A 60,948-nucleotide genomic window follows, 5' to 3' on the forward strand; every position below is an offset into this window, starting at 1 on the left:
GAGATCAGTGGCTGCCAATCTCTTTTCTTGGGTTTGTGTGGTACATGCATTGTCGTTTTTGCTATTATTCTAGTTTGGGGGTCCCTACTCAGTGATGTGCAGAGGATATTACTGGTTCAGTGCTCAGACCCCTGAAAATGCTAGGAGACCATAATGTGGTACTAGGGATTTGAACAATGACAGGCAGGATACAGGCAAGGCAAGTACCAACAGTACTATCACTCTGGCCCCCCTTGCTCTCATTCTTGTTCTCCTTTCTTTTGTTTTGTTTTTTGTTTATTTTGTTTTGTTTTGGTGCCAGGGACTGAAACCGGGTCTCCCTAGTCCCACTAATTCCTTTTTTAGGGAAGTTGATTCAAAAGTCATGGGATACATGCTTTGCATGGGTACTATCCCTGGCACCACATGTTCTCCCAAAAGAAATATTGTCCTGATACCAGAGCAGTACAGTAGGTAGTGTTTGCCTTGCATGCGGCTGACCCAGGTTCAATTCTCAGCATCTCGTATAGTCCCCTGAGACCATCAGGAGTCATTCCTGAATACAAGCTAGGAGTAATATCTGAACACTTCCAGTGTGGCCCCCAAACCAAAAAATATATATGTATATATATATATATATATATATATATATATACATATAGTTCCACTAATCTCTTTCTTTAAACCGATGGCTTTCCTACTCTGTATAAGGGGATATCTGCGGGGCTGGAGAGATAGCATGGAGGTAAGGCATTTGCCTTTCATGCAGAAGGTCATCGGTTCGAATCCCGGCGTCCCATATGGTCCCCTGTGCCTGCCAGGAGCAATTTCTGAGCATGGAGCCAGGAGTAATCTCTGAGCACTGCCGTGTGTGACCCAAAAACCACAAATAAAGGGGGGGGGGAATATCTGCCTCCTTTCATTTCACATATTTTTCAAGATTGGTCCACATTAGGATAAACTAGCTCTGAGCTTCTTCTTCTTCTTCTTCTTCTTCTTCTTCTTCTTCTTCTTCTTCTTCTTCTTCTTCTTCTTCTTCTTCTTCTTCTTCTTCTTCCTTCTTCTTCTTCTTTCTCCTTCTTTCTTCTTCCTTCTTCCTTCCTTCTTCTTTCTTCTTCCTTCTTCCTTCTTCCTTCTTTTTTCTTCCTTCTTCCTTCTTTTTTCTTCCTTCTTCTTTCTTCTTTCTTCTTCCTTTTTCTCTTCTTCTTTCTTCTTTTTTTTTTTTTTTTGGTTTTTGGGCCACACCCGGCGGTGCTCAGGGGTTACTCCTGGCTGTCTGCTCAGAAATAGCTCCTGGCAGGCACGGGGGACCATATGGGACACCGGGGTTCGAACCAACCACCTTTGGTCCTGGATCGGCTGCTTGCAAGGCAAACGTCGCTGTGCTATCTCTCTGGGCCCTCTTCTTTCTTCTTCTCTTCTTTCTTTTCTTCTTCTTTCTCCTTCTTCTTCCTTCTTCTTTCTTCTTCTTTCTTCTTCTTCCTTCTTCTTCTTCTTCTTCCTTCTTCTTCTTCTTCTTCTTCTTCTTCTTCTTCTTCTTCTTCTTCTTCTTCTTCTTCTTCTTCTTCTTCTTCTTCTTCTTCTATTTATTTTTTGGACCACACTTGATAATGCTCAGTTGTTACTTCTGGCTATGCATTCAAAATCGCTCCTAGCTTGGGAGATTATATGGGACACCAGGGGATCGAACCACGGTTCGTCCTAGGTTAGCGCATGCAAGGCAGATGCCCTACTGCTTGCACCACCACTCTGGACCCTCTGAGCTTCTTCTTCTTCTTCTTCTTTTTGGCCACACCCATTTGATGCTCAGGGGTTACTCCTGGCTATGCACTCAGAAATTGCCCCTGGCTTGGGGGAACCATATGGGATGCCGGGGGATCGAACCGCAGTCCTTCCTTGGCTAGCACTTGCAAAGCAGACACCTACCTTACCTCTAGTGCCACCTCACTGGCCCCTGAGCTTCTTTTTAATTGCTTAATCTTCCCTTTTGGGGACTGAAGAGATAATATAGTAGGTAAGGCAATTCCCTTGCCTGCAGTCCACCCAGGTTTGATTCCTGGCATCCCATATAGTCTTCGAACCTTCCAAGAATGCAAAAACAGGAGTTGATTCAGAGCAAGTCAAGTATAACAAACAAACAAAAACCTTCTGTCTATTTACTAATCAGCTGATGGACTTTATATTGCTTTTCTTGGGGGTTATTAAGCATCAGTTTTCTGTGAACACATACTGCTTTCTTTACAGAAAAACAGAAATGAGAGATTAGAAGGCTACACATTAAATTCATAACAACTGCCTCTGGGAACTTGCGGAGGAAGAGATTAGACTGAGGAGGGGAAAGGGGGGGGACTTTCAGTTTTATCTGTGATGTTCTGTTTATTTTATATTAAAAATAACTATCTGGAGAATAAAAGTTAATAATTAATTATTCTGGGTGATAAGAATATGGGTATTTGTTACATTATTCTCTGGATTTTTCCGAGAACTATTTTATTTTTTGTTTGCTTTGGGGCCACATCTAGCCATGCTCATTACTTCTTTTTTTTTTTTTTTTTTTTTTTTTTTGGTTTTTGGGTCACACCCGGTAACGCTCAGGGGTTACTCCTGGCTATGTGCTCAGAAGTTGCTCCTGGCTTGGGGGACCATATGGGATGCCGGGGGATCGAACTGTGGTCCGTCCAAGGCTAGCACAGGCAAGGCAGGCACCTTACCTCTTGCGCCACCGCCCGGCCCGCTCATTACTTCTGACTCTGCACTCAGGCATCACTCTTGGCAGTGCTCGGGGGACCATATGGAATACTAAGGATCAAATCCAGGTTGTCAACATACAAGACAAGAGGGTTTTTTTTTTGTTTTTTGTTTTTTGGGGCACACCCGGCAGCGCTCAGGGGTTACTCCTGGCTCTATGCTCAGAAATCGCCCCTGGCAGGCACAGGGGATCATATGGGATGCCGGGATTCGAACCACTCCTTCTGCATGAAAGGCAAACGCCTTACCTTCATGCTATCTCTCCGGCCCCCAAGACAAGAGTTTTATCTGATATACTATCACATAAGCCCTAAAACCTTTTTGATTTTATGTTTTGGGAACTGGAGAGACAATGATCTTACATGTAATTGACCCTGGTTTGCTCCCTGACACCAAATGTGTCTCTTCAGCTCTGCTGGAAGCAAACTCAGATCTCTACCACAGAACCAGGAATAGCCTCTGAGAGCTGCTGTTTACAACCCAAAAAACAAAAGCAAAAAAACACCAGCAAGGGCCCAAAGAGATAGCACAGCGGCGTTTGCCGATCCAGGACCAAAGGTGGTTGGTTTGAATCCTGGTGTCCCATATGGTCCCCCGTGCCTGCCAGGAGCTATTTCTGAGCAGACAGCCAGGAGTAACCCCTGAGCAACCCAAAAACAAACAAACAAACAAACAAACAAAAAAACACCAGCAAAACAGCCATATATTCTGGGGGCTGGAGAGCTAGTATAGGGGTAACAGTGTTGTTGCCTTGCAAGCATCAGATCTTGGTTATATCCTTGTCACCAACATATGGTTTCCTGAACACCACCAGAAGGAGCCCCTGAGTGCTACTGGATGTGACCCAAAAATTAAATGAAAAAAAAGGAGGAAGAGGAAGAAAAGGAGGAAGAGAAGGAGGTGGAGGAGGAAGAGCAGGAGCAGGAGAAGATAAAGCACAAACAAAGAAACACCACATATTCTGCACTGAACCTTCTAATGTTCAAAGTCTTGGAGAGAGGCCAGGAGGCCTTAGCGTGGGCAGATGAAGGAGGAAGGTGCTCAACCTAGGAGCAGAAAGAGCAGCTGGATACCTTGTCACCCAATGTTCCTCCAAGGAAAAGGGTTTAGATCTGGGATCCAGGAGCCCTGTTGGCAGAGAAATGGGTTGTGGCCTCTTCCTTTTCCTCCAAACTCCTCCTCCATCCCATTTAATAGTCCTCTTCAAACTCCACTCCCAGCTGCTTTTATGGGTGGAAGGTGAGGTGGGGGGAGATTGGTGGGGGGGGGGACTTGGACAGAGGTTGGGGGTTGGACTCTGTCCCTTCACAAGGACTTTCCCTGCCTGATTGCATTCCCGTGGGCTCATTTCTTCCTTTCCTCCTTTTGATGGGGCATTTATTCATTGGCTTCGGACTGAGGCTGATGCTGAGGCTGAGGCTGAAAGCCTCAGCCTGAGCCTGAGTCAGTTTTGAGAAGCTTCTGTTCAAGGGGCACTATGAATTTAATGTCAAACCAAACAGGATAGCAAATGCTGGAAGCACACAGGATGGTAAATTAGACAGCCCAGATAAATCATGCCAGAGTGGTGGTGGGATGAGGCTGGGGAGACATTTCAGAATGTTCCTAGCTGATGAGTAGGAGACATCTTCAAGGTCCTGAAAGTCCTATAGCCAGAAATTGGGGAGAAGGGGTGTTTATCCAGGGGGACCAGTGAGACTGTGGAGGAACCTCATTCATATGGGCACCCCCTTCACAGGAATCCACTGTGCTATTATTCCCCAAAGCTGGCTCCCTTTGGGTCAGGGAAACACACACACACACACACACACACACATCCTCAGTGAACACATACAGCACAGTAGTTCTCCAAATTTTGCATGAAGGAGGCTCAAGTTTGATCCCCAGGACCACATCATTCCACCAGCACCCCTGAACACAGAGTCAGAAATAGCCCCTAACAACCCCCTTGTGGCCTCAAACCAAGCATGCATAAATAAATAAATAAGTAAATAAAATAGAATTGCCTCCCTTTGGATCTTGGCTCTAAAGCAGGAATAGTTATAAGATCCAGAGATTGACTCACAGCTGAGAGTGCTTGAGCTCCCCTGTTCCCCAGATCTCCCTTTTGGCTCCATCTGCAGAGCCTTGAGCTGTGGGAGGCCTATGACATGAGCTCATAGACATTTTGGAAATGGCATTTTAGACGTTGTGGACAAGACAGCTGGAGGGCAGGTGCCAGGGGAGAGGTGAGGAGAGAGGCAGAGGAAGATCCAGGGCAGAGTCTGCCCTCAGGAGCCTCTTGCCCAGCCACTGCCCCACCCTAATCCAAGCCCCCTTTCTTTTCTCTCCTAGGGAATTCAAGGCCTGTCCAGAGATGTAGATACTTCTCCCATCCTCCCACCCCTTCCAGGACCAGTTGCAGAGTCAGCTTACATGTGACTACCAGCTCTGTGGGTGATTCCTGCTGGCAGTTAGACCTTTGGGGCAGTGATCAGTCAGGCTCCACTTGGGCCATACTACTCTTGTTCAGAGGTTCCCATCACCTCTGGTGACATGTAGTAGACAATCTGCTTCCTAAGGCCTCTGATCCACCCCAGTGTCTGCTTCCCTCCCTCTATCTACAAAAAGATACCCCTTTACTCTCAATTCCTGGTGGTGCTCAGGGACTACTCCCAGTTCAGTGCTTGAGGGAAACTTGTGGTACCAGGGATTGAAACTGGCCCTCTGGGACACAGAGATAGCATGAAGGTAAGACATTTGCCTTGCATGCAGAAGGTCAGTGGTTCGAATCCTGACATCCCATATGGTCTCCTGAGCCTGCCTGCCAAGAGGGATTTCTGAGCATAGAGCCAGGAGTAACCCCTGAGCGCTGCCAAATGTGACCCAAAATCCCCCCGCAAAAAAGGAAAAGAAACTGGGCCTCCTGCATGCAAAACAGACTCGTCAACTGAGCTCCCTTCTGCCTGCCCTCTCTGCTCCCAGACTTTCTACAAAAAACCCTCAACTCCAGTTCAGTGTCTGTTTAATGATAGAGTTGGGGACACATCAAATGTGGACCTGTGCTAAATACCACAATGAAGAAGACAGACATAACCTGGGTCCTATGTCATCCCCTGCCTGGGACCAACTAGATGTGAGGAAAGGAAAGGAAGCTTTCTGAAGAGGCAATCTGCAATGTATTCGCTGAAGATTTTGGCGCTAGAGAGAGCCCCATGTGTTGAGCTCATTCTTGGCCTACTGGAAGCCTGGGTTCAATTCCTGTACCTCATGGTCTCCTGAACACAGAGCTGGGAGTGAGCCTCTCGCCCCTAGTACCATCAGGATTAGACCCCCAAACTCCACAAAAGCAACTGAAAATGGAGGAGGGGAGGAAGGGGGCTATAAACAAGAAAGGCAAGAGCACAGCACCTGATAGTTGATGTTTGCAGGTTTTGCCATTATCTGAGAGGGATAATGGAAGGCAGTGAAGTTGCTCTTGCTGAGGAATTAAGAGAAGGGGAAACATAGCTGCAAATTTGCACAGGGGAAGTTGGCTTTGAGAAAAGTGGGTCCAGGGCCCGAGAGATAGCAGAAGGATGGTGGTTTGAATCTCAATATCCCATATGGTCCCCCGAGCCTGCCAGGAGCAATTTCTCTTTTCTTTTCTTTATTTTTTTTCGATCCCACCGCCGGCCACGCCGGCCACGTCCCACCCTACCCCACCCCCGCGGCCCAACTCTGGCCATCCCCGCTGGGGGCACCAGGAGCAATTTCTAAGCATAGAGCCAGAGTAACCCCTGAGCACTGCCGGGTATGACCAAAAAAACAAAACAAAAAGAAGAAAAGAGGGTCCAGAGACCAGGGACGGGGAAGTCTGCCTGGAAACCCTCCTGGCTAGGTGCCAGACCTTAGTCATTGCTGGGTACAGTGGGGCTGTAGGCCGCTAACCCCCACATTCTTCTGGTTTGGGCCTCAGGGTAGGTGGGAAGGGGCCCAATAGCTCTTCCAGGAGAGAAGTGAAGATGCTGTCATGGGTGAGGTTAGATGCCAAGCTCCAGGGGAAGGAACGCATTGCAGGACTGGACTTGCGGTCCTTTGCGGGCAAAGAGAGGCCATGGGCCATGCAGGCTCCTTGGGGAAGATGCCAGCCAGGGAGAGCAAGTCAGAGCAGCTGAAGAGGAGAAAAGGGGGCAGTGGGGGTCATGATGGGGCTCCCACCCCTTTATCCTGGGGAGGAGCCCTAGAGGAGCTAAATATCCTCCCAGCAGCATTCTCCCTCAGGTATTCCAAGGCCAGCCCTCCCCAGTGCAGGGGAGTGTGAGATCATGGTTCTTCATTCTCTGGGATAGTCTTTTTGTTTTGTTTTGTTTTGTTTTTTGGTTTTGGGGTCACACCTGGCAGCACTCAGGGGTTACTCCTGGCATTATGCTCAGAAATCACCCCTGGCAGGCATGGGGGACCATCTGGGCTGCCGAGATTCGAACCACCTTCCTTCTGCATGAAAGGCAAACGCCTTACCTCCATGCTATCTCTCCGGCTCCATTTGGAATATTCTGGCTCTTCCCTTTGTGCCAAACCCTCACACATGCACACTGGCCAGAGTGCGGCCTGTCTTCCTCTCTCTTGACTGGTCTGCTTCAGCCACCTCACAAAACCTTCCAGGGTACATTGAAGGGTGTGAAGTCCCATGTAAGCAGCACCACTACCACTTTCCCCAACTTCCTGCACTCTCCAGTGTCTCCTGGCCCTCCCCTGTTTCCATGGCCTCCTCCCCGCTCTCCTGACATCACCCTTCATCCTTATGCTGATATTTATCTGCTCATTCAACTGAAATGTTCTGTACAGAGCACAACTACCTACTCTGCACCCACACCATGCATTGTCCCTGACGTGCGAACAGTATGGCTGTGCAGAGGTTACCAGAATAAAATGTGGCAAGGTTGCCTTCAGAGAGATATGGTCATAAAAGGCCACTCAGGACAGGTAATATTTAAGAGGGTGCCTAAAAATGAGAATGAAGGGCCAGAGAGTATAGATGAATTAATAAGGCAAATGTCTTGTGTGCAGTCAGCCTGGTTCTTTTCCTGACACCACACGGTCCCCTGAGTATTGTCAGGTGCAGCCCAGGAGGATCTGAGCCCTGGAGATCTCTTAGGACTCTTCAGCACCCCCCCAGGCCTGAGTAGCACCATATTCTCAGGCCCTCTTTGAATTGTCAGCCTGGGTGGCCAAGAATTGCTGGGAAGGGGCCAGAGCAGTAACACAAGCGGTAAGGCATCTGCCTTGCCTACTCTATCCTAGGACAGACCACGGTTCAATCCCCTCATATCCAATATGGTCTCCCAAGCGAAGAGCGATTTCTGAGCGCATAGCCAGGAGTAACCCCTGAGTGTCACTGGGTGTGGTCAACCCCCCAAAAAAAAGAATTGCTGGGAGGGAGTCCCCAGGTTTCTTGAGCACTGTTTGGGAACCCACCACCACCAAAGAATGAGAATAAATCATTCACTGAGAGAAATAGGGGGAAGAAGCTTCCAGGCAGAGGGCAGAGGACAGACAAGTGCCAACATCTGATGAGGGGAATGTTCCAGAGACAGGCAGCAGCGAAGTAGGATGAGATTGAAGGAAACGGTGTTGATTGGCTAATAGGATTAGCTAATTACAGCTAATTAGCCTGCAAGACATAGCAGAGTCTGGTGCTATTTTTGTTTTGTTTTGCTTTGTTTTTTGTATCATACTATATGGGGTGTTAGGGATCAAACCCAGGTCAGTCTCATGCAAGGCAAAAGCCCTCTCCACTGTACTATCTTTCTAGCCCCCAGTTAGATAGTTATTATTAGTTTTTCGCTTGTTTTGTTTTTAATCATACCTTGAGCAAGGCTCAGAGTTCTGTGTGATGCTAAAGATAAGCTGGGCCTCCCACACACACTCAGATCATTGCATTCTCTCTTAAATTCTGGGTCTTAATTATAATTTATGGTCTTGGGGTCATGTGTAACTGTTCTCAGGGGTAATTCCTGACTCTGTTCCTGGTAATGTTCAGACAACCACATGGTTGAGAATTTTGAGCCTGGGTCTCCCATAACCAAAGAATTTTCAGCTCATGCATCTTTCCAGCACATCTGTGTGTTAATTTAAGAGCAATGAAAAATGTTAACAAGTTTAGGCAGCAGAAAGAATTTGTTTCAGGCAAGGGATGGGGACAACTCTCAGTCAGTGTTCAGGGGACCCCTAACACCACTCCCACTGATACTCAGCCAACAGGGCAAGGTGACTCAATGCTCAGATCTAGCAGTGCTGGAGGCCAACAGGGCCACCATACTGGTTGTTAGAGGGTCAGGCACTTGTCATTCTGAGGACCAGTCTCATGCATGCCAGTCACACATTCTAGCTCTTGGAGCCTTTTTCCTGGCCCAGGTGAGAGAGTTTGAATAAGTCAACTCCTCTGTTATAGGAAAAGTGAATTGGAAAGCATCAAAAGCTGAAGTGGAAACCATTGAGATGCTCTGGCATAGGTAAGAAGAAAACACTACTTGGTACCTCTCTTCTGGAACCCTCCCTGGGCCTTTTCACTGCCTCTGTCTAGGACCTGCAGCTGTAAACTTGGGTCTTTTTCCTTTTGAGGAGAGGAATTTGGGCAACATGCTGCTGTCCTCAGGGCTTACTTCTGGCTCGGGGATCATTCATGGCAGGATTGAAGAACCAAAAACGGTGCTAGGGATTCAAACTCAGATTGATGGCTTGCAAAGCGAGAGCCTTACCCACTGTACCATCTCTCTGGCCAGATAGAGTACCTTTTTCTCCTTCTCCATTACATTCGAAAGGGAGGAAAAAGAACTTCCTGCTCTTCACTTTGAGTTCTTGGAGAGTCTCTCACAGGGAAAAATGAGGAGACATTAGTTAATAGGCTGCTTCCTGTATAGAGTGAGGAACTCAGTAAAAGAGAAACTCTCCAGAATTCAGTTTACCACTATCTGAAACGGAAAGCAGAGATGAGTCTAAGCTTATTTGGGGGTGTAGGGAGGGGCACACTCTGCAGTACTCAGGGACTACTCCCAAGTCTGCTCAAAGGTCATTCTCAGTGATGCTTGGGGACCATGCAGTGCTGGAATTCACACCCAGGTCTTTGCTTGTACTAGTTTGTTGAATTATTTCTCCAGCCCTAAGTCTAGATCTATTTGGTAGAACTGAGTGCTTTTTTGCGGGGAAAATGAATGGGCCCTGAGAAAAAACTTGACATATCATAGTTTGTGACAGTCTAGTAGGAGGTCTACAGTCCTCTCTCCTGACACAGTCAGTCTCCCAGGGGGTGGGGATTTAAGACCATTATCTTCCTTTGGGAGGCTCTGCCTTCTTAGATAAGGGAGTTCAGAGAAAGTGCCTTCCTGCATTTGCTGGTTTTTCCTTTTCTTTTGGGGGCTGATGAGTCTCCCAAGCAGTGGGAGGCCACTTCCGGTGATATTCAGCTGGGCACAGCTCATGCCCATGAGAACTGTGGGCTCCCAAGGCACTATGGTGATGCTCAGAGGAGCATGTGGTGGTGAGAATCAAACCCAGGGCCTTTGAGCCATTTCCTCAGCTATTTTTTTTCAAATGTTTCCAACCCAAAGTAATCGGGATGCCCAAGTAGCATGTTTGGATTGACCCTCTCTGCTACCCTTCACTTTTAACCACCACTGTCCTAAATTCCACTTCCTAAATTTTCTGACATGCTTCTTTCTTTGTCTGTGTCTGTTTCTACTGCCCTCATCTAGACTCCAATAAATAGGCTCTTCATGTGTAGCCTCTCCATTCCTGTGGGTGGAATTGTGTCCCCTTCAAACAGCTCTGTGGAAGGCCTAACTCCCAGCATTTCAGACTGTGACCAATGGAATATGGTAATTACATATGGAATAAGGAATAAGAGGTAGAACTAGGGAAAGACCTAGAGTTAAGGTATTTGTCTAACATGCAGCTGACCCTAGTTCAATGTCCCCAAAGCCAAGAGTCAGCCCTGAGCACTGCCAAGATTGACTGATCCCCTTACCCCCAAAGGAAATAGGATCCAAAGAGATAGCCCAATAGGCTGAGAGCATGTTTTTTTTTGTTTGTTTGTTTTGGTTTGGTTTTTGGGTCACACCTGCCAGCACTCAGGAGTTACTCCTGGCTCTATGCTCAGAAATCACTCCTGGCAGGCTCAGGGGACCATATGGGATGCCGGGATTCGAACCACCGACCTTATGCATGCAAGGCAAACGCCTTACCTCCATGCTATCTCTCCGGCCCCTGAGTGCATGTTTTGCATATGAGAGGCTGGATGGACCATTACCAAATTCCCATAGTACTGCATTGTACTCTAAGCACTGCCAGGAAGATGTGGTGTTCTGATTCGGTGGTGCTGAGGATTACCCAGAATGTGATACCCAGGATGCAGCCACCAGGGCTGCACCTGATGATGATCAGGGGGCCATGTAGTACCAGAAATTAAATGGGGTCAGCTACATGGAAACCCCTGTACTGTATCTCTGGCCCTGGAATTTTTTTTTTTGTTTTATGGTTTGCTTGTTTGTTTTGGGGCCATAGCCGGTAGGCAGTGCTCAAGGGTTTCTCCTGGCTTTGCACTATGAAATCTCTCCTGGCAAACTCAGAGGACCATATGTGATGCCAGGGATTGAATCTGGGTTGGTTGTGTGCAAAACAAACACCCTACCCACTGTGCTTTCACTTCAGCTTCTGGAAATTTTTTTTTTTAATACTAAGCTTGTAGTCCTTTTTTACAATACCATAAGTAGCTAATATACTCATAACTTCAAGCTCTAAATGAGCCACAGTAAGAAACTTCAATAATTCTACCATATTATGTTAGAACCAGGTTATGGGGATTATTGGGCTTGTTACCTCTGCCCCTATATGCACCAGTAATACCTTGTGGCATTGTTCCTTTTTGCATAGGCACATTAAAATGGGGAAATCTGGGGCCAGAGAGATAGTATGCAGGTAAGGCTTGCATGCAGAAGGTTGGTGGTTTGAATCCTGGCATCCCATATGGTCCCGCAAGCCTGCCAGGAGTGATTTCTGAGTGTAGAGCCAGGAGTAACCCCTGAGCACTGCCGATTGTGACCAAAAATAAAAAAAATTAAAAAAATAAAAATAAAATAGCTTCAATGGGCCCAGAGCAGTGGTGCAAGGTGCAAGCGATAGGGTGTTTGTCTTGCACACACTAACTTAGGACTGACGGCGGTTCGATCCCCTGGCATCCCATATGGTCCCCCAAGCCAAAAGCGATTTCTGAGCGCATAGCCAGGAGTAACCCCTGTTACTCACCAGGTGTGCCCCCCCCCAAAAAAAAAGCTTACTAAACCTGCTATTGTATTAATGACTTTATTGGAGATACAATACTTTTCACAAATATACTTGCTACTAAACTTTTTCTTCTTTCTTTCTTTTTCTCTTCCATTTTTTTAGTTTTTTTTCTATTTTCTTTCTATTTTTAAATAAATTTGCTTTCTGTCATCTTGAAAAAAGTGTATCATGATCTGTTATGTCAAGTATGTGGTACATTTTCTTTAAATAAAAATATTAAAAGAAGGGCCGGGCGGTGGCGCTGGAGGTAAGGTGCCTGCCTTACCTGCGCTAGCCTAGGAGACGGACCGCGGTTCGATCCCCCGGCGTCCCATATGGTCCCCCAAGCCAGGAGCGACTTCTGAGTGCATAGCCAGGAGTAACCCCTGAGCGTTACCGGGTGTGGCCCAAAAACCAAAAAAAAAAAAAAAAATATTAAAAGAAGGGGCCGGAGAGATAGCACAGCGGTGGGGCCTTTGCCTTGCAATGTGGCCGACCTGGGAGGGACCCGGTTTGATTCCCGGCATCCCATATGGTCCCCCAGCCTGCCAGGGGCAAGTTCTGAGTACAAAGCTAGGAGTAACCCCTGAGCACCATCAGGTATGGCCCAGAAACCAATCAATAAATAAAGTTTAAAATGGGCCGGAGAGATAGCATGGAGGTAAGGCATTTGCCTTTCATGCAGAAGGACAGTGGTTCAAATCCCAGCATCCCATATGGTCCCCTGTGCCTGCCAGGGGCAATTTCTGAGCCTAGATCCAGGAGTAACCCCTGAGCACTGCCAGGTGTGACCCAAAAACCAATAATAATATTAATAATAATAATAATAATAGGGGGATGGAGAGAAAGCATGGAGGTAAGGCTTTTGCCTTGCATGAGGAAAGTCAGTGGTTTGAATCCCGGCATCCCATATGGTCCCCCGAGCCTGCCAGGAGTGATTTCTGAGCATAGAGCCAGGAGTAACCCCTGAGCGCTGCCGGGTGTGACCCAAAAACCAAAAAATAAATAAAAATAAAAAAATAAAAGAAATAATGGGGCTGAGCTGTAGCACAAGCGGTAAGGCATTTTCCTTGCATGCGCTAACCTAGTACGAATCGCAATTCAATTCCCCGGCATCCCATATGGTTTCCTAAGCCAGAAGCGATTTCTGAGTGCATAGCCAGGAGTAACCCCTGAGCATCACCGGGTGTGGCACCCCCCCAAAAAAATTAAAGATAATAATTCTACCATGCTGGGCTAAAATCTCTATGGGTACCGAGTGGGGAGACACTTCAAGGTCTGGCCATGGGAGTCAGTGATATTGGTCAGAGAGCTGGAGTTAGGGCTTTGTATATGGGACACATTGCAGAGCACTGAGCCAGAAGTGGTCCCTGAGCAGTGTGACTGTCCAATGTAACCCAAGATACACAAGAAAATAAAACCTCTCCAGCCCTGCATCCAAACCTCCTTTTGCCTTTCCTGTGCTCCTGCAAATCACTCCTGCAAAGGAGTGATTCCTGAGCATAGTGCCAAGAGTAACCACCGAGTGCAGCCAAATGTGGCCCAAAAACAAAAACAAAGACAAATTGGCTAAAATGGAGGGAAGGAAGTTAACTTGTTCATATCTCTCTTAGGAGAATAGGTTACAGCAAACTTTGGAAAACTTCAGACAGTGCCTATTAAAGTTCTATTTTTCCTATTAAAGTTTAAATACATACACTCACTGGCCCTTGTTATTCCAACTTCTATGAAATTCAAATAAAAGCTTTTTATATTTGTGTTTGTGACAAATTTTACCATAACTTCAACCCCAGAGTGAGCTGTGGTTCACCCTTATTTGTGAGATTAAATTTTATAGTAACAAGTTAGATTCACCTGCCTTTGACTAAGCCCAGGCCTGGACTATGTAGACATCTACGTGTCTGATCAGAGAGAACCATACAATTCTACAAGAGTCCAGTAGGGTTTGGGGGAGTTTACCTTCACCTTTCTTCTTTTCCTTAGGAACTTGTTAAGTAAGCAAGTGTTCTTTTTTCCCTTGATAGGAAAAGAAAGTCATATGAAGAATAACAAAAACATGGCAAACAAAGAATCACATGCCTTATATTCATGAGGTACTTGGCTGATTCTTTTCACCACAAATAAAAATAAAGAAAAAAAAAAAAAAAAAAAAAAGAGGTCCCGGGCCCGGAGAGATAGCACAGCGGCGTTTGCCTTGCAAGCGGCCGATCCAGGACCAAAGGTGGTTGGTTCGAATCCCGGTGTCCCATATGGTCCCCTGTGCCTGCCAGGAGCTATTTCTGAGCAGACAGCCAGGAGTAACCCCTGAGCAATGCCAGGTGTGACCCAAAAACCAAAAAAAAAAAAAAGAGGTCCCAAGGTTTAGAGTGATAGCACAGCAGGTAGAATGTTTGCCTGGATTCGATCCCTGGCATTTCATATTATTCCCCAAACCTGCCAGAGATTTCTGAGCACAGAGCCAGGAGTAATACCTGAACACTGCCAGGTGTGGCTCAAAAACAACAACAAAAAAGGGTCAGGGAAGGTGGTGCTAAAGGTAAGGTGTCTGCCTTGCAAGCGCTAGCGTAGGACGGACCGCAGTTTGATCCCCCGGCATCCCATATGGTCCCCCCAAGACAGGGGCGATTTCTGAGCGCATAGCCAGGAGTAACCCCTGAGTGTCAAACAGGTGTGGCCCAAAAAAACAAAAACAAACAAACAACAACAAAAAAGAGGTTTCCCTTTGAAGAGACCTTTTCTGACCTTTCTTTTTATTTATTTCTTTTTTGGGGTGAGGGTGGCCACACTCGATGACACTCAGGGGTTACTCCTGGCTATGCACTCAGAAATTGCTCCTGGCTTGGGAGACCATATGGGACGCTGGGGGATTGAACCTTGGTCCGTCCTAGGCTAGCGCAGGCATGGCAGACTCCTTACCGCTTGAACCACTGCTCTGACCTCCTTGGCCTTTCTTTTTTTTTTTTTTTTTTTTTTGGTTTTTGGGCCACACCCTGTGACGCTCAGGGGTTACTCCTGGCTGTGCGCTCAGAAGTTGCTCCTGGCTTCTTGGGGGACCATATGGGACGCCAGGGGATCGAACCGCGGTCCGTCCTAGGCTAGCGCAGGCAAGGCAGGCACCTTACCTCCAGCGCCACCGCCCGGCCCCATGGCCTTTCTACTTAAATAACCATCTACAGAAGAACAAGATTAACAGTCAACCCAAAATGTATTTATTTGAAAACAGTAAGCAATAGCTGTATATCAAACATGTTCCAGGAGGAGGCAATGAGATAGTATAGCAGCAGATAAATCACCTGAGTTTGTTGAGTACAGCCAAGAGTTATCCCTGGGCCCGGAGAGATAGCACAGCGGCGTTTGCCTTGCAAGCAGCCGATCCAGGACCAAAGGTGGTTGGTTCGAATCCCGGTGTCCCATATGGTCCTCTGTGCCTGCCAGGAGCTATTTCTGAGCAGACAGCCAGGAGTAACCCCTGAGCACCGCCGGGTGTGACCCAAAAACTAAAAAAAAAGTTATCCCTGAATGCAGAGTAAGAAGTAAGCCCTAAGTACCGCCCCAAAACTAAACAAAAACATGTCCTTAGGAAGAAGAAATCAGGTTTGAGATTCCTTTTCATTATTTTTATTGTGGTTTTTTTTGGTCCTCATCTGGTGGTGCTCAGGAGTTACTCCTGGTTTAGGTGCTTAGAGTTCCCTCCTAGTGGTGTAGGAAGACACTAGGGGTTGAAATTGGGCATTCCTTATACAAAACCTGCTCCCAGAGTCTTGAGCTATCTCTCTGGCTCCATGCCTGAGATTCTTATAGAAAGGGGTGGGAAATAGGGAAGGAAAATGAAGGAATGGAGGATAGAGTAATAAATAAACATAATGGTTAGGGGGTTGGAGAGATAGTACAGTAGATAAGGGACCTTATCTTACAAGCAGCTAAAGCAGGTTCAATCCCCTAAATTCTTTTTTTTTTTTTTTTTTTTTTGGTTTTTGGGCCACACCCGGCGGTGCTCAGGGGTTACTCCTGGCTGCCTGCTCAGAAATAGCTCCTGGCAGGCACGGGGGACCATATGGGACACCGGGATTCGAACCAACCACCTTTGGTCCTGGATTGGCTGCTTGCAAGGCAAACGCCGCTGTGCTATCTCTCCGGGCCCCAATCCCCTACATTCTAGAATATATAGAATCTATATGGTCCCCCAAGCACTTCCAAGTGATTTCTTTTTTTTTTTTTTTCTGTTTTTGTTTTTGTCTCTGGGTCACACCCAATGGTGCTCAAGGGTTATTTCTAGCTCTGCACTCAGAAAATTCCAGGTCAGCTATGTGCAAGGCAAATGCCCTATTGCTGTGCTATCTCTCCAACCCCTGATTACTTTATTTATTTGGGGGGGGGGTTTGCTTATTTGTTTGCTTTTGGGTCACATCCAGCAGGGCTCAGGAGTTACTCCTGGTTTGCTCAGAAATTGCTCCTGGCAGGCACAAGAGATCATATGGGATGCCGGGATCCAAACCACCATCCCTCCTGGATCAGCTGCATGCAAGGCAGCTGTGCTTCTCTCTGGCCCTATTCTTTTTTTTTAATGAATTTATTTACTTATTTATTTTTAGTTTTTGGGCCACACCCAGCAGCGCTAGGGGTTACTCCTGGCTTTGTGCTCAGAAATCACTCAGGGGACCATATGAGATGTCAGGAATTAAACTCAGGTCAGCTGTATGCAAGACAAATGCCCTACTTTCTGTGTTATTGCTCCAACCTCCAAGAGTGATATCTGAGTATAGTTGAAAGTGGCCCAAAATAAATGTGAATAAATATAATGGTCAGATAAAATCACAAGGCAAAAATGGGCAGGTGATTTATCAGTTCTTTCAAGCAAGATGTTCTTGTTGGCTTCTGGGAAGGCTGGTCATTTGGCCCAATCAGAGGGTCAGATCAGTTTAAGTAAGGCAGCTTTTTCTGCCGTGACTTTTTCTTCAGTGATATCACTTGTCACAAATTATTCTAGTTTTCCCCTTGGACTTACACTGTGTTCTCTTCACGGTATTTATCTTGCAATTATGGTGCTTATTTGTTTACATGCTGACCTCCCAGTCTATTCATCTCTACTCCCATATCCAGCATATCAGATTTACCATTAGTTACTGAAAGAACAGGCAGGTTATTTCTCTCTCATTATTTATTTACCCAACATGTCATCTTTCACTGGGTTGTGGGGAGGGGCCCTTACACCTGGTATAATGCTTGGGAACTACTCCAGGTAGTGCTTGAGGTCAAAGTACCAGTGATCGAGGCTAGGGTTCTCACATGCCAAGTTCTCTCTCCAGACCTCTGAGCCATCTTCCCAGGGCCTGAAATGTAACTCAGAGGCTAGAGTACCTTTATTGTATGGGTAAAGTCTTTTCTTTTTTTTTTTTTTTTTTTTTTTTCCTTTTTTTGGTTTTTGGGCCACACCCGGCATTGCTCAGGGGTTACTCCTGGCTGTCTGCTCAGAAATAGCTCCTGGAAGGCACAGGGGACCATATGGGACACCGGGATTCGAACCAACCACCTTTGGTCCTGGATCGGCTGCTTGCAAGGCAAACGCCGCTGTGCTATCTCTCCGGGCCATGAAGTCTTGAGTTTGACTCCCTAGCAAGGAAAGAAAGAGCATCCCCCCACTACCCCTTATTATGTTTCTTTGTTTAATTCTTAGATCACTATTTATTAATTTTTTGATTTTCCTTTTATTCTGCCTATGTAATTTCTTTCACTAGGCTATGAATTACTTTGCAAACAACAGTCTCATTGGTAGGGTCTGGAGCCTATGCTTGTATGGGTTTCCCTAAAGGACCTTGGAGATAGCCCTTTTGTGGTTGACATTCATATCTCCTCTCATACTTTCCCCAGTCTTAGGATTCAGACAGATAAGAGGGTATCTGTGGAAAACCCTAAGGTATAGTGGCCAAGGGTCTACACTGACCAAGTCACCATATTCATCCATACGAAACTAGAGAACAAGTAGCATGGAGGCCACGTGTCTGGCCTAGTTCAAGTTCCCTGGCCGCTAGCAGATCAACCTCTCTAGGAAGAGGCACTTTACCATGCTGAATATAATGAGCTCAAGGACACAGTAGCTGAAGAGCAACTCATCCCAGATGGCTATGGGGCCAGTACACTCCTGTGGTTGGCTCCTGTTTTGCTGAGAGCCTTAGAGCTGCCCATGCAGTCACACCCATCAGTCCCTCCTACCCTGATCCAAAAAAGGACTTTAGAAATGTGTGTTTGAAATCCCGAGAGACAGTACAATGGGTAATGCATTTACTTTATGTGTAGTCAACCCCAGTTGAATTTCCAGCATTGCATAAGGTCCGCATGAGCCCACTCAGGAGTGATCTCTGAATACTGTCATTCCAATTGAATAAACAAAACAAAAAAAGAATGGAGTTTTGCCTTTTTCCTTTCTTTTTCTTTTTTTTTTTTTTTTTGGTTTTTGGGCCACACCCGGTGACGCTCAGGGGTTATTCCTGGCTATGCGCTCAGAAGTCGCTCCTGGCTTGGGGGACCATATGGGAAACCGGGGGATCGAACCACTGTCCATCCAAGGCTAGCACAGGCAAGGCAGGCACCTTACCTCTAGCGCCACCGCCCGGCCCCGCCTTTTTCTTTGCTTTGATTGGTAGAAAAGTTTATTCATCTGATATTTGTTGTTGTTGTTGTTGTCATACAGGGAGTAATCTCCCAAACAATTCTCCCCAGCAGGATCAGGAGCCTCTAGGTTCCTGGTGGTATTCAGGGTATCAAATGGGGTCTGTCTATGCCTATCATCTTAACCCTTTGACCATCAATCCAGCCCCTATAAAGGTGGTTTTGTTACATCCTCACAGCATTCCTTGAGACAAATGCTTTTAAATATGTCAGCTTTGTTAAGATATATATTACAAATTATAAAATTTACTCATTTCTTTTTTTGGGGGGGTCACACCCGGCGGTGCTCAGGGGTTACTCCTGGCTGTCTGCTCAGAAATAGCTCCTGGCAGGCACAGGGGACCATATGGGACACTGGGATGCGAACCAACCACCTTTGGTCCTGGATCGGCTGCTTGCAAGGCAAACACCGCTGTGCTATCTCTCTGGGCCCAAATTAACTAATTTCAATAACTTTTCCATATAATCACAATCATGCAATTGTGATTTATGGCAATTAATAATATTTATCAAAAAATCAATTTCAGGACATTTTCATTACTGTGAAATGAACCCTTATCCATTAGCTGTTTTAAATTAATTAATCAGGGAGGACATTAATTAAGCTGGGAGACTGATGTGATGACTTGCATAAAAAAATTGAAGACTCTATAGCAGGGATCCTCCAAGTAAGGCTGCGGGCCTTATGGCATTTATGTGGCCCAAAGGGTATTTTTTGCTGTCACTGTCCTGTTTAGCAGCCGACTCATTCCTGGTAAGCATTCATTCACAGTAAGCATATGTGAGATTTGCGCCTCACTTTCCAACTCCACTCCTCTGTCTCTCAGACTCCTTCTCTCAGTCTTGGGCAAGGTTCCTCCAACGACGGCCTGCCAAAAGCAGGCCCATAGTTCCCATTGAAATCCTGGTAAATTTGTTGATTTAACTTTACTTGTTCTTCATTTAAATATTGTATCTGTTCTCATTTTATTTGTTTTACTTCAAAATAAGATATGTGTAGTGAGCATAGGAATTTGTTCATAGTTCTTTTTTAAACGATAGTCCAGCCCTTCAAAGGTCTGAGGGACAGTGAACTGGCCCCTTGTTTTAAAAGTTTGAGGACCCTGCTATAAATGCTTGATTTTACAAAATTAAGAGACTAAGGACAGGGGCCGGGTAGGTGGCGCTGGAGGTAAGGTGTCTGCCTTGCAAGCGCTAGCCAAGGAAGGACCGCGGTTCAATCCCCCGGCGTCCCATATGGTCCCCCCATGCCAGGGGTGATTTCTGAGCACATAGCCAGGAGTAACCCCTGAGCGTCAAACGGGTGTGGCCCAAAAACCAAAAAAAAAAAAAAAAAAAAAAGAGACTAAGGACAGACCAAGGTGGTAGCTCACAGGACTGGGATACAGAGCCCCAGAAATTCAGATCCATGTACCTCATGGTTCTCTAACCACAAAATCCCCCCAAAGAGCAATCAATCACAAACATAAATAAGATTTTCAGCTATACCAATAAAATAATTTCCTCCCACACTTCTGCATACATCTTTCCCAAGGCTTTCTCAGAGGAGCTCTGCTAATTATTACTAGTTTGATACTGTCTGATTTGAATTACCAAATACACAAACCATTTTCTTCTGTGCTTGTTTTGGGGCCACATCTGACACTACTCAAGCGCAGACTGGCAGACTCAAAGGACCGCATGTTGTTTTTCGAATCTGAAAGCTTCACATGCAAAGGATAGGTAGGGTCCTGCCCTGATCTCCGCAGCACCACAAATTATTTATTTATTTCTAATGTGGGGACCACACCTGCTCAGGGACCACTTTGGGTGGTGCTGGGGACCAAATCTGTGCTGTCTGTGTATAAAGCAAGTCCCTTCCCTCTGAATCAACTTTTATTTTTGATTTTTGGGTCATACACTGAAGTGCTCAGGGGCAATTCCTGGATCTGCATTCAAGAATCACTTCTACTGGACTCCAGGGACCTTATGGGTTGCTGAGGATTGAACCTTGGTTGGCCACATGCAAGGCCCTACCAGTTATACTATCTCTTCAGCTCAAATCAACTTTTAACATACCTCAGTTTATTTTTTCAACAGAAGCCATTCTTCATTTCCTCTAACCTCCTAGCTTTTGTAGTGATTTACCCTCCTCAAGGTTTATTTTATTTTACTGAATTTAACATTTTTATTTTTTGTTTTGAGAGCACAACCAGCTGTTCTCAGGATTTACTCTTGGCCCTGTTCTCAAGGATCTGACTGGCCTAAAGGACATGTGATTCTGAGATTGAACCCAGATCAATTGCATGAAAGGCAAAAACCATAACTTGTTTACTGTCTTTCTGGCTCAAACTAGCTGCTTTAATGGGAGCTGTAGAGATATTACAGCAAGAAAGGCTCTTGCCTGGCACATAGCCAGCCCAAGTTTATACTTAATCTCCCATGCCCCTCCAGCATTAAGCCCTGAGCATAGTTGGGTGTGACCCCAAAATCAAAATAAAAACAAACAAATAAAAAACCAAGCTTGCTACTTGTTTGTTTGTTTGTTTGGGGGTCACACCTAGAGATGTTACTTTAAAGGTTACTCTAGCTCTGCCCTTAGAAATTTCTCTCATGGGGCCGGGCGGTGGCGCTAAAGGTAAGGTGCCTGCCTTGCCTGCGCTAGCCTTGGACGGACCACGGTTCGATCCCCCGGTGTCCCATATGGTCCCCCAAGCCAGGAGCAACTTCTGAGCACATAGCCAGGAGTAACCCCTGAGCATCACCGGGTGTGGACCCCCCCCCCCAAAAAAAAAGAAATTTCTCTCATGACCAGGAGAGTAATTCAGCAATTTCTCTCATGACCAGGAGAGTAATTTCTGTGATCTCTGAACAAAGAAATTAATCCTAGAAATTCTTGGGGAACTATATGAGATGCCAGGAATAGAACCCTGGTGGGCTGTGTATAAGACAAGCACCCTATCCAGCGGGTACTGGCTACTGGCTACTTGAAGGATGACTTAGCCTTATTATGAATGAGGAGGCATGCTGTGACCTCTCTGCACTTATTTCTTGGGGAACTATATGAGATGCCAGGAATAGAACCCTGGTGGGCTGTGTATAAGACAAGCACCCTATCCAGCGGGTACTGGCTACTGGCTACTTGAAGGATGATTTAGCCTTATTATGAATGAGGAGGCATGCTGTGACCTCTCTGCACTTATTTCTGTGCCTGAGTTGGCACAGAGCTTCGTGAAGGAGTGACAACCCCCCCCACACACTTTCTAGCATCCATCCAGGGAGACCCTTCTAACAGCCACCAGACTGATGTTGGGCTCTGCTGGGGATAAAGGGGCTTGCTGAGCTGCTTGCTGAGTTGTTGACATAAAATAGTGGTTGTGAACAGATTTTGTCTACTTCAGGAGTCACCTGTAAGAGGCATGTCTGCTCTGTCTGTGACCTGTCTGTGAATTTGGGTCCTTCAAAAAGCAGAGATGCCAAGACAGGATTAGATGTGCATGAGATTTATTGGAGAAATGCAGTGAAGGCAGAAGGACTGGGAGACAGGGAGAGCCTCAGGCCTCACTGCATGCATGCCACCTGTACTTGCAGAGTAAGAAAGAGCTTCAGAGTGCAGTGTAGACTGAGGAAGTCTTAGCCAAGTAGATGGCAAGTCCCCAGGCAGTGTGGCAGAGGCATTGAGTTGGAAGAGTTTCAAGATGGACTTGGAGTAGGAAGGTCCTGAGCTCCACCATTAGCATTGGGCCCATAGCCTCAGGACATGTGGCCCTGCACTTTGGCCATGGCACTTTGCAGCTAGTGAATCAAGGAAACCCTACAGTAGAGTCTCTGGAAGAGGTAAGGAGGAGGGGCCCTTCATTTCCTTCTAAGTGCCAACCACCAAGCCACCAAAAAAATCACTTAGCTTCCCAAGTCTCTAACAAGTGCATCAACTTTCCAGGATAGTGGTTGAAGAGGAAGTGGAGTAAAGCTCATGAGTTTCAGTAGATATGTATCATTTAATCCAGTGGGTTTCTTTTTTCTCATCATGGCCCACTTCCGACCTGGGTTCAATCCCTAGAATCACTTAAATTGGCCTGAGTTCTGCCAGGGGTGATGCCTGAGCACAGAGCTAGGAGTACAGCTGGGTATGCCCCCCAAACTAAATTAAATTTTGTTTTTTTTTTGGGGGGGGGCCACACCCAGCAGTGCTCAGGGATTACTCCTGTCTCTATGCTCAGAAATTGTTCCTCGAAGGCTCGGGGGACCATATGGGATGCCGGGATTCGAACCACCGTCCTTCTGCATGAAAGGCAAACACCCTACCTCCATGCTATCTCTCTGGCCCCAAAATTAAAAATTTCTAATAAAGTAAAATTAAAATAAATCCCAAAGAGGGTAGATTCCTGCAGGAGTTAGGAGAGGTTAAAGGAAGTAAAAAGTGGTTTCTGTTGAATAAACCATGCATTTCACCCATTTCAATTACTTTTTCTTTTTTCTTTTTTCCTTTTTTTTTTTTTTTTTTTTGAGTCACACCCTGTTGTGCTCAGCCTCTGTGCTCAGAAATCACTCCTGACTGGTTCAGGGGACCTTATGGGATGCTGGGATTCGAACTGGGGTCCGTCCTGTATTGGCTGTGTGCAAGGCAAACACCTTACAGCTGTGCTATTGCTCTGGCCCCTCAATTACTTTTTAATAGAGGCATAGTGATACAACCCATCATTGTCATCACTGATGATCCGCCTCTCAGTCCTTGGCTGAGGACTGAAAATGATGCCTGACACATGATGGAGAAAGGCTCACAAAGTGGGGGGCTTAGGGCTGTGAGAGATCCCAATGGCTATAATTCATGCTTTGCAGCAGGAACCCAGGTTTCAGTATCTAGCACTACATGGCTCCTGAACACATCCTGCAGGGACACCCACATTAAAGAAGAGACTTGTTTTCCACACCATCTGACTCCTGTCCAGCCAGCAAGGGTAGCTGAGTGGCTTTCAGGCTCTCAGTACAGAGAGCACAGGGAGGGAAGAATCTGCTCCTGGGGTCAGCAATTGGGCTCCTTAAGGGACTCACTAAATTCCTCAGACAGGTGAACATTCTAGAAATGTGATAGCCCTGGTTGTGAAAGTGACACTCCCTGTCCGGGGGGGGGGGGGGGCGCCTGAACCAACCCCTCAGGTCTCAAAGCCCCATGTGTGGACAAGAAAGTGTCTTCCTGAGTGCAGAGCCTTGTTGTTTAAAGGAAAGGGAGCATTTGTAGGTGGATCCAGCCTCCTGCAGGGAAGACAGGGCTGGGTTGCTCTTCTCTTACTTTCATAGTCTCTAGAATCAAGCACGCTTCACACGTCATTTTGGGGGGGTGTTGGTTTTTGTTTTGGGGGTCACACCTGGCAGTGCTCAGGGGTTACTCCCAGCTCTACGCTCAGAAATCGCTTCTGGCAGGCTTGAGGGACCATATGGGACTCAAACCACCATCCTTCTATATGCAAGGCAAATGCCCTACCTCCATGCTATCTCTCTGGCCCCTCATTTGGTTTCTTATCTTTCTCCCAATAAAGCCAGGCTCTACGGACATTTAGCTTGAAACTTTTTTTTTTTTTAGGCTGGGGGTGGCACCACACCCAGCAGTACTCAAAGCTTGCTCCTGGCTCTGCACTCAAGGATCACTCCCGGCAGTGCTCTGAAGATTATATGTGGTGCTAGGGATCAAATCCAGGTTGAGCATGTGCAAGTCAAGCACCCTACCCATTGTACAACCTCTCCAAGCCTGGCTTACAGTTCAGCCTGTCATACCCAGAGCAGAGGGCTAGAAGGTTACACAGTCACTGAATGACAAACGAATGACTCTGAAGGGCAAAAATCTGCCACCTGGAAAAGCCTTTAAGGGTTGAGACCACCCTTGTTCCAACTTCTCTCCAAGGAATTCTCTTCGTTCCCTCTGCCCCAGTTGGCATGGGCTCTCTTGGCAGACTGGATGGTCCATCAAGAATGGACCTGCTGAGAGCATGTTCTGCATAGCGACAGCAGAACTGTTCAGATCTCACCTCCCTCCAGCTGTCCAGCTTCTCAAACTCTGTGAGGCTTGTTCTGACCAGCCTGGAGTCTAGACAGCTCTTTGGGGGGCTCTGCATATCTCTTTCCACTAACATTTAGTGATACTTTGGAATAACTTTGGGATTAAATATGGTTAATCTTTTTATTGTTTTTTCCACAAGGGGAGCCACACTCAGCCATGGTCATAAGTTACTCCTGACGCTGTGTTCATGGGTCTCCCTGCAAAGCTTCATCAGACTATGCAGTGCTGAGGATGAAGCAAAGCGTGCACTCAGCCCATGGAGTTGACGCTGTGGCTCTTTTTCTGAAGGTGGATTGGGTCACACCTGGCAACTTCTGGTTCTGTGCTTAGGAGTCACTCAAACTAGGGTCAGTTACATGCAAGTTTAAATAGACCTTAACTCCTGGGGCTAGAGAAATACTACTGCAGGTAGGGCATGAGCCTTGCATGGTTTTTTGTTTGTTTGTTTGTTTTGGCTTTTGGGTCACACCTGCAGCGCTCAGGGGTTACTCCTGGCTCCACGCTAAGAAATCTTTCCTGGCAGGCTCAGGAGACCATATGGGATGTTGGGATTTGAACCACTGACCTGCATGAAAGGCAAAGGCCTTGCCTCCATGCTATCTCTCCAGCCCCCTTGCATGTTATTGATCCAGGTTCCATATAGTTCTAGAACCCATTCTAGAACCCCAGATAGTCTCCCAAGAACTTCCCAGAGTGACTCCTGAGTACAGAGCCAGGAATAAGCCCTGAGCCCTTTTAGGTGGGGCTCCAAAACAAAACAAAAAATAATACATTGGGCCCGGAGAGATAGCACAGCGGCGTTTGCCTTGCAAGCAGCCGATTCAGGACCAAAGGTGGTTGGTTCGAATCCCGGTGTCCCATATGGTCCCCCGTGCCTGCCAGGAGCTATTTCTGAGCAGACAGCCAGGAGTAACCCCTGAGCACTGCCGGGTGTGACCCAAAAAACCAAAAAAAATAAATAAATAAATAAAAATAATACATTAAAAAAGTGCTATGTCTCTCAGAAGATCCTCTCTCTGGACCACTTCCCTACTTTTATGTCCATTTGTTTATTTGTTTTTTGGGCCAAACCTGCCAGCACTCAGGGGTTACTCCTGGCTCTGTGCTCAGGAATCACTCCTAGCAGCCTCAGAGGACCATATAGGATGCCAGGAATCGGAACTGTGGTGGGCCAGCCACATACAAGGCAAATACCCTCCCTGCTGTGCTACTACTCCAACACACAACCCCTATTTTTTTGGTGGGGGAGTTTTGGGGCCATACCTGGCATCACTCAGGGGTTACTCCTGGTTCTATACTCAGAAATCGCTCCTGACAGGCTCAAGAGATACTGGGGAATTGAACCAGGATTCATTCCGGGCCAGCTGTGTGCGAGGCAAACACCCTATCTCTGAGCTATCGCTCTGCCCTCCACTCCCCTACTTTTTTTTTTAACAATTTTCTCAGAAGCCTGAAAATCCTCTTGGACTTCTACTTCCCACATCTAATTTATAACACATCATACTGTGTAAAGTGTACAAAATCCAGCCACTTCCTCCACCCCAGGGTCCCCATGTTAGGTCATTAGCTCCCTGCTCCAGGTGTCCATCCTCACTTCCTTTTCTAGGCTGCACTTGGGAGGTGTCTTTAATTATTTATTTATTTTTAGTTTGAGGGCCACACCTGGCAGTGCTCAGAAATCACTTCTGGCAGGATGGGGGCGGGGGTGTCATATAGGATGATGGGATTGAACCCGGATCTGTCCTGTGTCGTCTATGGTAAGGCAAACGACCTATCGCTGTGGTATTGTTCGGGCCCCCTGCGGAGGTGTCTTTAAATGCGCAGTTTGAGCCAAAGTACTTTCCTCTTAAAATCTTTCGGCTCTGTCCTTTGATCTCAGGATAAAGTCCAGAGTTTCAAGTCTCCAAGAGCAGACTGTCTTTCTACCTCCCACAGCACTCTCTGTCCTGCAGGCAGGATGCCAGCCCACCTTCTCCCAGGACCTGTCCACACACCCTTCTCCTGCTTGCACTCAAGTAACCCCGCTCTCCTCAGACAAGGTACCTGGAAAATAATAATTAACCTTAGCCAAGTGATTAGCCAACCATCAGTTCACTCTCACCACCACACTACTAGATGAACACCTTCCTTCATTCATGATGATGGACTGGAACTCAGAGGGTCAGAGCTGGGAAGGGGCTATGTCAAGGTCATCCTGATAGTAAGCACCACCACCACTAGACAGCCAGTAATGTGGGGACAGGGACTGTTTGGGCTCTGCTCATGGAAGTCTTGTAGCCTTTTGTGTGTTTAACAAATATTGTATCAGAGTGATAGCACAGCAGGGAAGGTGTTTGCCTTGCACGTGGCAGACCTGAGTTCAATCTCTGGCATCTCATATGGTCCCCTGAGCCTTCCAGGAGTAACTTCTGAGTGCAGAGCCAGGAGTAAACCTTGAGCACTGCCGAGTGTGGCCCAAAAACAAACAATAAATATTGAGCATTTAGTATGTGTCATGTCAGACATTGCTCTGGGCTCCTATTCTTAGAAAACTTGTATGAGTGGAAGAAAAGCCAGATTAAGCAGATATACATCTAACTGCACATAATTCAGAGGAAAATAAGAATCTTGTGGGACTAGAGCAATAGTACAGCAGATAGGGTGCTTGCCATGCACAAGTGCAAAGCCAAGAGTACAGAGGCAGGTGTAAGCCCTGAGTACTGTTGAACATGGCCCATAAAAAGAAAAAAAGGAAGAAAGAAGTGCATTGCATAATCTACTTGGGAAGGTGAGGTGAAGAATTGGGCCACACCTGGTAGAGCTCAGGCAAAGTAAATGTCTTAAGCCTCATACTTTCTCTCTAGCTACAGCTTTTAAGACAAGAAGATGGGTCTGGGGCCAGAGTGGTAGTACAGTATTTGGGCGTTTGCTTTACATGTGACAGACCCAGGTTCTATCCCTGGTATCTCATATAGTCCGCAGAGCCAGGAGCGATTTCTGAGCACAGAACCAGGAGCAAAACCATGGGGCCGGAGAGATAGCATGGAGGTAGGGCGTTTGCCTTGCATGCAGGACGGTGGTTCGAATCTGGCATCCCATATAGTCCCCTAAGCCTGCCAGGAGCGATTTCTGAGCGTAGAGCCCCTGAGCGCTGCCGGGTGTGACCCCAAAACAAAACACACACACACACACACACACAGACACACACAACCCTAAGCACTTCTGGGTGTGGCCCCAAAAAACAAAAACGAAAACAGAAAAGAAGACTAGAACTGCAATAATGATTAATCAAGATTTCTTTCTCTTTTTTGTATTTCTTTGGGCGGGGGCACACCCGGCAGCGCTCAAGGGGTTACTCCTGGCTCTGTGCTCAGAAATCACTTCTGGCAGGCATGGGGGACCATATGGGATACCGGGATTCAAACCAATGCCATTCTTGGGTTGGCCGCCTGCAAGGCAAACGTCCTTACCGCTGTGCTATCTCTCTGGTCCCCATGATTAATCAAGCTTTCTAGCAGGCTACTTTTTGTTGGTTTGGGGATTAGCTCCAGTGGTGCTCAGGGGCTTTACATTAGTAAGGGGATTTGTGGGATTAATTCAGGATTTTATTCTGCTCAGTAGTGACACCTGGTGGTGCTCAGAGAACCTTAGGAGGAGTTGAGGATTCAAATTCTAGCACCTGCTTGTAAAGCAAGAGCCTTTTACCTCTTGTGTTATCTCTTTGGCCCGTAGCAGATTATTTTAATAGCCTGCCCCACCCCTTCTTTATTGTTGATGCTTTATTATGTTATGACTGGGGATTGCACACATTTATTTTAGCTGTGATTCTCTCAGGCATAGTGCTCACAATTGTGGTCTCATCGCTCTCTGGGGACTGCACTCCTGTAGGTAGAGTTCTTGCACCCACATCTCTCCAGGGTTCATACTCTCTATTTAAGGCACACAGTTCTGTCCAGGTGTTATTTTCCATACTCAATGGTTCAGGTCTTACCCTTGCGCTCAGGGCTCACTTCTGGCTGGTTGGGATCATATGAGGAGCCGATGATCAAACCAGAGTCAGGTACCTGCAAGGCAAATGCCCTACCCGCTGCATTATTGCTCTGGCCCCTCCCCAGTTGTCTGTACTCACCAGGGGTCACTATGGTGCTCACATACATGAACACTGGGAGGGGGCGGCAGTCATCCTTCCTGTTGTGATACTCAAACATCTTTTTAGCTGCAGTTGCATCCCTTTATGGTGCTTTCAAATATAAGACTGCGGTATGGCAGGAAATTGATTGTTAGCTGTGATCACAGCAGAGCTGCCAGGGTTGATGCCAGTGCATGTGGCAATACCAGGAATTTGAATTCACAACTATACACTGCCAAGCAGCAGCAAGGCCGTGACATTTTTCCAAACCTCCAGCAGGCTACTCTAGTGCCTTGCTTTCCTTGTTTTGTTATGAGCCACACCTGGTGTTGCTCAGGGCTTATTCCTGGCTCTGCATTCAGGGATCATTCCTGGCAGGGTTCTGGGAACCTCCGGAGTGCTAGGTATGAAACCCCAGTTGGCCACATGCAAGGCAGGTGCCTGGCATGCTATTCTATCTCTCTAGCTCCCTTATTTTTATTGTTACTGTTTTAGTGTGTCACAACTGGTTTCTGGACACCTCTCGCTCTGTGCTGAGGGATGATTTCTGGTGATGTTCAGGGACCATATGGTGCTAGGGGCTGAATCCATACCTCCAGTGTGCAAAACATGTGCACAGCACTTTGAGTCATCTCTCCAGCCCAATTTGGCTTTTCAAACTATGGCCTGTGATCCCATATGGAGTCATATAACTGAATGTAGGAATAATGAAAAAAAATTTTTCTAAATGTGTTTCAGGGTTTACAAAGGTAGTATAGGGGTTCAGGGTATGTGCCTATATGGATCTGATCTGAGCTTGATTTCCAGCACCTCGTGGCCTCCTGATCATCACTGGGATTAGTCTTAGAAGCCCCCAATCACTGACAGGATAGCCCTGATTGTCTTGTTACTATAAAGCCCAGCAATGCTGCATCCTCAGGCTTTAGCAGCAGTATTCTATAAATGATCCTTGATTTTAGAAACTGACCAAATTATATCTAAGGGGTTGTCCTGCCTTGTCCACCATGGTGTCCCCCAACACCTGTACCTGGCATACCTGGAGTAAGCCCCGCTATTTCTTTTTTTTTTTTTTTTTTTTGGTTTTTGGGCCACAACCCGTGGTGCTCAGGCTTTACTCCTGGCTGTCTGCTCAGAAATAGCTCCTGGCAGGCACGGGGGACCATATGGGACACTGGGATTCGAACCAGTCACCTTTGGTCCTGGATCGGCTGCTTGCAAGGCAAACGCCGCTGTGCTATCTCTCCGGGCCCAGCCCCACTATTTCTTTTCTGTTGAATAAAAGATGGAATATTCAGGGGCCAGAGCAATAGAACAGTAGAGACACCACTGGGTGTAGCTTAAAACCAAACAAACAAAAAAGAATATTCACTTATTTATTTAAATCAGTGATTTTCTATGTGAATGTCTGTATACCCTTTGGTAATTTCTGGCTTTAGTTGTCATGGTAAGAAGGGGAAGGTCGGGGCCGGAGAGATAGCATGGAGGTAAGGCGTTTGCCTCTCATGCAGGAGGTCATCGGTTCGAATCCCGGCGTCCCATATATGGTCCTCCCGTGCCTGCCAGGAGCAATTTCTGAGCCTGGAGCCAGGAATAACCCCTGAGCACTGCCGGGTGTGACCCAAAAACCACAAAAAAAAAAAAAAAAAAAAAAAAAAAAAAGAAGGGGAAGGTTTCAGCATTTATGAAGAAAGAAATATTTTCTTCTTTTTTTGTTTGGGCCACAACAGACAAACCAGAAAAGATTGCTCAGGCCTTACTTCTGGCTTTTCCCTCCGGGATCAATCCTGGAAGAGCTAGGAACCATATGAGATGTATAGGGTCAAACCTGAGTTGGCTGCACACAAGGCAAGTGCCCTTCCTGCTATACTATTGTTCAGGCACTGAAAGAGATTTTTTTTTTTCTTGCAATGCCTGAAGGTAGTTCTCATAAAGGAGACATGCCCCATAGATCACAAGACTTTCAAATTACCTGCCAGATTCTCTTAGATGATTCATCTTTTTGTCAGTTTCAGAAACCAGACACAGACATCTGCTTTACAGAAAAACAGAAAATATTGTTTTGTTTTGTGGGAGAGGTGTGCCGGATAGATGAGGGGAGTTACACCTTGCTGGCTCAAAGTGGACGTGGACTGTTGTTCTAGAGGTGCTGGGAGGAATTCTGCGTGCTCAGGAACCATGCTGTGAGGTTACACACACAAAACATGTACTCCAGCCCTTTGAGCACAAACCATTTGTGCAGCCTTAAACATTAGTTCCATTTCCAGTAAAAACCACTTCCACGTAAATAAGATAAGGGCATTTTGTTTCACTAAGGCTTTACCAAACTTTGTTCACGTTTTCAGAAAATCAAGACAATTTCCTCTGAGGATTCTAACGGATCTTGTTCCCACAATTCTACCTCTGGATATCAAAATGCTGAAAACTTGAGTTATGTCTTCTCGTGTATCTAACATAAACATTTACTCACTGAACGACATAATGATATTTATAATATCCTTATCAATATAAGGATGATTCATTTTACCACCTTTATTTTACAATTCATTCATCAGTCATAAACAACACACTGAAACACAATGAATAGCAATCAAAACACATTGATTAGAAACATCATAAGATGGTTGCAGAGGTAGCTAGAGAGAGAGTAGGATGGATGCTTGCCTTTACAGGTTGCCCCAGGATCGGGGTTCCATCTTCAGTATCCCATATAGTTTCCTGAGCACCGCCAGGAGAAATTCCTGAGTGTAGAACCAAGAGAAACTCCTGAGCATTGCAGGAGGTACTCCCCCAAAATAAATAAAAATAATAAATAAATAAATAAATGAAAGAAAGAAAAAGAACAGGGGCTGGAGAGATAGTATGGAGGTAAGGCGTTTGTCTTGTATGCAGAAGGGTGATAGTTCGAATCCCAGCATCCAATATGGTCCCCTGAGCCTGCCAGGAGCTATTGCTGAGTGTAGAGCTAGGAGGAACCCCTGAGGGCTGCCGGGTGTGACCCAAAAACCAAAATAAATAAATAAATAAATAAATAAATAAATAATTTTTTTTTTTATTTTTTTTTTGGTTTTTGGGCCACACCCGGTGACGCTCAGGGGTTACTCCTGGCTATGCGCTCAGAAGTCGCTCCTGGCTTGGGGGACCATATGGGACGCCGGGGGATCGAACCGCGGTCCGTCTCCTAGGCTAGCGCAGGTAAGGCAGGCACCTTACCTCGAGCGCCACCGCCCGGCCCCAAATAAATAATTTTTAATTAAAAAATAAAATAAGAGGGCCCGGAGAGATAGCACAGCGGCGTTTGCCTTGCCAGCAGCCGATCCAGGACCAAAGGTGGTTGGTTTGAATCCTGGTGTCCCATATGGTCCCCCATGCCTGCCAGGAGCTATTTCTGAGCAGACAGCCAGGAGTAACCCCTGAGCAACACGGGGTGTGGCCCAAAACCCAAAAAAAATAAAATAAAATAAAATAAAATAAGGGGCCGGAGAGATAGGATAGCATGGAGGTAAGGCGTTTGCCTTTCATGCAGAAGGTCATCGGTTCGAATCCCGGCGTCCCATATGGTCCCCCGTGCCTGCCAGGAGCAATTTCTGAGCCTGGAGCCAGGAGTAACCCCTGAGCACTGCCGGGTGTGGCCCAAAAACCACAAAAATAAAATAATAAAATAAAATAAAAAGAAACATCATCCGAGGGGAAAAGAATTCAATGACACCCCAAGTTCCACTGAGGGGAGGGGTGCAGTTTACAAACTAGTCAACCCTGGAGGTTGGGGTGTGTGTGTAGGAGGGGGCGTCCAGTGGCGGGCCCCAACAGAGCGGTCCTCCGCGCGCCAGGGGTCGCTGTAGCGCCGCATGTCCGCCCCCCCACCACCACCACTCCCCTCCTTCCCGGCCGGGCCGCTCTCCGCCGCCACCCCGCCTCGGGCCTCCACTCGGGGGCCGAGTGGGCGGGCACGACTGCGCCCAGGTCGCCCAGGCGCCCTTCGACCAGCAGCGCCCGGGGGGGCGGGCGGGCAGGCGGGCTTGCGGGTATAAAGGGAGCCGAGGCTCCCCCCGGCCGCTCTCTCCGCCCCGGGTCGCCGCAGCTGAGGCTGCTTCAGGGCTCTTGAGTAGCCTGAGGGGGGGGGAAAAATAAAAAAAGAAAAAAAAAATTAAAAAAAAAAGCTAAACTAAAAAAAAAAAAGAGAAAAAAAAGAAAAGAAAAAGCAAAGCGAAGCTTTTGCTCGCCACAACCGAGGGCGAGTGTGCTTCGTCTTCGGCCTGCCTGCAGCCTCTGCCACCGCCGCACCTGGGCACGACGCCGCGCTTGGTGAGCCGCCCGCCGCGTGGCAGCCCCAAGCCCGCCCGCCGCCCTCGGCCCGGCCCCGGCCCCGGCGCCCCCGGCTCCCCTTGGGCGCACCACGTGTCCGCGCTGCCCTTCGCCTGCCCGGCCTTGGGGAGGGAGGACAGAGGGAGGCAGGCGGCTGCGACCAATATTGGCTTCCCAAAACCCTTGCTGCAATCTTGCACCCTCGCAATCTTGCACACCTGTCTTTATCCAAAATTGGGGGGGGGGGGTGTGCAACCTTGCGGATTCTATTTTTAAATGTCATTGAAAGGGGCTATCTTATCATTTGCTTAGTTGCATTCTTTAAAGGGGGAATTGCTCTTTGCATTATCTGCATTCTTTCCCCCCCAACACCCAGCCTTTCCCCTCTTTCCTTCCCCCACGCTGCAATTTGGAGTGGGGTGGGGGAGAGTCTTCTTCCTCAGGCCGGGACAGCTGTGGCCAAATCCGCAAACTCCCCGGGAGGGCCATATTGTTTTGGAGGAAAGGAGAGCTAGAGGCTTTTTTTCTTTTGTCTGCGGGTCTTCCGCAGCCTCCTGCGAGCTTGTTTGTTGTTGTCCCTGAGTGCCCCCTTTCTCTTTCTCTCTCTCTCTCTGCTCCTCTTAGCTGCCACCTGTGAGCCCGCGAAGAACCCACCCCCCTCTCTTTTTTATTTATTTATTTTTTTTGTCAACTGTGCGGTCCCCCCTCTTCAAGAAGTCCTCCTGGCGGGGCTCGGGGTCGTGGGGGCTGGGGAGATGAACGCTGCAGCCAGCAGCTACCCCATGGCCTCCCTGTACGTGGGTGACCTGCATTCGGACGTCACGGAGGCCATGCTGTACGAAAAGTTCAGTCCTGCCGGGCCTGTGCTGTCTATCCGGGTCTGCCGCGACATGATCACCCGCCGCTCCCTGGGCTATGCCTACGTCAACTTCCAGCAGCCTGCTGACGGTGAGTCAAGAGCTCTGGATGGGGGGCCCCTCTCCCTCTGCACGGTTCCCCGAAGAACCTTCCAAGGGGCCCCTCGAGGCACGCCCCTTCTCTCCTCTCCTGCAGCTGCTGTATCGTATTGGGGGGGAAGGCAGGACTCAGACAGCACCCCAGGGAAGCAGGTGGCCGCAGGGCTTCTGGCTGCAGATAAACCTGAGTTTGAATCTTGGCTCTCTCCCCCACTTGCTCGCTCGGTGACCTTGGGCTAATCAGTCGTGGCAGTGGGGCTGGCACCCAAGGAGACTGGAAAAGGAACTCCCTGTTATTCCACTGCGTGGTCCTGCTCCAGGCGCCTGGCCTCTCGGACCCTTACCCTGATCAGTTGGACATGCATGATGAGCTTGAGGGGGTGGTTCCAGGCCTATCACACACACACTGCGATTGAAATATGGTTCCTGCAGGATTTTTTGCTGGCAACCTGTCTCGCTGGTTTGGTTTAGTTGTGGACCGATTGGGTAGAGCTGTCTTTCAGGGTTGAGTAGGAAAACAGTGGGGACAGTCTGCTGTATTAAGCCAGCATGGGGTCTTGTGTTGGCACTTCCCAGTGCCCTACTATGCTTCTTGCCTGGTATTTTTAGCTTGAGTGTATCCAGGTAGGTCCAGGGAAGCACCAGGCCTGGTGGGAGTTTTCTCTCCCCGAGAAGAGTGCTTTTCACTTGTCTTACTAACACCCCTCTGAAGACTCCAGGACTCCCAGAGTGAAAGGAACTATAGACCGGGTGGAGGCCGAGCATTGCTTGGCTCTGTGACTGGAGCTTAGAGCCTGGAGAGAGGTATGCTGCAGGAGCAAGGCCAGCAGAAACCTAACCAGGGCCTACACGTGACTCCAGATTAAAAGAAACAACTGTAAAGACGTTTCTGGGAGAAGCAAGCCATTCTGTGGCAAAGGCCCTCTAGGTCCCTATTTTTGTCCCCACTTTGTCCACTGGTGAAGCAGAGAATGTCAGTTGCCCAACTGAGAGCAGAGGATTGGACTTGTTGAGAGACAGTTCACTGTTCTGAGCTTGCTATTGTGGCGCAAAGAAGGAAACTGAGTGAGACTTGGTGGGGCGAAGGTACCTAGTGTTTTTACCACTTCTCTGCCTTGACTTTTGGGATCGAAAATCCTGTCCCTTAGAGACAGGAACAGAAGCTGTTGGTCAGTGTGTGTGCCAGCGCATACCTCTGCAGGACCTCTCCCTGCTATAAATAGTGATGGCCAGATTTGTCCGACTTAACTTCTGCACCATCATCTGGAAATAGGCACTGTGTGGAAAACGCTCCTTTACTGCTCTTTAATCGCGGTTTGGGGTCCCAGAGGCTGTGAGTTTTCCGTATCCCTCCGTGAACTCACTTGGGCCTGCCTGGACTTCTTCACATTTGGTATTTGCCCTCCTTCTCTGCTCTTTGCTGAACCAGTCCTGACCTGAGTCTGGTGGGAGAGGAGGCATTAGTCCCTTGCTTACTGCCCAGTGGAGCTTGTGGAATGACAGCATTAGGGTATTTTCCCCCCATTTTAAGGGAGATGTCTTGAACAAGGGGAAGCCCGATCCTCCCTGGAAGGGAGACTTAAGTGATGAATCATAAAAGTAGCCATCAGTTCTCAGTCCTCACTTCCGTTGACGTGTTCTTGTGCAGGTGACAAGCAGTTCAGATTCGAGGTATTCTGTGATGTTCTCTGAAGCCTGGAATTTCTTCTCAACCTGTTTTTCTTGTTTGTTTCGGGATACCTTAGTGCTGCTTAGGTGCTCAAGCATGCTCTCAGCTTATTGAGTGCTCTCTCTCAGGCTCTCGAGTTCTGAAATCTTTTAGGACTCAGAAAAGCTGGGCTGGAGTGGTGGCAAGCGGTAGGACATTTGCCTTGCACTCTGCTCAACTCTGCTCACCTAGGACGGACCTAACCACGCGGTTTGATCCCCCGCATCCCATATGGTCCCCCAAACTCTACTATTTCAGAGCACAAAGCCTGAGCCTCACCAAGAGTAGCGCCGCCCCCCCCCCCAAAAAAAAAAACCCAAAGGCTGAAAGTACCCAATTTAAGACCTGTGAACCAGCTGTGTTTCCTGGGTGGTGGTGCTTTCATCATTTTTGTCCTGATAATACCCAAAATATTTACATGTGTGACCATTAAGGTTCTTAGCATTTTGGTAGCTCATTTCTTTTTGTGACTCTAGTTTCAGAAGTTGAAAATAGGGGCTGGAGAGAGCACAGTGGTAGTGCTTTTGCCTTGCATGTGGCCAACCCAGGAGGGACCCAGGTTTGATTCCAAGCCTTCCAGGAGCCCTGAGTTACTGGGTGTGGCCAAGAAAAACCCAAACAAGCAAATTGAAAATATAAGAAACTGGCTGAAATTGGGAGTTGATCAATACATTCGCATAAAAGTTGCTATTATAGGGGCTGACAAGATAGCATAGTAGGAAAGGTGTTTTGTCTTGCACATGGCTGGCTCAGATCATTAGCACCCCATGTGTTCCCTTGAGTCCTGCCAGGAGTGATCCCTGATTACTTGCCAGTGGCTTCAAAGCTCTCTAAAAATTGCTTGTAGGTTTTATTTTTCTTAAGGATTATCGACTAGGAGACAGCTTAGGGTTGAGTGCCTGTTTTGCCTGTGGGAGGTCAGGTTTTTTTTGGTTGTTTCTTTGTTGCTGGTTTGTTTGATGTTGTTTTGGTTTGGTTTGGTTTTGGACAAACCTGGCAGTGAGTGCTCAGGGCTGTTTCAAACTCTGCTCAGGAATCATCCCTGTTCTTGCTCAGGGATTTCAACCGGGGTCAGCTGCATGGAGGTACATGCAAGACAAAAATATTTTAGCTCCTGTATAGTATCTTGCCTGCCTGGGAAGTCCCTTGAAGTTCTATACTCAGCGCTCAAATAGAACAAAAAGAGAGTTAGTTGACAGCTTTGCGATATCTGAGGGGAAAAATTGTTAGTGGTGGCATCAGGTCACATAAAATGGGGAAATTGCTGCTCTGAGTTGCAGTGGGTGGTAGACTGTAGAATGTGATAAAGCTTAGTCAGTGGGAGATTATTCTTCCATCTTGGTGCCCTGAGATGTTTTAGACAATTTCTTCCCTAACTCCCTTTCCAGGGAGGCCACAGATTCAGCGGGAAGAAGAACTGGAGGGATAAGAACCCTTTACTTTTAGTAGCTTTTTCGTTTGTTTTTATGGCCATACCCGGCCGCACCCAGGGGTTACCCTGGTAGGCTCATGGAACCATATGGGATGTTGGGGATCCAACCTGAGTGGGCCGTTAGCAAAGCAAAATGCTCTGTCTACTGCATCATCACTCAGGCCCCATTAGTAGCTGCTTTTCCCCCCAGGATGAAGCGATTACTTGAAAAATCCTAAGGTTCTGGGAGAGTGGTAGTTTCAAACTAGTTGACATTTCATTTCCCTGAGTGAAACACTTCTATTTTGCAGCTGAACGGGCCTTGGATACCATGAACTTCGATGTGATTAAAGGGAAGCCAATTCGTATCATGTGGTCTCAGAGGGATCCCTCTTTGAGGAAGTCCGGCGTGGGAAATGTCTTCATTAAGAACCTGGACAAATCTATAGATAACAAGGCACTTTATGATACTTTCTCTGCTTTTGGAAACATTCTGTCCTGCAAGGTAAATGTTGACAAAGCGTATTGGTCATTGAATCCTGAGATCAGAATAAGTAGCAAATGGAAAACTGTCTTGGAATTGGGCAGTTAGGATAATTATTATTATGCTCCAAATGGCTCCGAAACCTAAAAGTTTCCTGTAGATAATCTCAGCTCAGCCTAGCAGAATTGGTAAGGTGCTTTAGTGTTTCATTCTTTCCTGGATTGCCTGAACTATCCTTCCTGTTTCTTAGTTGTTGACAGATTGAAAAGATTTCTTCTGAGGGTATGTAGAGGGGGCCTGGTCTTCAGGCACTGATGAATTTGGTTTAATGCTAGAATGAAGTCCTGTTGGTGGTTGGGAATTCTGTTAGGCTCTTTTTTGTGGTACTGGTTTTGCTCCCAAGTTTTTAATGTTTTTGGAGCTGCAACTGTTGGGGTTTATACTCAGGGCCTAACTTTCAGAGCAAATGCTCTACCACTGAGCTACTTATTGACCCTAAATTTGTTCTTTCTGGTGTGGGTTGACACCTGGTAGGGCTCAGGGAACACTATTAGTGTTCTGTGTACTCCAGCCATTTTAGATCTCTCTGATCTTGTAAAGGTTTTATTTTAGTCCCACCCAAGTGTGCTCAAGGAGGCCCAGAGGCCACTCCAAGTCAACCAGGCCAGGTGGGTGGTTCAGTGCTTAGAACTCCAGAGCCAACCCTGGTGGTGCTCAGGCCATGTGTTGCCAAGTAGATAGTGCACCCTGCCCACTGAGCACTCTATTCTCCTTTAAAAAAATATTTATTGGTGCTCGCTTCAGCACATAAACTAAAATTGGAACAATACAGAGAAGATTACCATGGCCCCTGCATAAGGATGACACACAAATTCATGAAGCATTTCATATTTAAAAATATATACTTATTGGGGCCAGAGAGATAGCACAGCAGTAGGGCGTTTGTCTTGCACACAGCCAACCCAGAGTGGAAGGTGGTTTGAATCCTGGCATCCCATATGGTCCCCATAGCCTGCAAGGAGTGATTTCTGAGCACAGAGCTAGGAGTAATCCCTGAGGGCCGCCGGGTATGATCCAAAAACAAAAACAAAAATATTTCTATTAGTGAGAAAAGACATTTGGAATAGAATGTGAATATCCTTTGTAAATGGGGCATAATGAGGCCGGTACTGGGCCTTTAGAGGGTGGCACAGATGCAGTTGCCCGCCTTTTTTCGACAGGTGGTGTGCGATGAGAACGGCTCTAAGGGTTATGCCTTTGTCCACTTCGAGACCCAAGAGGCTGCCGACAAGGCTATCGAGAAGATGAATGGCATGCTCCTCAATGACCGCAAAGTGTGAGTGTCCCAGTCTGGAGCGACAGCCATCGCATGAGCCAGCCATGGCCCCACCTCGGTATTAACTGGCACACACAAGGCGGCTACTGGTTCTCGGCCCAAGTGTGGCCTGCTCCTACCTCTCCACTCCAGGGCTGGTGAGTCTCCCTGCCTGAGCCATGGCAGCCCTTTAGACTCGCCAAGGTGGGCTTTCTGCCCAGGCCATGGCCTGCCTGCCGCCCCTCCCTTAAAAGCATTCCTCTGTGGGTTTTGTGAGCATCAACACTGGGGCTGGCTGCAAGGCAGTTCTAACCCACTCTGAGCAGGGATCTGGCCAGCGGCAGAGTGGAGAGGGCCCTGGACTGACCAGGAGCTATGCTAGCTGTGTGACCATGGCTTCCCCTGGGACCTTAAGGACTCGGGCTCACTCAGTAGCTGATGGTACCAAATTATCTAAAGTCTCCACTTCACTAACTTGATCCTTCTAATACAGTCTGGCTCTAGAGTCACTGTTTGAATAGAGTGAAGTATAACCAGTTATATCTAGCAGGTGTTCCCAGTGCAGCATGGAGAAAGGAGGGAGGGAGGACCTTAGAGCTGAGTGGGAAGGGAAAAGGACAGTACGTCTTAGCTATAACCGGAGGAAATAATTTCTGTCCTTGGCCAATGACCAGATCAGGGGGTGTGCACTGATGCTGTGTGCACGCCCCAAGGTCAATTCCCTCGGGGTTCACTAGGACGGAATGAGAAGCTTTCAAGTAAACTTGTGCCATATGTGAGTTGCACCACATTGAGCAAAGGGGAAAAGGCATCGCATCTCCTGGTCAACTCCAGGTCTCACTGCTAGGGTTAACTACTGTTAACAGTGTGGTTTGTGTCCTTCCAGACCTTTTCTGTGCTTTACATAGATGCACAGAAATGGACGTTTTAGCACTTGGTCACCAGGCTTCTCCCGAAGGCAGTGTGATGTGGTAGGAGCCCTGGGCCGTCACCACAGTCCTGCTTCCCTCTCTCCGGGAGTCTCTGAACTTGCTTTCTGGGGGATGGAGGGGGACACTGGATTATAACCTCTCCTGTCAGCCTTTAACCCGTGTGCCTTTGGGCCTTGAAAATAAAAGTCTTTTCCACTGATTCTAGTTTATGGTTTCCTTTTAGGTTTGTAGGCAGATTTAAATCTCGAAAAGAGCGTGAAGCAGAGCTTGGTGCCAAGGCCAAGGAATTCACCAACGTTTATATCAAGAACTTTGGGGAAGAGGTGGATGATGAAAGTCTGAAAGAGCTATTCAGCCAGTTTGGTAAGTTGGGGTCCTTTGCCCCACTTGTCCACGTCCCCTGTTTACCAGATCTACAGCTAACCTGTTTGAAAGACAGGACACCTATATGTGGAAGTAGAATAGTTGGCGTGGTAAAGGTCACAGGGCAGGTAGGACTAGACACCAGTCATAGGGCTTGGCTTTGCCTGCCTTGTCCCATGCCCCCGGCCATTCAGTAACATGGTCAGATTTAGAAGCCCAGATCTGTGGTGCCTCTTTCTTAAGAGAGAGTCCATGTGGGTCCACAAGCAAGAGTTTCCTTCCAATGAGCTCTTTGAGGCAGTCTTCCTCCTGAGCTGTGTTGGAGATGGTGTTACTAATAGTTCTGTCCTTTGGTAATAGGTAAGACCCTAAGTGTCAAGGTGATGAGAGATCCCAGTGGGAAATCCAAAGGCTTTGGCTTTGTGAGTTACGAAAAACACGAGGATGCCAATAAGGTGAGAGTACCACGAGGGTCGGGAACGATCGCTAGGCAGTGGACCCCAAGCATGGGCAAGGCCTTACCAGCCAAAGTGGAGCAGGCCTGGAGCTGTCTGGGCTGTGCACATTTCCACACTCTGCCCGTGTCCCCAGGCTCCCATTTTCATAGCGTGTGGCACATAACTGCCACCTTTGTTTACTCAGCCCTGTAGATTGAAAGAGCAGGTCAGATGTTGGTTCTCATTCAGAAGTAACTAAGGCCCGTGGATTGCTGACGGGACAGTGAAGCAGCTCCTTGTGCTGTTCCTCAGCATCTTTAACTCTAATTGTTTACAAGAACCTGAGCGGTTTAGTGATAGTCAGGTCTCAACCTAAGTTCATGCCCATCATGTTTAAACGTAACCCCACTGTACTTCTGTCTGCCCTCTGTGTTGTCTGGACCTATGACCCATTGAAGCATCATTCCTATTTTACTGATGAACAAATTTGTAGTTTTGGATCTGCTTAGTAGAGACAAGATGAAATTAGTTTTTAACCCATCTAGGACAGCTTTTTCAGATTATTTGTTGGGACTTAGAGACTTCCAGATCAAGGCCCCTGCTTCTGCACCTTGGTTTCAAGATGTGTATTTTCCTCTTTAGGCGGTGGAAGAGATGAACGGAAAAGAAATCAGTGGCAAAGTCATATTTGTAGGCCGTGCACAAAAGAAAGTTGAACGGCAGGCTGAGTTAAAAAGAAAATTTGAACAGCTGAAACAAGAGAGAATTAGTCGATACCAGGTGAGAAGTGGTTTTTTTACAGAACCTGTTCCAAAGTTTTCTTTCTTAATATATGTAAAGTGCCCTGAAGTTTATTTAACAGGTTTGAGCCAGGTGTTAGCACAGAGCACTTGAGTGTGGCTTCATGCATAAGTTCTGGCCTTGATTCCTAATACTAGTTGGTCCCCAGCACTGTTGGGAGCACCACTGGATAGATAGCTCAATAACAAAAAGGTGTGTGTGTGTGTTTGTTTTTTGGGGTTTTTTTTTTGGGAGGGTCACACCTGGCAGCGCAGCGCTCAGGGCTCTACGCTCAGAAATCGTTCCTGGCAGACTCGGGGGGACCATATGGGATGCCGGGATTCGAACCACCATTCTTCTGCATGCAAGGCCTTACCTTCACGCTATCTCTCTGGCCCCAATAATAAACAAAAAGTTTAATAGGCTTTCTTGGAGTTGCTACTCTAGACTGTCAGATTGTAACAGTCATAGAAATAGGGGCTGGAGAGGAGCCGGAGAGATAGCACATCGATAGGGCGTTTGCCTGGCACTCAGTCGATTCAGGACCAACAGTGGTTCAAATCCCGGCAACCCAAATGGTCCCCCGTGCCCGCCAGGAGTAATTTCTGAACGCAGAGCCAGGAGTAACCCCAGAGCGCCGTTGGGGTGTGCCCCCCCCACATCCCAAAAAAAAAAAAGAGAGAGAAAAAAAAGAAATAGAGGCTGGCTGCGGTGGTGTATGATCCTGGTTCAAATCCCAGTGCTATACTGTAGGGCTGCTCACTCTACACACTGCTCTTCCCAGTACCCCAGGGTGCAGTCAGTCCTTAGACAAAAGAAATAAGAGTGGGAGAGGCTTACTCGGAGACTATTCTGGAAATCTCTATTGGTGTTCTGATTTCCTTTGACATCCATATTATGAGGTAATCTTGAGCTTAGAACAGAGGGAGGAGAATGTGCCACTGAACCAGTGGTTCTGCCCAGGTAGCTGATGGGAGAGGATGTCTAACCTGGGTTGATGCTCTCAGAGCTTAGAGCAATTAGTTCCCGACCTGGAGCCTGCATCAGGAATATCTGCTGAGCTTTTCTGATTCATTAGCATCAGGTTTATTGAGGCCTGAGGTTTAATTGAGTATTTGCTTTTCTTGCGAGTCAAGATGTTGGTGGTCTGTACTTATATTTTGAGATTCCCTGTTTTTAGGTAACAAATGAAGCATAAATGTGTAATTAACAGCAATCCTTATCTTTCAGGGGGTCAATCTATATATTAAGAACTTGGATGACACCATCGATGATGAAAAGCTAAGGAAAGAATTTTCTCCTTTTGGATCCATCACCAGTGCAAAGGTATTTTCTGCAAAGACCTGGGGGTTGAAAGCAATAAAAGTGTTTAGTTGAAGGGTGTGGGGGCTTTGCTGCATTGTGGGATGGACTCTATCTGGTTTGTGTCTGTGTCAGCTCTTTCTGAGAGGGGTACCTCCTCCTGTCTCTCAACTAATTAACCATCTGAATGAGTGCTCCAGGCACATCCTTCTGTGTCTGACCCAATCTTCCCAGAGCACCTAAATCTTTCCCATTCCTTGCCACTTCATGCCGGCGTGGGGACAGATGGTGCAACAGTACAAGCAGAGGAAATCCAGACGGGTTTCCATTTTGCCTTGGGGCCTGTCTCTACAACTCTGCCACACTTTGTCCTTGAACACAGAGAGAGGTGTTCTGAGGATTGAGGCAGGGGGGAAGAGAGGAGCATAGGGATCGTCCCCGGTCATGTAAGGGAAAAGAACAGAAGGTTTGTTTTTCCATGGACACAACGTGCGTCATTTGCTTGATTTCTGCTAATCATATCAACAGAATTAAGGTACATTTGTACCCCGTTCTGAAGATAAAGAATTTGAGACCTTGAACAAAAGAACACTGCTTACATGGGGAGGGTGAACTGTGTGTTTTTGGCACTTGGCATTATGATGGTCACTGATGGTATTTGATGCAAGCGTGGGGCCATCCCTCATGCACACATGGCTCCTGGGCCTGCCCTATAGGTGATGGGGGAAGAACTGATGCCATGGTGTGGCAGATAAGCTCTCTTATGTGGGGCCATCACTTCTTACCCCTTCCCCTTCCCGCAGTTCCCCTTCATTCCTACAGGGAGGCACCTCCTGGCTTTTTAGTAGGCTGATGCTTGGCGAGAAAAGCCAGTGAACCAGACCACATCATGGAGTTTCATGGACACCATTTGTGGGTCACAGGATGGGTTGTGTTTTTGTTGTTTTTTTTGTTGTTGTTGTTGTTTTAGTTTTTGAATTATATCTAGCCATGCTCAGAGGTTACTCTTAGCTCTACCCTCAGGAATCCCTCCTGGCGGTGCTCTGGGGATCATATGGGATGCCATGGATCCTGGCTAGATCAGTTGCATAAGCATCCTACCCACTTAAAGTCATGTTCTTCTGCCACATCTCCCTTATGACTCCCATTACATTGGTGAGGACTGTGAGTTGGAAGCCGGTTTACTGCATCTTCTGCTTCAGGAGGAAGCTCTCAAGGCAGTGAGCAAGACAGCACAGTACCAATCACCATATTCCCAGCACCAGAGCTGCTAAGTGCGTGGGAGGTAGGGTGGGCTAAGGACTATTGGTTTTGTTTTTAGATTTCAGGCTTCTAGAAGATGAACTTTTAGGCACCACAGTTTACAATACTGTTAGTGACACGGTTTCATACATAGCAATCCCTCCCTACAGTGCCTGCTTCCCTCCACCATTGTCACAGTGTTTCCGTGCCTCCCCAGTTATATGCCATCTCCTTTTCCCCCCTAACTGCAGTGGCTTCCTACTAAATATCAGTAGGAATATCATTTCTGTTATACCTTTGGGCATTTGTTATTGCCCTTCTCTGCTATTTTATGTCCAGTACATGAAAAAGCTCGATTCTGTGTCTGTCTCTCTGATTGTCCTCAGCACTCTGCTCTCCTGTTCCATCCACATAGCAAAAAATCTCATCTCTTCTTACAGCTGAGTAGTTGTCCATTGTACATGTGCCATAGCTTCTTGATCTGGTCATAGACACTTAGTTTGTTTCCAGAGAACAGTGCTGCAGTGAACATGGACATGGAGATGTCGTCTGTGTCTTTTAAGTATGGCTGTTAAGTGCAGCCAGCAGCAGTGCTAGTTCAGGTTGTCCTACCTAAATGCTGGAACTGGGATGACGATGCTTCTCTCCCAGCTGGTCATTTTCTGGAGTTCCAGTTCTTTAATGGTGGAAGTGTTAGGACGTGTATATCTCCTTATTTCAAAATCAGGTTCTACAAAAAAGTTGTATGTGTCAAGTTCTCAGGCAGATAAGTGCTACAAATAACACTTGATTCTTTCTAGCTCTTTGCGGACCTTCCAGCTGTCCTCTCTAGGGTCCTCCTGGTTTACCCTTTAGCCATGTCCATGTATTGTTAGGGTCACTGGGTTCTGCAACAAGAAAACATCCCGTTCTGCTCCTGGCTTGTAACTAATTGATTTGGAACCGGGCTGAGAGCCCCTGATTTAGATGTAGCTAACAAATACTTGGAACCCAAGTTTCCTGGCTCACAACACTCGCATTTGTTTTCCAGGTAATGCTGGAGGATGGGAGAAGCAAAGGATTTGGCTTTGTCTGCTTCTCCTCTCCTGAAGAGGCAACCAAAGCAGTCACTGAGATGAATGGCCGTATCGTGGGCTCTAAGCCCCTGTATGTTGCGCTGGCCCAGAGGAAGGAGGAGCGAAAGGCTCACCTGACCAACCAGTACATGCAGCGAGTGGCCGGCATGAGAGCACTCCCTGCCAATGCCATCTTAAACCAGTTCCAGCCTGCAGCTGGGGGCTACTTTGTGCCAGCTGTTCCACAGGTAAGTTTGCTGGACACTCTGGGCCCTGTGGGACTTGCCTGCTAATAGCTACTCTGAGGGGGCGTTGTAGGATATTGGAGGGCTGGGGCTAGGATGACAGAGTGTCGCAAGTGAAAATGAGGAAGAACAGGCAGCGGTAGAATTAGAATCCTTTGCTAGCACAGCAGGAAGAATATTCAGCTTACATGTCGCCAACTCGGGCTCAATCTCTGAAATCCCATGTGGTCCCCTGAGTATCTCTGGGTGTGGTCCCCAAACCAAAAAATTTAAAAAAAAAATTCCATTAGAGTAGTGGAAAGAGCACAACAGGTAAGTTACTTGCACAGGCGGCTGACCCAGGTTCAATCACCTGCCCTGTGTATAACTGAATATGGCCCAACCCTATCACCCCCAAAATAATCTTTTTTTTGTTTTTGTTTTTTTTGGGCCACACTCAAACACTGAGTTTGATGCTCAGGGGTTACTCCTGGCTAAGCACTCAGAAATTGCCCCTGGCTTGGGGGGACTATATGGGACGCCATGACCTTGATTCAATTCCCCAACACCACCATATATGGTCCCTTGAACATAGCCATGAATAGTCCCTGAAGCCCAACCAGGGTGGGCTAAACCCAAAAAAATAAAAGGGTCTTCATTAGCTGAGCTTGGAGGGAAAGTGTGAAGCCCTACACTCAGCACTGCTGAACAGAAGGAAACAGATCGGCATTAACTAGCTAGCCTCTCTGCCTCTTTAGCTTTTGAACAGTGAATCTTGAGTCCAATATAAGGTGAGCGACTTCTCTAGTGTGGGTTCAGATCCTTAAAATGTTGAAAGGGCTTTTGTGTTCTCCCCTCAGGCTCAGGGAAGACCTCCGTATTACACACCTAACCAGCTGGCACAGATGAGGCCTAATCCACGCTGGCAGCAAGGTGGGAGACCTCAAGGTAGGTGATAGGGAGTTACAACTTCTGTTGGCCCAGGGTAGATGGGCCTGCATGGTCTCTCCTGTCTTTCCTGCTCTGAGGCACAGCCTATGAATGGTCCACGTTCCTTGTCAGTGACTTTTGGTTTTTGTCTATTCACCAGGCTTCCAAGGCATGCCAAGTGCTATACGCCAGTCTGGGCCTCGTCCAACTCTTCGCCACCTGGCTCCAACTGGTAATGCTCCGGCCTCTCGTGGCCTCCCTACTACCGCTCAGAGAGTCGGTGAGCAAAATGGCCTTGAGAAACATGACTCAGGGAATGGTCAGGATGATGTCTAGGCCTGCCCAGCGCTGATCAGCTTGCTGTGCGCTTGTTCTTTAGTCTTGGCGCTTCAGTCTTAGCTGTGCGTGTAGAGAGGTATGAAGGTGCAGAGAAGCAGCGGTGAGTCCTAGAAGTGTTGGTGACATGCTGAGGTGCTTTGCTCAAAATTAGTGACTCACGAAATAGGTTAACTGTAGAAATTTGTTAGACAGGTGATCTCCTGATTACGGTCGGAGATCCTGGGGAACTTTCTAAGATCATGTCCTCTATTCCGAGAGGTGGAAGGAGTCGTGTCTTCTCTATTGGCACTTTCTCGAAAATAACAATAGTGGCCCTGTGTGTTATGTGTTGCGTGAACATGCTTTGGAATTTCTTCTTCCGTGGGACGTGACCAGTTGGACCTCTGCTGCCAACACTGATGTGCATTTGCTGGTCTGTTGTAGGGTCTGAGTGCCCGGACCGCTTGGCTATGGACTTTGGTGGGGCTGGTGCCGCCCAGCAAGGGCTGACTGACAGCTGCCAGTCTGGAGGTGGTATTGGACGCACAGAATGGGGAAAGAGGGAATTGATGGGTCTTTGCCCAGGCTGATGGGCTTTAAACTCTCTCTTCTTTTTCCAAGGCGTCCCCACAGCTGTGCAGAACTTAGCCCCTCGTGCTGCTGTAGCTGCTACTGCCCCTCGAGCTGTAACACCATACAAATATGCCTCCAGCGTCCGCAGCCCCCACCCTGCCTTGCAGCCTTTGCAGGTGAGCAGGTGTTAGGGTCCTGCTCTGTGTTGCCAGTCCTTTGGAGACAGTACCCTGCAGGAGGCTCTTCCAAGGAAGGCAGAGCCGGTCCTGTTTCCTCCCACCCACCGCTCACTTGGCTCTCACTTTCCAGTTGCCAGCTGTGCTATGCAGTCAGTGATGGTAGGAAAGATATTAATTTACTTTGCAGATAACTGCAGTTTTAGGGTGTGTTGGGGGAGTTGGAGCCAGTTTTCCAGTTTCTTGGCTGGAACCTGTGATCTTTGGAGCCGTGTCCCCACTTCCTCAGGCAAGCTAGGAGGCAGCGAGCTTATTGCCATACTCAGCTGTTGGCTGTGGAGGAGCCATACTTGGCCTGCAGGATCCTGATCTGCTGTCTCCTCGGCCTTGTGCTGGTCCACTGGAGATTTCCTAGGACTTGCTGCTGTGTGAAGTGTTTGCCTTCCTGAGGCTGGCTCTGGCGCTGCTCACAGTCCTCAAGCTTTTGGTACAAGATGGTGGTGTGTAGCATAATGAAAGCAGTGTGATAATCACAGCCTAAAATTCCTTTCTCATCTGAAAGTAGAACTTAATTTTCAAGAGGAGGCTCTACGGCGGCCTCCTGTTCCCCACCTGCACTGGTTAGAAAGACTTTAGGTTCTTGTTGCCTTACCTCCTGTGGATTTCCATGATAAACCTGAGCCTCACCTCATTTCTGTCAGTCCCTCATCAGACCTCTCTTTCCCTACATTCTCCTTCCCTCGTCATAGCGAGTCATTGCTCATGTAGCTGGTTGTATTCTTGGGTCCACACCACTCTGCCTCTCCCTGCCTTCTTCCCTGAGCCCAGGATTTTCTGAGCAGCCTGGGCACCCTTCAGAGACTGAGGGGTCAATTGGTCTCTTGGCTGTGCTGACTGCCATCTCTCCTGGCCCCCAGGCGCCCCAGCCCGCGGTGCACGTGCAAGGCCAGGAGCCCCTCACAGCCTCCATGTTGGCAGCAGCGCCTCCCCAGGAGCAGAAGCAGATGCTGGGTGAGTGGACCTGTTCCCTTCTTTAGTTGGGGGCTAGAGCCTGTGGTTCCCTTAGACCCATCAATTCATTCTCAGGGTGTTTCTGGGTCTTTTTGTTTCAGGCACCACGCTTCACAATGCTTCCAATGTGATACTTTGGAAATCATTCCTGGTGGGAACTGTGGTGCACGCAGAGCCTGGGCTCAGCTTGTAAAGCACCCAGCCCTCACCTGGTATTGAACCAACAAATATCTTCCAGGAGAACGTCTGTTCCCGCTCATCCAGACGATGCACTCAAACCTGGCGGGCAAAATCACAGGCATGCTGCTGGAGATCGACAACTCGGAGCTGCTGCACATGCTGGAGTCGCCCGAGTCTCTCCGGTCCAAGGTGAGCTACTCCCAGCCCCCCACTTCCACTCAAAATGTCTGCAGTCCCTTTGACCCTCTTCCATTTGGGGATATGGTCAGCTGCAAGAATTTCCCGCCACCCTGAAGGTTAGAGAGGACACACTCTCCTCAGAGATCACTGATATCCGCATCCCACAGGTGGATGAAGCTGTGGCCGTTCTACAGGCCCATCATGCCAAGAAAGAAGCTGCCCAGAAGGTGGGCACTGTGGCTGCTGCTACCTCCTAGACCCAGGAAAACAACGTATGTGTCATTTCTGCTTTCCTAAAAGATTAGGGGCTGCCAGGTGGGCTTTTGTCAGCTGGGTGAGCTTATCTGGAGAAAAGATCATGAGGAATGAGTTTTCAGGTGCCAGCAACAGTTTTCCTCATGAAGAGCAGCTGGTTCTTGTCTCAAGAATCACCTTGTTGGTCTGACCTGGTGACCAAGGACATGCGAAAATTCTTAGTCCCTAAAAGTCTCCTGGCTGCTCTGCAGCCACTGGTTAGCTAAATACCTAGGAGACCCCAAGTGTCAATGTGGAAGGCACAGGCACATCTGACTAGTGACATGGGTCCTTCCAGTAGACATGAGCCATAAGGAGTTGGTTTTTAAGGTCAAGTCCTAGTGTCTGCCAAGGATTGCAGTGATTCTGAAGTTATTTTGCTTATGTGTTATGTTGGTGTTTTTCTTTGCAGCATCCAAAAGCCAAATAACCCCTCACAGAATTCAGCTCAAGGTTTGAAGCTCGTCCTATGGACCTCAACACCAAGAACCACAATCACAAATTTAATAGGTCATTTTGTATCAAAAGGTCAAATATGAAGCGCCTAGAATTTTTCAATTAAAAGAATATATTTTCTGGGTTCTGTTCTGACCCAGATAGTGTTAACTTTTTTTTCTATTGTGGGTTTTGAGTTCTCCCCCCAGAGATTGGTTTTATTTGATGTAACCAAGTCTTAAGTTTCTCAATAAAGAAGAAAAACCTCCATAGAACTGCTTCTGTTTAAAAACTTTAATTTACACAGTTTGTATAAATTCCAGGTCTGCTCATTTTAGAGTGTAAGAGTCAAGATTAGTAGAAATTCTCCTTATCTGATATTTTGTAGTCATTTGAGTCTAGAAGGTAGCATCACTATTGCATTTATTTTGGAAAGATCTTGGGGAGGGGGGGTAACTCCTGGCCCTGTGCTCAGGAATTAATCCTGGTGGTACCCAAGGGAGTATATGGGATGCCAAGATTGATTCCAGGTCAGCTGCATGTAAGGCAAGCACTCTGCCTGCTGTACTGTCTCTAGGCCCCAGCAATCAGTTTTGAGTGGATCTTGGACCTGGCACAGGAACATGGGGAAGGGTAAGATTGGTACATGGGGGGCCGGAGAGATAGCGTGGAGGTAAGGCATGTGCCTTGCATTCAGAAGGTCGGTGGTTTCCAGAAAGTGCCAACAGAGAAGACACGACTCCTTCTACCTCTTGGAATAGACGACATGATCTTAAAAAGTTCCCCAGGATCTCCGACTGTACTCGGGAGATCATCTGTCTAACAAATTTCTACAGTTAACCTATTTCATGAGTCACTGATTTTGAGCCAGGAGTAACCCCTGAGCACTGCTGGGTGTGACCCAAAAAACAAACAAACAAAAAGATTGGCACATGGTCGAATGCAGAAACTGACCCCTCTCTTTGGACTACTAGTTGGGTTTCATCAGTACCTGTTGTCTTCCACTGTTTCAGTTCTGAAGATCTGGCCAGTGCTAGATTTCATCACTAAGCTTTTCCTGCTGATAGAAAATTTGCTTGACAGACAGGTCTAACCACAGCAAACAAACACTTATGTCCTGAATGTTTTGTATTCTTTTAATCCTCAAAAGAATGGAACTTGGCCAAGATTAGTCAACCTACTTCCCCTCCCTGACCTCGGTCCAGTCCTCAGAGCTGGTCCTTCACATAGCCAGTCCTTTTCCTTGCGTTTTTCTCTAAACTTTTTTTGTTTGTTTTGTCTTGGGGTCACACTCAGGTGCTATGGAAGTTATTCCTGGCTCTGCACTCAGGAACCATTCTTGGTGGGCTCAGAGGACAATATAGGATGCTTATGATCAAACGTAGGCCAAGTGCTTTACCTGCTGTACTATTGCTCTAGCCCACACCTGTTTTCTCTTTCTGGATTTTTGGGCCACACCCGGTGACACTCAGGGGTTACTCCTGGCTATGCGCTCAGAAGTCGCTCCTGGCTTGGGGGACCATATGGGACACCGTATTTAACACCCTGGGGTGTTAAACCACAGTTCATCTAGGGTCAGCCATGTGCAAAGCAAATGCCCTACCGCTGCACCATTGCTCTGGCCCCAGCACACCTAGTTTTGGGGGAGGGGGGCACACCCATGACAATCAGTTTGCTCCTAGCTTGGAGGACCATATGGGACACCGGGGGATTGAACTGCGGTCTGTCCTAGGTTAGTGTGCAAGGCAGACACCTTACCGCTTGTGCCACCGCTCCAGCCCCCTAATTTTTCTTAAGTCTTGGTTTGATCTTAACTAAAGGCCCGATCTGAACCATTAACCATTGTTTATTCTCCTTAACCATTGGTTTATTCCTCTGTCTCTGCTAATTTTTGAGGGGTTGGTTGGGAGTTTGGGCCACACCTGGCAATAAATACTAGTGTTAACTTCTGGCTATGCTCAAGAATTACTCCTGGCAGGTTCCAGGGGGACTATATGGGATGCAGGAGGGGCGGGTGGGGTAGGGTAAGGAATTAAACCTGCTTTGCCAGTGTAGCATGCAAGGCATGAATCTTAAGTACTGTCACTTTGGCCCCCTACAATTCTTCCTAGGAGGCCTAGAGGCTGAGGGACTGGGCTAGTATGTGCCATATGGTGAGGATTGAATGGAGGCTAGGGATTGGACCCTCACCTGCGAAGGGACATTATCTAGATGGCTTAGATAGACCTACTTTCCACAGCCCTGGAGCTAGTGACAGTAATCCCTAACAGGCATTACAGCTGGTGCCAGTTCGCAGACTGCAGCTTGGCCCTTTGGGTATTCCCATAAATCTGGGGAAATCAGTGCTTACTGCATGGCTGGTGAGCTTGTGAACAGAATTGAGTGGGGGTTCCTGGGAAGGACCATTCTACCCGGAGAGGTGAGGCCAGAGCAGTCTTTGAAAGGTCAGTCAGCCAAATAGGGATCTAAAAGAAGAGCCAGAGTAATAGTACCCTGGGTAGTGCAACTTGCCTTGCATGTGGCTGACCTGAATTTAATTTCTGGCATCTCATACGGACCCTGAGCACCATCCGATGCGGCCACAAAGCAAGCTCAGACTAGTGAGGTAGGGCAGAGTTGACATTTGGGAAGAGAAGTGTGAGAGGTGGAAGACCTCAGGCATGAGTGCTGAGAAGTATGCCCTGTCCGGAGCGTCATTTTTTCCAGTTCTCAGATGAGGAAGAGCTCCAGGATCATTTCTGGCCACCCAGCTCTGTGCTTCGGAATCACTCCTGGAGGTGCTCTGGGGACCTCAGGGGTGCCGGTGATCAAACCCTCTTCATCCACATGCAAGGCAAATGCCCTACCTGCTGTATTGTCTCTCAAGTCCCTAATGTTATAGGATATCATGATTGAATATGATTAGGAGTAACTATATTTTCAACTTCTGCTTTTTCACCATCCACCTACTTGTATTGTCAATTAGGAGATGAAAAGTAATTTGTTGTATTCCACAGTTTCTAAATGTATTTATTTTTTGGCTTTGGAGAAACACACCTAGCAGGTGTTGTGCTCTGGGGTTACTCCTGGGACATTCAGTGACACCGTGGTTCAAAGCTGGTCCTATACACATGCAGATTGAATGCCTGCCTCTCTGGCCATTACTCCAGCCCAAAACTTGAGTGGTTAGTTGGTTTTATGGCAGGTCAGAGAGGGAACCCAGGCCCTTAAAGTTGCAGAGCAAGGGGCCGGAGAGATGGCATGGAGGTAAGGCGTTTACCTTTCATGCAGAAGGTCATCGGTTCGAATCCCGGCGTCCCATATGGTCCCCCGTGCCTGCCAGGAGCAGTTTCTGAGCACAGAGCCAGGAAAAACCCCTGAGCACAGCCGGGTGTGACCCAAAAATCACAAAAAAAAAAAAAAAAAAAAAAAAAAAAAAGTTGCAGAGCAAGTCTCTTATGCTGATTCAAAACCATAGCCCAGGGCCCGGAGATGGCCTTTGCCTTGCAAGCAGCTGATCCAGGACCAAAGATGGTTGGTTCCCAGTGTCCCATATGGTCCCCCGTGCCTGCCAGGAGCTATTTCTGAGCAGACAGCCAGGAGTAACCCCTGAGCAAGCCGGGTGTGGCCCAAAAACCAAAACAAAACAAAAAACCATAGCCCATTCAGATTTTTTTTGGAAAGGGTGTTGTTTGTTTGTTTTTGGGTCATACCCAGCAGTCAAGGGTACTCCTGGCTCTATGGTCAGAAATCGCTCCTGGCAGGCACAGGGGACCATATGGGATGCCGGGATTCGAACCATCATCCTTCTGCATGCAAGGCAAACACCTTACCTCCATGCTATCTCTCCGCCCCCCCATTCAGATTTTTTTCTTTTGTGTGTGTGTGTGTGTGTGTGTGTGTTTGGGGGCCACATATGGCTGTGCTCAGGGATCACTTTTGGAGTGGCCTGGGAATCCTTGGGGATCCTGGAGATCCAACCCAGATCAGCTGTGTGCAGCCCCTACCCACTGTACTCTCTCTCTGGCCCCATCCCCATTTCAAAATTAGACTTCAATGTTTCTTTTGGAGATTATTTAGTTAGGTTTTAGGGTCACATGCAGCAGGGGGTAACTCTTGGCTCTGCCATCAGGAATCAGTCCTGGCAGTACTTGGGGGACCCTATGAAATGCCAGAAATAGAACCTAGGGACAGCCACATGCAAGGCAAGCACCTTCCCTGCTGTACTATTGCTCTAGGCCCTTGGAAATTATTTTTGTAAGAAGTTACAAGTAAAATTTGGGGGTTATTTTGTTTTGTTTGGGGGCCACACCCGGCAGCACTCAGGGGTAACTCCTGGCTCTACGCACAGAAATTGCTCCTGGCAGGCTCAGGACCATACAGAATGCCAGGGATTGGGGCCGGAGAGATAGCATGAAGGTAAGGCGTTTGCCTTTCATGGAGGAGGTCATCGGTTCGAATCCCGGCGTCCCATATGGTCCCCTGTGCCTGCCAGGAACAATTTCTGAGCCTGGAGCCAGGAATAACTCCTGAGCATTGCCGGGTGTGACCCAAAAACCACAAAACACACACACACACACACACAGAATGCCAGGGATTGAACCTGGGTCCATCCTGCGTTGGCCACATGCAAGGCAAACACTACCACTATATTTCAAGGGGTTGTTGGGTGCCAGGAACTAAACTAGGGGTCTCATGTATGTCTGTCTACAGGACTCTGCTCCACCCTAAGCATCCTTGCAGTCTAGGACCTTCCCCCTGTACAGTGGTGGGATCTAGCAACACGCTGAGTCATTTGGGTGGGAAATTGGGTCACAGTGCTCAGGGGTTATTCTCAGCTCTTTGCTCTGGAGTGGCCCCCTAAAAGTGGTTGAGGGACCATATGTGGTGTCAGAGATTAAACCAGGGTTAGCTGGATACAAAAAAGGCACACACCTGAACCCCTGTACTATCTTCAGCCAATAATCATAAGGTGAAGTCCTTACTAATACAGTGTTTTCTACCATTGACTGCATGGTTGCAAGTGCAAATCGCCCTCTCTTGTCTTGGGAACTACCTAACCTTTGTCACTAACCGCCATCTTTTGTTTTGTTTGGTTTTGGTTTTGGGTCACACCCAGTGGTGCTCAGGGGTTGCTCCTGGCTCTATGCTCAGAAATCGCTCCTGGCAGGCTTGGGGGACCATATGGGATGCCGGGATTTGAATCACCATCTTTCTGCATGCAAGGCAAGCGCCTTACCTCCACCATCTTGATGCCCAGACCTGGGCACTGCTGAGTAAACACCATTCTGGCCTTGCCTGCTGTGCTGTTCTGCAGCAGCAGAGGGCAGTAGTCGCTTCAGAATTTGCAATTACTGCTCCCCTCCCTCCCCCACCCCCCAGTCCACCACGAGTTTACTTTCTATGTGTCTCAGTGAGATTTGAGTACATTGGTAAGTCCTACAAAAAAGATAGGCCAATCCTTTAAAATAATTTGTTGAAACTGTTATGTAATTAAATTTACATTTAATGTGTAGGATTTCACACACACAAAAACAGTATTGTTATTGTTATCATACCTGCCTTTGTCTATTGGGATTTATTTGGGAGTGGTGAGTTAGGCCACACCTGGAGGTGCTCAGGGTTTACTCCTAGCTCTGTTCCGGTATTGCTCCTGGAAAAGAATCCTATAAGGAATCCTATAAGGTGCAGGGGTTGAATCTAGGCACCATTGTATACACTGGTGTAATTGTGGGTGTTTGAATTTGGAAACATCACTTAAGAGGTGGTTCCTCTTGAGATTACTCCTTACCTTAAATGGGTTCTGTATAGCCCAGATCCTGTGGTGAGTGAAAGAAGTAAATCAGCCCACTTGGTTGGTTTTATTGACTTGGTAATGGTTCCAAGACTTTGAAGAGATAGCACAGGGGTTAAGGCATTTGCCTTGCATGCAGATAATCAGGGTTTAGTCCCCAGAACCCCAGAGGAGCCCCCTGCCCCTGCCAGGAGTGATTCTGAGCACAGAGCCAGTAGTAAGCCCTGAGCACCACTGGGTGTGGCCCCAAAACAAACAAACAAACAAACAAAATGCAAGGTCAATGGATCATTTTTAGACCCTTCAGACCCACCTTGCTTGGACCTGGATCACTCCCCAGCCTCCCTTTGTCCTCACAACCCTCCTTTGCTTCTTGTCACTGTCTCCCCTGCCCAAGGTACCCTTTCCTTCTCTTCTAGGTCACTGCAAATCCCTGCACAACCTCATTTGAGGGTGGGGAGAGGGTTGGGTCATACCTGGTGGTACTCAAGGCTTACTCATTTAGGAATTAAACTGGCGGGCTTGAAATCAATGGGTTTTAGGGGAGAGAATTGGGTTGGCCACATCCAAGTCAAGTGTCCTCTCCACTGCTCCAGTCCTACTTGACCCCATTTTGTTGTCACCCAGTAATCTCATTCTCATCTTCTGGACATGGTCGCATTGATGCAACACCAGTCACTGACTCACCATCTCATCCATGGTGCTGCTGACACTACTCATCCAAGAAGATGGCCCTTGGCTGGCATGATGCCCCAACAGCCCCAGCTGTGGCACATGTTCACTGGGAGCAGCTCTGGGTAAAGGAACAACACAAGAAGGTTTCCAGAGCAGAGCACCCCATTGGGCTTGGTGCCTCGCTATCAGTTGTGGGTCTGCTTGGCCAATGCCCCACACAGTAGACTGGGCTCCTGGGAAAGCAACCCTTTGGGGTGTGGGCTGAGAATGATATCAAGGAGACTAAGAGCAGCAGAAAAGCTTGAGATGGAATCTTGGAATTGCCCAGCTGTGCTTCTGTGGCCAGAAGAATGTGGCATCAGATTAGGATAAAAGGGGGTTCATAGTACCAAAATTTGGAGAGATTCTGCTCTGTGTCTCACTGAGGGCCCCAACAGGTAGCACCACAGGTCTTCTTGCTTTTTGGTGTTGCTTTGATTTGGGGCCATACCCAGTGGTACTCAGGGCATACTCCTGGCTCTGCACTCAGGTATCATTCCTGGTGGACCTAGGAGACCATTTGGAATGCTAGAGATGGAATCAGGGAGGGCTGCATGCAAGGCAAGTGCCGATCCATGGTGCTATCACTCTGGCTTGTTCTCTTGGTACTTTGAAGATGAAAGATTCCTCTCCATCTCCCTAAACTTTAATCCCAGAAAACCAGGCCCCACAAACTTGGTCCTTGTCTCTCAGAAACCATGAGGGGATACAAACTTGGTCCTTGTCCCTCAGAAACCATGAGGGGATCCAGTTGCCTTCCAGAGCTCCCTAGAATGCTTCCCCTGATGGTTCTTGGCCACTACACCTTTCTTTTCTCCTCCACACCCTGGTCCACACATTCACTCTCCTGAGAACAAAGCCCTCACTTTCTCTCAGAAACCACACTTTTTGGTGTTTTTGTGGTTAACAACCTGGCAATGCTTAGGGCTTATTCCTGACTCTACACTCACATATCACTCTTGGCGATATGCAGGGTATCCTATAGGGTACCAAGGACCAAACCCAGGTCAGCTGTGTGCAAAGCAAGAGCCCTCCTTGCTGTACTATGGCTCCATCCCCTACACAGGAAGACCTGCTTAACTCAGGGGAGGGGCTAAGTTTGGGACACTGCATGAGCCCAGTCTCACTTTTATAGTCAATTCAACGCTTCCCCTACATACAGATGCCTGCCCTGCCACATAGGTTTTTTTTTCAACATAAATTTTTTTTAATTATTTATTTATTTTGGTTTTTAGGTCACACCCAGTGGCTCTCAGGGGTTACTCCTGGCTCTATGCTCAGAAATCACTCTTGGCAGGCTTGGGGATCATATAGGATACCAGGAATTGAGCTGGGGTCTGTCCAGGGTTGGCCCATGCAAGGCTAACGCCCTACTGCTGTGCTTTGGTTTGAGAAGCATATTGGGCAGTGCTCAGAGGTTACTCCTGGATTTACTCTCATAAATTCACTCCATGCAGGGCATGGGGTCCATATTGTATGCAAGGCAAGTAAGTGCCTTGCTGCTTTAGCTCCTACACACACACACACACACACACACACACACACACACACACACACACACACACACACCACAAGCAGCCAGAGACAACACAGATATGATATGCTGTAGTAGAGTTATAAAAATGCACAAACTCGAGGCCAAAGAGATAGCATGGAGGTCAGATGTTTGCCTTGCATGCAGAAGGTTGATGGTTAGAATCCCGGCATCCCATATGGTCCTCCAAGCCTGCCAGGAGTGATTTCTGAGCATAGAGCCAGGAGTAACCCCTGAGCACTGCCGGGTGTGACCCAAAAAAAACAAAACAAAACAAAAAATGTTTTTTAAATAAAAATGCACAAACTCAACATGCTGCCTTCCAGTGCCTAATTAAACCCCCAACTCCAGGAGCCAGACAGACATTACAGCAGATCGGGCACCTGCACTGCACGCAGCTTGGGTTGAACTTGGGTTCAATCCCTGGCATCCCAAAAGGTCCCCCGAGTCTGCCAGGAGTAATTTCTGAGTGCAAAGCCAGGAGTTAGTCCTAAACACAGCTGAATGTGGCCTTAAAACAAAAAATCCCGAACTGTACAATTTTTTTTCAAGGAGGGGGACACAAGGTGGCTCTTGGGGGGTTATTCCCAGAATTGTGCTCCTGGAGTCATTCCCAGCAGTTCTGGGCATGTGGGGGCATGTAATACTAGGGATCATACCCAAGAGCCCTGCACCCAGAGCTTATAAATCACCCTACACTATCACCACCTTCTGAGTCACCTCCCCATACTTTTTTCTTTATTTTTATAATTTTAATTATTTTGGACTACACCTTCTGTTGCTCAGGGGTTACTCCTGACTCTGCCCTCAGGAATCACTCCAAGAGATGCTCAAAGTCATGTATGGAGCCTGGAGATAAAACCCAGGTTAGCCATATGTGAGGCAAGTACCTGACTCACTGTACTCACTGGCCTCTCTTTTCCCTTTATAAACTTGTTTGTTTGTTTGAGGTCACAGTCAGCTGTGCTCTGATATTACTTCTGGCTCTGTGCTGAGGGATGACTCCAAACTGTGCTTGGAGACTCTAAGGGATGCTGAGATAGAACCCAGGTCAACTATGTGCAAAGCAAATGCCCTTCGTACTGTCCTCTGACTCTGGTCCCTTCTTAGCCTCCTAATGCTTTTCTGAGGCTAGGGACTGGACTGAAAGACCTCAAAGAGGAGAGGGGAAAGGTCAAGGACAAATGGAGAACCAGAGCATTAGTCCAGACATTTGCCTGCATGCATAGACCCAGATTCAATCCCCAGTACCCCTGACAGTCCCAAGTCTGCCAAGAGTGAGCCCTGAGTGCAGAGCCAGATGTAGCCCAAAAGCCCCTAAAGAAAAAAAAGTGGGGGGTGGAAAATGAAGGGGAGACATGTGATGTAGTCTGTAGTCTTTGGGGGATGACTCTGGCCCCCATCTTGGGGGACCAGGAAGAAAGGCTCTGTTTAACTTGGGTTCTGGCTGCAGTCAAGCTCCTGGCCCAGGGGACCTACTGACCGCACAAAAGGTGCCTCACACATGGAGGTGGAGGTTTCATTTATTAAAGACAGTTTTACTGAACCTGCGTCTCTAATGGCAGCTCTGCCCCAGGATCAAGTCTAAATGGTCTTGGTTTCCATACGATGGTCTCCCTGGTCTCAGAGGTCACGATGCCAGAGATATCCACCTCGTCCTCTTCCTAGGCAGACTGCTCCACTGTTGTCTCCAAGCGCTGCTCCACTGTCTTGGTCACGATGTCCACGCTTCGGTCCGAGGAAAGCAGTGTCTTTGAGCCGGGCATGGTCCTGAAGTTCTTGAAAAGAAGGGCTGATCTTGCTGGGCTTCTTGCTCAGCGTACCTGAGCTGGTGGTGGTGAATCGACTGTTACTGGCCTTCTGCAAGGACACAGAAGGCTTGGCTGAGCTTCTCCGGCAGCTTTTCTTCAAGCTCCCCCAGCCCTTCTGGCTGTGGCCCTTTCCTTTCTTCTTGCCTTCTTTCCAGCTGCCCCCACCCGAGACAGAGCGCTGGAAGGATTTGTGCGAAGATTTGCGGGAGCAGGAAGATTTATGCTTGGGTTTGTCAGAGCTGCGCTGTCGGTGGCCTTCTTGGGACCTGTGCCCTCGGGACCTGCTCTTTCTGGAGGAACTCTTGTCCTTCTCCTTTTCCTTTTTCTCCTTGCATACCTTGGAGCTGTGCTTGTGGGGCCTCTGACTCTCATCCTGCTCGCTCATGGACACCTGGGTGCCTGCAGCTGTGCCAGCTTCCTTCTCCGGGACTTGGTCTGTTTTGGCTCCCACCTTTGCCTTGTTTCTTGAGCTCCTGCCCTGAGTGGACTTGCTGGTTCTGCCTGCCATGGCCACAGTGGTATTCGAGGTGGGCAGGGTGATGGCCCCAGAGATGGGATAAGTGCTGCTCAGCTCCTCGGAGGTTGGGGAGGACATGCCAGTCATGGCTGTAGTGTTCTGGTTGGCCTTGCCACTGGTGGTCATGGCCACAGCTCCCGTGTTGGCGCCCATTGCGAAAGCCAGACTCCCAGCTAAGGTGGTCTTTGAGGTGGGGTTAGGGGTTCCGGTGGGCGCAGTGGGCAAGTTGCCCTCGGAAGTGGTGGACGGGATGCCCTCGCCCCCTGCATAAGCAGAAGAGGCGATGCCGCAGATGTCTTGGGCTTTGTTATATCTGAGCACGTACTGGTCCCCTTCGCCTTGCAGCTCCGAGACCTGAAAAAGAGGAGGCACAGGGGGGTATGGTGGAGGCGAGGCTAAGGGGACAGGTGGACTGATCATTGCCCCTTCCCCACCCTGACTGACCCCCGAAACATATGGGATCAGAAGAACTTTGGAGAGCGTCCAGGTCTGCTCTGAGCCCCATCCAATAGCCCCTGAGGGTTCTTTGTTTTGTTTTGGTGTTTGGGCCACACCCAGCAGTGTCCAGGGTTTGCTCCTGGTTCTGGACTTAGGAATTACTCCTAGCGGGCTCAGAAGATAATATGAAATATTAGGGATGGAACCTAGGTTGACTGCATGCAAGTGCCCTACATGCTTTCCTATCTCTGACCCTAACCCTCTATTTTACATACACTGCCTGATGCCAGAAAAGCAGCAAGAAACTTCTGATACAACCATGTTTGCATTTTATACAAGTTTGCTTATTAGATCTGTGTGTGTGTGTCTGTGCATATCTAGCAGTGCTCAGGGCCTATGCTGAGCAGTGCTTTAGAAGCTCAGGAGTGACCCCTGAGATCATAAGGGGCACTGCCATCTTTTCAGCCCAGACCTCTCATAGGCTGGATTCTGATTAGTGGGTGATGAAAGCAAGTGGGCAGGAACTGGCAACACAGCAGGAAAAACTTCAAGTTGCATGCATTCCAATGGAAGCCAAAGGAAAGAAGACTTTTTCACACCCATAGCCACAGTCCCCATGGAGAAGACAACACTGGTGACAGTGGTCAAGTGTTGGAGACTGGGAGACCAGTCAGAGGGTCTAGATCCGCCATCATCATGTTTGCATCAGCCTTTATTTTGTTTTTGTTTGTTTGCTTTT

General features: G+C 47.8%; 1 protein-coding gene, 2 non-coding genes and 1 pseudogene across 5 annotated transcripts; all 4 read left to right on the plus strand.

Annotated features, from left to right (window-relative positions):
- Positions 1-17,732: 17,732 nt before the first annotated feature.
- LOC126012456 (uncharacterized) lies at positions 17,733-17,831 on the plus strand (annotated as a pseudogene).
- Positions 17,832-33,814: 15,983 nt separating this feature from the next.
- On the plus strand, positions 33,815-49,697 carry PABPC4 (poly(A) binding protein cytoplasmic 4). 3 transcript variants are annotated; one of them, XM_049774730.1, is made up of 16 exons: positions 33,815-34,064; positions 37,503-37,696; positions 38,896-39,011; positions 40,146-40,285; positions 40,646-40,740; positions 41,365-41,502; positions 42,733-42,828; positions 45,077-45,349; positions 46,186-46,273; positions 46,416-46,535; positions 47,018-47,104; positions 47,195-47,322; positions 48,240-48,333; positions 48,572-48,702; positions 48,861-48,965; positions 49,400-49,697. In XM_049774730.1, the coding sequence occupies exons 1-15, from the start codon at positions 33,872-33,874 to the stop codon at positions 48,948-48,950; spliced, it is 1,983 nt and encodes a 660-aa protein (XP_049630687.1). In that variant the 5' UTR covers positions 33,815-33,871; the 3' UTR covers positions 48,951-48,965; positions 49,400-49,697. The 3 variants fall into 3 exon arrangements, with proteins under 3 accessions (XP_049630687.1, XP_049630688.1, XP_049630689.1); XM_049774731.1 differs by having other exon boundaries at positions 46,416-46,487; XM_049774732.1 differs by lacking the exon at positions 47,018-47,104 and having other exon boundaries at positions 33,818-34,064.
- LOC126013060 (U6 spliceosomal RNA) lies at positions 38,467-38,570 on the plus strand. Its single transcript, XR_007497394.1, has one exon. It is a non-coding gene; the product is annotated as a U6 spliceosomal RNA (small nuclear RNA).
- LOC126012519 (small nucleolar RNA SNORA55) lies at positions 43,040-43,171 on the plus strand. The gene has a single exon (XR_007496977.1). It is a non-coding gene; the product is annotated as a small nucleolar RNA SNORA55 (small nucleolar RNA).
- Positions 49,698-60,948: the final 11,251 nt, after the last annotated feature.

Source organism: Suncus etruscus, chromosome 6 (genome assembly GCF_024139225.1).
Source record: "Suncus etruscus isolate mSunEtr1 chromosome 6, mSunEtr1.pri.cur, whole genome shotgun sequence".
Taxonomy (NCBI): Eukaryota; Metazoa; Chordata; class Mammalia; order Eulipotyphla; family Soricidae; genus Suncus; species Suncus etruscus.

What these genes read in the sequence shown, in the direction of transcription:
- PABPC4 (XM_049774730.1), top strand. Translation starts at nt 33,872, where the DNA reads ATGAACGCTGCAGCCAGCAGCTACCCCATGGCCTCCCTGTACGTGGGT. An exon ending in GAAACATTCTGTCCTGCAAG is followed by an intron (nt 37,697 to 38,895) that starts GTAAATGTTGAC and finishes TTTTTTCGACAG; the next exon opens with GTGGTGTGCGATGAGAACGG. An exon ending in TGACAGCTGCCAGTCTGGAG is followed by an intron (nt 47,105 to 47,194) that starts GTGGTATTGGAC and finishes TCTTTTTCCAAG; the next exon opens with GCGTCCCCACAGCTGTGCAG.